The 72,089-nt window shown below is 40.4% G+C and overlaps 2 protein-coding genes across 8 annotated transcripts in view; both read right to left on the reverse strand.

The window, feature by feature from the left end:
• Positions 1–1,325: 1,325 nt before the first annotated feature.
• On the reverse strand, positions 1,326–30,233 carry LOC147369763 (uncharacterized). Of its 2 annotated transcripts, XM_086413706.1 has the most exons (6): positions 30,160–30,233; positions 29,909–29,966; positions 14,217–14,272; positions 10,634–10,748; positions 7,251–7,287; positions 1,326–2,233 (listed from the first exon to the last, which is right to left on the reverse strand). In XM_086413706.1, the coding sequence occupies exons 2-6, from the start codon at positions 29,952–29,954 to the stop codon at positions 2,131–2,133; spliced, it is 357 nt and encodes a 118-aa protein (XP_086269832.1). In that variant the 5' UTR covers positions 29,955–29,966; positions 30,160–30,233; the 3' UTR covers positions 1,326–2,130. The 2 variants fall into 2 exon arrangements, with proteins under 2 accessions (XP_086269832.1, XP_086269831.1); XM_086413705.1 differs by lacking the exons at positions 29,909–29,966; positions 30,160–30,233 and adding an exon at positions 19,765–20,147.
• Positions 30,234–45,578: 15,345 nt separating this feature from the next.
• The window catches only part of LOC147369764 (uncharacterized), a 26,730-nt gene continuing 219 nt past the window's right edge, over positions 45,579–72,089 (reverse strand). The window contains exons 2-10 of one of the 6 annotated variants that reach the window (XM_086413709.1): positions 71,684–71,738; positions 69,879–69,998; positions 62,299–62,631; positions 58,113–59,705; positions 56,987–57,082; positions 53,511–53,566; positions 50,400–50,514; positions 49,520–49,556; positions 45,579–46,453 (exon numbers count right to left, since the gene is read on the reverse strand). In XM_086413709.1, the coding sequence (XP_086269835.1) occupies positions 46,351–46,453; positions 49,520–49,556; positions 50,400–50,514; positions 53,511–53,566; positions 56,987–57,082; positions 58,113–59,705; positions 62,299–62,545 (2,247 nt within the window). In that variant the 5' untranslated portion in view covers positions 62,546–62,631; positions 69,879–69,998; positions 71,684–71,738 and the 3' untranslated portion in view covers positions 45,579–46,350. Of the gene's footprint in view, positions 46,454–49,519; positions 49,557–50,399; positions 50,515–53,510; positions 53,567–56,986; positions 57,083–58,112; positions 59,706–62,298; positions 62,632–69,872; positions 70,089–71,683; positions 71,739–71,979 lie in introns of all 6 variants that reach the window. The other 5 variants (XM_086413711.1, XM_086413710.1, XM_086413708.1 and 2 more) reach the window with 5 other exon arrangements.

The raw sequence follows: 72,089 nt of genomic DNA on the forward strand, positions 1-72,089 counted from the left end.
GGGTTGCCATCTCCTTCTCCAATGCATAAATGTGAAAGTGAAGTCACTCAGTCATGTCCAACTCTTAGCGACCCCATGGACTGCAGTGCACCAGGCTCCTCCGTCCATGGTATTTTCCAGGCAAGAGTACTGGAGTTGGGTGCCATTGCCTTCTCCAGAAGGCTCTAGGGAACATTTTTTTAGTCAATGTGTTCACTAATTCTCATGGATAAGTATTGTGTAAACTGGATGCTGGGAAACTACATACACTTCCCTCAAAGAGCTCAGTATAATAAACATCAGTGATCTGAACACCTCTCATATTACAAGACCAGGTTATAGGGTCACAATTTATGGTTACAATTTGTAGAGACTCTATTTGACACGTTACTGCCCTGGCTCCAGGGCTCTGTCAGCCAGAAGGAGGAGGGGGTCTCTTTGTAATTCACCCCTAGGTGCAACACAGGTTAGGTGTGTGCTGGTCTCCTGCAGAGGGACCTGAGCTAGGCACTGGCACCGTGCCTGGCACATGGGAGGTGCTCCATATTATTCACAGAGAGACTACAATGGGCTGCACAGAAGGGTTCAGGGGAGGGGACGCATCCTGTCTACAGGGATTAGGTGAGAAAGTGTGAAGAGGCTAAGGCTGAGATGAACCTTGAGGGATGGCATGCCTGGTGGAGAGACAGGAGACAAGCATCTCCCCAAGACATGCTGACCTACAGAGTGGAGAGTGGGTATGTGAGGCATGTCTATCTGCCAGAGCACCACATGGAGGGGCTGCATGAAGTGGACAAGGGAGAACCTGTGAGGGGCTTATGATGGAGTAGGGACTTGTACCCACTGGGGAGCAGTGGGAGGATTTTCAACTTCCATAGCACAATCAGATCCTGGTTCCTTTGATTACACTGGTGGCTGTGTGGAAAAAAATTTAGGGACTATTGGGATCACCAAAAATGCCAACTCATAAGTGGAAAGGCCCTTAAGGTCCTTTGGATGTAAAGAACAGACTTTTGGACTCCATGGGAGAAGGCAAGGGTGGGATGATTTGAGAGAATAGCATTGAAACATGTATATTACCATTTGTGAAACAGATCGCCAGTCCAGGTTTGATGCATGACACTGGGTGCTCAGGGCCAGAGCACTGGGATGACCCAGAGGGATGGGATGGGGAGGAAGGTGGGAGTGGGGTTCAGGATGGGGAACACATGTACACGCATGGCTGATTCATGTCAGTGTATGGCAAAAACCACAATATTGTAAAGTAATTAGCCTCCAATTAAAATAAACAAATTAATTTAATAAAATAAATAAACAGAAAGATAAACCATGTTCTTTGATGAGAAGATTTAATATCACAAAGAATCATCTCTCCAAATTAAATTAGGATACACAGGATTTACTATGTTGGAATTTTATAAAATAATCAAAAACTTGTTTGTAAAGATAAATTAACAAGAATATGCAGGGACATTATGAAAAAGAATAGTGACAGGACTTGCCTTATTGGTGTCATTATATTATAATGTTAACGTCATTATATGTGTGTGAGTGTGTGTGTGTGTAATAACAAAATAAAGGTGTGAGTTGAAATCATGTTAAAAAAAAAAAACAAAACAAAACCTGTACACACCCATGATTTGAAACCCTTGAGAGGTCCTAAGGAATATAACATTTGAAGTCACTTAATTAAAAAAAAAATGAAAAAAGGGATCATGAGATGCTTTCATGTTAAATCCTTTAATCTCAAGTTGGGTTTCCTGATTTTTAAGTTGTAGTCAGCTGTTCTGGACAGCCTTGATATCTGAAATAGTGTTTTTTGTCTACACAATGAGAATTCTTGATGGATAACAGGATTCGTAAGGACTTAAGAGAATATACAATTCCAAAGAGCACATGTTTAGGAGAGAGCTCTCCAATCACCAGAAAGATTGAGACACTTTTAGTATAAAAAATTAGGACTGTGTGACAGAACTTGACTCTACACAGATCAGCTGCACCCAATGTCCCTAACTCCTTGCAATGCCACTGGGAACTGACCAAAAAATTGTCCTGCTGCTTGAAAGCACTCTGATATGGTAATATCTGGTCACTGTCTTCTACAGTCAAGGGCATAACACCTTAGAAGGCCACTGGATCTTAATCCTTAACTTAAAGTTGGTCATCAATAATGTCGACATTGTCTTCTGCTCGGACATGATTCACATCTGCATTTTTCAAAATTTTAACATGAGAGTCCCTCAATAGAATCACACTGCAAAAAGAATGACATGAATAAGAGAAAAGCAGATCACTTCTCAAGTATGAGCAACACAGTTTATGTTCAGGCACACTGGGTATTTGCATTTCCCAGAGCTCCATTCACAAGCCTATAAAATGCACAGAAGCTTCCAGAGTTGTAAACATGAAGTTGCAGGAAGTCTGTGTAATAGGGAGGTAGAAATCCTCAGCAGTCATTTCAAAAAACTCAGACGGTCTCCTTCAAGAGACTCATGTAACAGAATACAAAAAATGGAAAAATCTAAGAAGACTAATATAAGACATCAAATGGAAGTACTAAACCAGGACACACATTCTCAAAGATGGCCAGGAAATGGTTTGGCTGGGTTTCTTCCCAACTGTGGACTGTAACTCTTTAGCGAGGGTTAAATTAAATCTATTTAGTCATCTATTTCCTGTATTCAATATAAATATATATCAGTATACAAAACATAAGAGCACACTGGATATAGAAAAATAGATTTATTTCACATAAGTCTATATTGGATCATGGAATCAGAAATCTTTCTGTGTCTTAATGGTGAGACTTAGAAAGCCATGGTTTACATGAGCTGTATACCATGTATGCTCACACATCAAGTGTATGAAAAGGTCATTTGTGGAGCTTTGATACAGCTACTTTTTTTAGAATTTGTAATTGGAAGTGGTCAAACAAGAGATGGCAAGAGTGAATGTCGACATTCTAAGAATCAGCGAACTGAAATGGACTGGAATGGGTGAATTTAACTCAGATGACCATTATATCTACTACTGCAGGCAGGAATCCCTCAGAAGAAATGGAGTAGCCATCATGGTCAACAAAAGAGTCCGAAATGCAATACTTGGATGCAATCTCAAAAACGACAGAATGATCTCTGTTCATTTCCAAGGCAAACCATTCAATATCACAGTAATCCAAGTCTATGCCCCAACCAGTAATGCTGAAGAAGCTGAAGTTGAATGGTTCTATGAAGACCTACAAGACCTTTTAGAACTAACAGCCAAAAAAGATGTTCTTTTCATTATAGGGGACTGGAATGCAAAAGTAGGAAGTCAAGAAACACCTTGGAGTAACAGGCAAATTTGGCCTTGGAATACAGAATGAAGCAGGGCAAAGACTAATAGAGTTTTGCCAAGAAAATGCACTGGTCATAACAAATACCCTCTTCCAACAACATAAGAGAAGACTCTATACATGGACATCACCAGATGGTCAACACTGAAATCAGATTGATTATATTCTTTGCAGCCAAAGATGGAGAAGCTCTATATAGTCAGCAAAAACAAGACCAGGAGCTGACTGTGGCTCAGACCATGAACTCCTTATTACCAAATTCAGACTTAAATTGAAGAAAGTAGGGAAAACCACTGCACCATTCAGGTATTACCTAAATCAAATCCCTTATGATTATACAGTGGAAGTGAGAAATAGATTTAAGGGCCTAGATCTGATAGATAGAGTGCCTGATGAACTATGGAATGAGGTTCGTGGCATTGTACAGGAGACAGGGATCAAGACCATCCCCATGGAAAAGAAATGCAAAAAAGCAAAATGGCTGTTTGGGGAGGCCTTACAAATAGCTGTGAAAAGAAGAGAAGCGAAAAGCAAAGGAGAAAAGGAAAGATATAAACATCTGAATGCAGAGTTCCAAAGAATAGCAAGAAGAGATAAGAACGCCTTCTTCAGCGATCAATGCAAATAAATAGAGGAAAACAACAGAATGGGAAAGACTAGACATCTCTTCAAGAAAATCAGAGATACCAAAGGAATATTTAATGCAAAGATGGGCTCGATAAAGGACAGAAATGGTATGGACCTAACAGAAGCAGAAGATATTAAGAAGAGATGTCAAGAATACACAGAAGAACTGTACAAAAAAGATCTTGACAACGCAGATAATCACAATGGTGTGATCACTGACCTAGAGCCAGACATCCTGGAATGTGAAGTCAAGTGGGCCTTAGGAAGCATCACTATGAACAAAGCTAGTGGAGGTGATAGAATTCCAGTTGAGCTATTCCAAATCCTGAAAGATGATGCTGTGAAAGTGCTGCACTCAATATGCCAGCAAATTTGGAAAACTCAGCAGTGGCCACAGGACTGGAAAAGGTCAGTTTTCATTCTGATCCCAAAGAAAGGCAATGCCAAAGAATGCTCAAACTACCACACAATTGCACTCATCTCACACGCTAGTAAAGTAATGCTTAAAATTCCCCAAGCCAGGCTTCAGCAATATGTGAAATGTGAACTTCCTGATGTTCAAGCTGGTTTTAGAAAAGGAAGAGGAACCAGAGATCAAATTGCCAACATCCGCCGGATCATGGAAAAAGCAAGAGAGTTCCAGAAAAACATCTATTTCTGCTTTATTGACTATGCCAAAGCCTTTGACTGTGTGGATCACAATAAACTGTGGAAAATTCTGAAAGAGATGGGAATACCAGACCACCTGATATGCCTCTTGAGAAATTTATATGCAGGTCAGGAAGCAACAGTTAGAATGGGAAATGGAACAACAGACTGGTTCCAAATAGGAAAAGGAGTTAGTCAAGGCTGTATATTGTCACCCTATTTATTTAACTTCTATGCAGAGTACATCATGAGAAATGCTGGACTGGAAGAAACACAAGCTGGAATCAAGATTGCCGGGAGAAATATCAAGAACCTCAGATATGCAGATGACACCACCCTTATGGCAGAAAGTGAAAAGGAACTAAAAAGCCTCTTGATGAAAGTGAAAGTGGAGAGTGAAAAAGTTGGCTTAAAGCTCAACATTCAGAAAACAAAGATCATGGCATCCGGTCCCATCACTTCATGGGAATAGATGGGGAAACAGTGTCAGACTTTATTTTTCTGGACTCCAAAATCACTGCAGATGGTGACTGCAGCCAAGAAAATAAAAGACATTTACTCCTTGGAAGGAAAGTTATGACCAGCCTAGATAGCATATTCAAAAGCAGAGACATTACTTTGCTAACAAAGGTTCGTCTAGACAAAGCTATGGTTTTTCCTGTGGTCATGTATGGATGTGAGAGTTGGACTGTGAAGAAAGCTGAGCGCTGAAGAATTGATGCTTTTGAACTGTGGTGTTGGAGAAGACTCTTGAGAGTCCCTTGGACTGCAAGGAGATCCAACCAGTCCATTCTGAAGGAGATCAGCCCTGGGTGTTCTTTGGAAGGAATGATGCTAAAGCTGAAACTCCAGTACTTTGGCCACCTCTTGTGAAGAGTTGACTCATTGGAAAAGACTCTGATGCTGGGAGGGATTGGGGGCAGGAGGAGAAGGGGACGACAGAGGATGAGATGGATGGATGGCATCACTGACTCGATGGACTCGAGTCTGAGTGAACTCCTGGAGTTGGTGATGGACAGAGAGGCCTGGCGTGCTACGATTCATGGGGTCGCAAAGAGTCAGACACGACTGAGCGACTCATCTGATCTGATCTGATCTGATGTGGTCACTATTTTTATTACCTAAGTCTGCCCAGAAATTATATATAATGCACTGAACCTTCACTCAGCTACGATCTTTAAACAGATTAGTCATACATGTGTGGAAACAGTTTAAATGTTAGTAGCTCAAAATGAGTCTATGTGATATAGCTTCCAAAAAAAAAATAACATCATTAGGAAATGCTCCTTTTTGTTTTGCTTTCTTTTCTATAATATACAATATTTTCTAAAATAAGTATTTTCTAACTAGGTGATAAAAGGTGAAACTTTAATAAAAGTTAACAGTGAAAGGACAAAAATGAACTCTAAGGATGCTATCTTCCATGCTTTTCTTTTCATAGAGAGTATATTTTTCATACATTTTTAGAATCGGATAGTCAAAAACTTCAAGAAGTCTGTGTTTTTGACTCTAAGAGGCCTAAGATGGAGTCTTTTACCTGCTGTGTGATGTGACCTTGGATGTCACTTAACATCTCTAATCCTGTCTTCTAATCTGTAAACTGAGAGTAATACTCATTCCTGTCTCACAGGTTTATTGCTAAGAAGGGCATGACTGCAATAACAAAAGCCAGCATCGATGGAACACTTGCAATATGCTGGGGATTATTCAAGGCGTGTTCTGTGGATGGGCTCATGTAATTAACTCAGACATAGGAAAAGTTGTGTACAAACATCCAATGAAAGTGAACTAGGAATAATGGATGATGGACTAAGAGGGGTGGATTTTATCAAAGAAAAACCTTTCTTAAAGCCCAAGCTGGACCAGATGCTGCAGGCTGTTCAGATTCGGAAGTAAGTCGTGGTTTCCCACCTTTACAGGTGTTTGCAAAAATGACTACAGGGATGCATAGAGAGGAGTTAACTTTTCATTGGGAAGTGGGGTAGATATGTACAACTGTAAATTCAAATGCCTATGAGACCACACAACTAATTGAGCAGAGTAGGCTGGGGTGGAACCACAGGGAATGATGGGAACCTGGAGAGCTGGAGGCATGTCCCTACCCCCTGCCTTTGTGCATTTTCAACCTGGAGTTGTCCTCCTCCAGATCTTAGCAGAGCTGCCTTCTGCTCCTTTGGGGCTCACTCACATAAACTGTTGCCCTGCTACTGTAGTCCCCATAGTATTTATCTGAAAGTTCTAAAAGTACACAGTATTCATTTATATGTTTTCTGTTTCTTTTGCTCATCTCTTTGGAATAGGCGTCTAATATACACTCAATAAACAAAGCACTGAGTGAAATCAAATAATGTACCAAACAACCCATTCTAATGGCCCATCAAGAAAAAAAAAAAAAAAAACCCTGCAAATTAGTTCTTGCTCTTTGAGGTCTGGTTTCAGGTGCTGTTTCTGTAGCAGTTCTAGCACATTTGCAGAGAATACAGAGATGCTAAAATCATCACTGGAAGGTTGGAAAGCAGTGGAGGTTCTCTATATACTAGATTTTACAGGATCCATAGTATAAAATAGGGAGTTCAGAAGGAATAGAGGAGAGAGACAGAGACATTTTTACTAGAGTAAGAATTGTTAAAAGAGTCATTGACACAAACCATTTCAAACTTACCATCGTAGCTCCAACTTGTTACTCAAGAATAAATTACCTAAATTGGGGAAGAAATAAAGAGAAAATTAAACATGTAAGCCAAGGAGTTCATGAGATGTTTTTTCCAAACAAATATTTTATTTCTGTTTTTACTTTAATAATAATAAAATCTGTACAGATCTCAAAGCCTGACAAATTAATTAAGAAGAAAGAATATTTTAAAATTTATTTTTAGAAAGAATATTTTTAAAATGAAAGAGAAAGAAAATAATTGTGGATCCTTTCCTTGACAACTCCAGGTAACTTTTTTTTGAATCTAGGAGCCAAATAAGCCCCTTAATGTAAAGCATCACATATTTATAAAAGATTTAGTATATTTAGCCACATGCCATAGGCTACTTTAATGCCATTATATTTCACTGTAAAAAAGGTGGGAGATTGTGTTTCTTTTCATAGATGACAGGTTTTAAACATACACACTCAACTGGTGGAAGGAAACCAGGAGACGTTGGATGATTGCCTTGCAAAAACCTTCATTCTCCTCCTGGCCCTGATACCATGTACCCTCCCAATAACTCATTGCTTCTTCTGTTAAGTGGGTGTTGTAAAACCCTCAACAATTTCAGTCCCTATAGGGACAAAAATTGGTCTTGAAGGGAGGGGAAAATGAAGAGTGAGCAAATATTATATATTATACTGGCTTGTTGACTTCCAAATTCCAGCTCTAACCAACCAATTCTTAATTCTCCATATTTAATTTCTTCTATGGTCAGGAAGCAACAGTTAGAACTGAACATGGAACAACAGACTGGTTCCAAATAGGAAAAGGAGTATGTCAAGGCTATATATTGTCACCCTGCTTATTTAACTTATATACAGAGTACATCATGAGAAATGCTGGACTGGAAGAAACACAAGCTGGAATCAAGATTGCTGGGAGAAATATCAAGAACCTCAGATATGCAGATGACACCACCCTTATGGCAGAAAGTGAAGAGGAACTAAAAAGCCTCTTGATGAAAGTGAAAGTGGAGAGTGAAAAAGTTGGCTTAAAGCTCAACATTCAGAAAACGAAGATCATGGCATCTGGTCCCATCACTTCATGGCAAATAGATGGGGAAACAGTGGAAACAGTGTCAGACTTTATTTTGGGGGGCTCCAAAATCACTGCAGATGGTGACTGCAGCCATGAAATTAAAAGACGCTTACTCCTTGGGAGGAAAGTTATGTCCAACCTGGATGACATATTCAAACATAGATATCACTTTGCCAACAAAGGACCATTTAGTCAAGGCTATGGTTTTTCCAGTGGTCATGTATGGATGTGAGAGTTGGACTGTGAAGAAGGCTTAGCGCCAAAGAATTGATGCTTTTGAACTGTGATGTTGGAGAAGACTCTTGAGAGTCCCTTGGACTGCAAGGAGATCCAACCAGTCCATTCTGAAGGAGATCAGCCCTGGGATTTCTTTGGAAGGAATGATGCTAAAGCTGAAACTCCAGTACTTTGGCCACCTCATGCGAAGAGTTGATTCATTGGAAAAGACTCTGATGCTGGGAGGCATTGGGGGCAGGAGGAGAAGGGGACAACAGAGGATGAGATGGCTGGATGGCATCACTGACTCGATGGACATGAGTCTGGGTGAACTCCGGGAGTTGGTGATGGACAGGGAGGCCTGACGTGCTGCGATTCATGGGGTTGCAAAGAGTCGGACATGACTGAGCGACTGAACTGAACTGATGGAGAATTTAAATAACATGTTTTTCTTTATAGGACAATAATTTAAGAGAAATAAAAAAGAAAAAGAACCACTTGTAAAAGAACGAAACTAGAACACTTTCTAACACCATACACAAAAATAAACTCAAAATGGATTAAAGATCTAAACATAAGACCAGAAACTATAAAACTCTTAGAGGAGAACATAGGCAAAACACTCTCTGACATACATCACAACAACTAATCTCAAAAATATACAAGCAACTCCTGCAGCTCAATTCCAGAAAAATAAACGACCCAATCAAAAAATGGGCCAAAGAACTAAATAGACATTTCTCCAAGGAAGACATACAGATGGCTAACAAACACATGAAAAAATGCTCAACATCACTCATTGTCAGAGAAATGCAAATCAAAACCACAATGAGGTACCATTTCACGCCAGTCAGAATGGCTGCTATCTAAAAGTCTAGCAATAAATGCTGGAGAGGATGTGGAGAAAAGGGAACCCTCTTACACTGTTTGTGGGAATGCAAACTAGTACAGCCACTATGGAGAACAGTGTGAAGATTCCTTAAAAACTGGAAATAGAACTGCCATACGACCCAGCAATCCCACTGCTGGGCATACACACCGAGGAAACCAAAATTGAAAGAGACATGTGTACCCCAATGTTCATTGCAGCACTGTTTATAATAGCCAGGACATGGAAGCAACCTAGATGTCCATCAGCAGACGAATGGATAAGAAAGCTGTGGTACATATACACAATGGACTATTACTCAGCCATTAAAAAGAATACATTTGAATCAGTTCTAATGAGGTGCATGAAACTGGAGCCTATTATACGGAGTGAAGTAAGCCAGAAAGAAAAACACCAATACAGAATACTAACGCATATATATGGAATTTAGAAAGATGGTAACGATAACCCTGTAAGAGACACAGATGTATAGAACAGTCTTTTGGAGTCTGTGGGAGAGGGAGGGGGGATGATTTGGGAGAATGGCATTAAAACATGTATGCTACTGCTAAATCACTTCAGTCATGTCCGACTCTGTGCGACCCCATAGACAGCAGCCCACCAGGCTCCCCCGTCCCTGGGATTCACCAGGCAAGAACACTGGAGTGGGTTGCCATTTCCTTCTCCAATGCATGAAAGTGAAAAGTGAAAGTGAAGTTGCTCAGTCGTGTCTGACCCTCAGCGACCCCATGGACTGCAGCCCACCAGGCTCCTCTGTCCATAGGATTTTCCAGGCAAGAGTACTGGAGTTGGGTGCCATTGCCTTCTCCATAAAACATGTATAATATCATATAAGAAATGAATCACCAGTCCAGATTCGATGCAGGATACAGGAAGCTTGGGGCTGGTGCACTGGGATGACCCAGAGGGATGGTATGGAGACGGAGGTGCTGGGGGTGGGGGTTCAGGATGGGGAACACGTGTACACCCGTGGCGGATGCATGTTGATGTATGGCAAAACCAATACAATATTGTAAAGTAAAAAAAAAAAAAAATTAAAAAATAAAATAAAATAAAAATAAAACAAATAAAAATGCACCTGTATATATATAAATAAAAGAACCAACCAAGAAAGTTATGTGAAATTGAAATCATGTGGAATGTAGGGTTATAGGCAGGTTAGATCAAGAATACTCTTGTGGGCATAGTCCTGAGGTAACTTACTTTTATTAATCATGAATACCAAAAACGTGAGGAATAATACTGAGATTATAACAGATATTCCAATATAGACTCCCTTGTTGATGCATATCCAAGTATCTTGTGTCAGTATCACAGCCTAAGGAAACATCAGCAGATTAAAAGAAAAAAAAAGATCATGTTAGAATTATGAGTAGAAAACATTTTTGGAAACAATGCACCCTGACATATTTATCTTATTGGCCCTTGGCTAGTTTTGAATTATGAGGGGTGAGACCAAATGATCTGAAGTTATAGCCATATGGTGAAATTCTAAGACAGTTTAAAATTCAAAATGTATTTGGGATGGTGGAAATGTTGTATATTTTGCAACATACACAATACGTATGTTATATATACATATGTAAATATACTTAAGTGTATGCATTTGTCAAAACTGAAACTCTAAGCTTCAACTGAATATGCATTATTATATGTATTTCTAAATGCATGTTTTAAAAAATTGATAAGGTATTTCCATACTTCCCTGGTGTCTCAGACAGTAAAGAATCTGCTTACAATGCAGGAGACCCAGGTTGGAATGCAGGAGATCCCTGGGTTGGGAAGATCCCCTGGAGTAGTACATGACAACAAACTCCAGTATTCTTGCCTAGAGAATTCCATGAACAGAGAAGCCTGGAGGGCTTCAGTCCATAGGGTCACAAAGAGTCAGACACAACTAAGCAACCAACAGTAGCCACTTTCATAAATAATCCTCTTATTAGAAAACAACAATTTCTGTTCCTATATAAACTGATGTGGTGTTATTCAATGTTAACTCAATGTGCTCAATTTTGAATTTGGCTCTTGATTCAACACTTTTTCTTTTCAGGAGAACTCAAGGTAATATCTATGGGTTCATAAATGGACTTTAAAGTGGCTGCTCAGATGTATGGCTCTGCTTAACAGTTAAAATGATGAGCAATTGGAGAAAATACAGTTTATCTGAATCTCCTAGTGTGGTCCATAAGTGATCATCACCTCCTGAAATAAACCCAAAATACACCAGGCATCATGCTCTGCCCCTTTACATAGCTTAACTTTAAATCTAAAGAGTTCCCATTAGATAGGATTTTAATAGAAACAAAGTGGATGGTCAGAGAAAAGTTTAAGTCTCGTGTCTCTTCCTGCATAAGAGGTTAAACTCTAGAGTCAGAATCCCAGCTCTTTTACTCAGTTGCTCTGTGACCCTGCACAAGTTATTTAGCCTCTCTGAACTTCTGTTTCTCTGTCTGTCAAATGCAAACTAAAGAAGGTACTTGGGTAAGATACATTAGATATTTCCTGATAAACACTAATAGGAATAGAGAAGAGGGTAACTTAGCATTTGAGCTGTCCTAGCCTAAAGGGGCGGAGAAGGCAATGGCACCCCATTCCAGTACTCTTGCCTGGAAAATCCCATGGACGGAGGAGCCTGGAAGGCTGCAGTCCATGGGGTCGCTGAGGGTCGGACATGACTGAGCGACTTCACTTTCACTTTTCACTTTCATGCATTGGAGAAGGAAATGGCAACCCACTCCAGTGTTCTTGCCTGGAGAATCCCAGGGACGGGGGAGCCTGGTGGGCTGCCGTCTATGGTGTCGCACAGAGTCGGACACAACTGAAGCGACTTAGCAGCAGCAGCAGCAGCAGCCTGAAGGGGAAAAGGCCAGTGTCTTGGAAGTGAAAAGTTGTATTATCACCTTATTTGTGAAGGTGGGACAGTAGTTAGATGGGATATAGAGTTACAGGAAGCAGGCTTTGTTTCCTTTTTAAAAATACTGTGTTACATAAACACTACAGGTTCACTTCAGAATGTGCTGCTGCTGCTGCTGCTGCTGCTAAGTCACTTCAGTCATGTCGGACTCTGTGCGACCCCATAGATAGCAGCTCACCAGGCTCCCCTGTCCCTGGGATTCTCCAGGCAAGAACACTGGAATCAGAATGTGCAACTCGAGATAAAGAAAGGAGCACAAAAATAAAACATAATCCCAACATAAATAAACAATCACTATTAGTATTTTTCATCACATACTCTTGTAGGACTTTATTCTTCTAGTGCTTTTCTTAACAGAGACAGTGACTATGTTCAATATATAGTATATATAACATTTTACAAGTTTGTTTTTTCACTTAACAATTGACACTGTCTTCTTATATCAGTAATTCACTGCAGTGGCAGCATTGTTAATAGCAATAAGTGAGCATCCCTGACTGAAGTAATTAATCCCTTATCATTGAACATTAGGGTATTTATAACACGTTCATGATTATAAATAGCAGCAATGAACACCTTTTCTTACACATCCTCACGTGTTTGTTCAATTCTCTCCTTAAAAGAGAGAGTTCAGGAAGGTGACGTGCTGGGTTGAAATGCATGCTGCTTGGCTTTAGGACATCTGGGAGACACCTTGACATCTTCAGAGTCAAGATACAAAAAGTCCAAGATTTTGCTACTGCCTATTATGAACTGGTTTCTACTTGCTGCTAAACATACCTGTCCTGCAGGTAACTGAGTTTAAGAACAATCCCATCATTCAGAATTTTTTTTAATCCAGGGTAAATCTGGATATTCAGGAGCATAACAGTCAGTTACATAGTGGCACTTCTTCTATTTAACAAGCATAAACAAATTCAGCCCATATCCATCAGATCAATCAGTGCCCATACCATCAGAGTGGTTAAAATCATTCATATCATTCCTATGTGATGGTGTTCTCATTGTCACTAATCCCACTTTTCCTGAGCTTGACTTTCACTTACAATGGCTATGCTGCAATCACTCACCACTTATGATCAGGATTACTTTCATTCCTGAATCTGTTCATTTGTGTTGCTTCTAAGATTTATTTGCTTATAGTGAAAGGAAAGTTGTTTCACTCAAGGAAGCCAAAAGATCCTACTGGTAAATTCTTGTAACTTACAAAGATGAGGCTTTGATGAACATCCTGAGACTGGATGCCCTGAGCTTTTTCTCAAGCTAACTGTGAAAAACTGTGAGAACATACTACAGAATCACGAAGTTGCCCAAGACCTTAGTATCTTAAGGTTTACATATAGAAAGATTTAGCAGTGCCTCAAAAATTCTCCATAGAAGGACAATAAGGTTGGAAGAGGACAACAAGGGGCCTATGTTTAAGCAAGCAAACTTTCATTTACATAATATTTTTAACTTGGATGGCCCCCATCCCACCACATCAACTCAAGGTATGTTATTTCTCTAACAATGATTTAAATCTTGCTTGATAGTATCTGATTATCTGCGAATTACTTCACTCTTTTTCTTCTAATTTTTTTGGTCAGGAGAAAGTCTGTACTGTGTGTGTGAAGAGGGGGAAGGTAGATTAAAATATCACTTTTCAGGTCTTTCTAACAAACTAGTGCATCTATATAAACTTCTAAAATTAATGAATGCTTTAATCAATGAAAGCATCCCTATTTATGAGTCAAATTCTTTTCTTCCTTTACTTTGTGAATGAGAAAGAATCAATTGTGAACAAGACTTACAATAATACTCTCTAAATGTTACTTGCTCCCAAGGAAACATACAAGTGAATCAGGCTAATAAAGTAGTAAGGAATATGCTTACACTTCCTTTGCAATGCCAAAGGGGATCTGGAGACTGTGTCACTGTGCCTTTTCCATCTGCTCAACAAGAAGGAAAATTAATTAGAATTACAAAAAATACTGAAGTTTCTGTAAACACCAAATACATTCACATGCCTTCTGGTGATGAGTGAAAAGTTTAATAATCATATGGTCAAATGCTGTAGGCAGTGCAAGAGTTATACCAAATTTAAAATATTTACTAACTTAATCTCAATGGTTAAGAAGGTTATGCTTTTTAACCATTTTGTCATGGACCCTTCCAAAATGAACCTGTTTTTTTTTTCCATCTTTAACTGTGAAAATGCGTGTTCAAGGGAAGTTTACATACAGTTTTAAGGGAGTCATAGTAGCTCAGCCTCAGAACTAGGTTAAAAATTACCACTTATAGGTATATAAAATAAGGAAATGGCAAATCCTGAAGAAGAAAATGGCAACCCACTCCAGTATTCTTGCCTGGAGAATCCTGAGTGACTAAGCACAGCACAGGTACAGCACAGATAATCAATATTTTCATGACAGCTAAGAAACTGCCAGCGACTGCTCAGAGGCCATTACACATCCAAAGAGCAGAACCACTGTTTTCAAAATGGATGTTACATTGGTTTTACATTCAAAACATGAATGAAATGTATCAGGATACCTCAAACAGGAGCCATCTAAGTCCTACATTACATGCCAGCTTGCCCATTGATCCAAACTTGCTTTAGAAAATATGTGACATCAGCCCCAAGGCTGGTGTATCTTAAATGACATAATACCCCAGTATAAAAGGATATTATAACATGAAGTTTTGATGTGCAAATTTTAATAGTGTTTTAAAATATCTATTTTTTCATACAGAACATATACTGTTGGACATCATAAGCAACTATAGGTCCAATACAGTATTCTCTTTTTGCTGATTATCTAGCGCATACAAAACGCTTAATACATGCTTATACCAATTTCCTTAATTGCATTTTAGAGATGAGGACACTGACCTGAAATGGTTAAACAAGGTGTTCAGGAAAGAAACAGAAGTTACCTGTTGAGCAAGAGTGTGATAATGAGCCTGTTACATTGGTTTCATGTGTTATGGTAGGCTGGTTTTCGCTGTCTGTGTTGGAGAAGATAAAGAAAGCACTGGACTGATAAGAATGGAAAAATCATGTACAATTACGGAGGAAAATTTCCACCTCCAACAAAAATAAAACACAAAGCTAAAATCAAGAATTACCCTTCAAATCTTTCTTAGAGAAATATCAAAGGATAACCTTGAGGCATTACATTGACATGTAGGTATTTCATCATCATGAATAAATTTGATCTAGACAATGGTCTGGAAAGCCTACCAACAGACAGAATTATTTTGCTTTTTATACTCCTGCTGCTGCTGCTGCTAAGTCGCTTCTGTCGTGTCCGACTCTGTGCGACCCCATAGACAGTAGCCCAGCAGTCTCCTCTGTCCCTGAGATTCTCCAGGCAAGAATACTGGAGTGGGTTGCCATTTTATACTCCTAGAATCCCCCTAAGGTCTACAACAGTGCATTGTAAGCAGGACACCCAATTAAACTTTTATTCATACCAATGACGTTTCACTTTTGTGGAGAATGGCCTGGCACTAATCCATACTCCTCCCTTCACAAGAAACCCAATCTGAATTTCCTGACCTTATCCAAATTCCTAACTATCCATCCACACGTCTTTCCAGGGAGATGCACACATTGACCAGCACAGAAAACATACTAAAAATATTCAATTCCTTGAGGTCCCTTCCAGGTAATAGTACTGTCCAATGTCTGAGTCTTGATAATGAGCCACGAAGCAATGTCCCTGGTACCCTGGCTCTTTCTGCAGTTGTGTTCTGGTCACTCCTTTCATAAGAATGATTTCCTGTGTTATCTGACTAATCTTCCATTTCTCAACAAAAAGCTTCAGTAAGAATTCTCAGAGCTATATTTCCTTTTCCCTTCTTGAAAACTCTTCTTTATTTTCCATCAGACCTCTCACCTTACCTTAAGAGATGACCCCTTGCCTCTTCAGTTCAGTTCAGTCACTCAGTTTGTCCGACTCTTTGTAACCCCATGAATTGCAGCACACCAGGCCTCCTGGTCCATCACCAACTCTCGGAGTTCACTCAAACTCATGTCCATTGAGTCAGTGATGCCATCCAGCCATCTCATCCTCTGTCGTCCCCTTTTCCTCCTGCCCCCAATCCCTCCCAGCATCACAGTCTTTTCCAATGACTCAACTCTTCGCATGAGGTGGCCAAAGTACTGGAGTTTCAGCTTTAGCATCATTCCTTCCAAGGAACACCCAGGACTCATCTCCTTTAGAATGGACTGGTTGGATCTCCTTGCAGTCCAAGGGACTCTCAAGAGTCTTCTCCAACACCAGTTCAAAAGCATCAATTCTTCAGAGCTCAGCTTTCCTCACAGTCCAACTCTCACATCCATACATGACCACTGGAAAAACCATAGCCTTGACTAGATGGACCTTTGTTGGCAAAGTAATGTCTCTGCTTTTTAATAAGATCTTTATATCTTCCTCTGAGAGTGCCACAGAATTTTAGAGCAAGTTAGTAGTATTTACTGCTTAGACATGAGTTTACAAACCTGGGCTTTTCTTATTGCCCCTCATCGGTCTTCCTCTTTACACTTCCTCACCATTGACTTCACATTTCAGCATCACCTCTTCTCTTATTCTGAGCTGTCTTTTGTTTGTGTGTGTGTGTGTGTGTGTGTGTTTTGCTTGGTCATTTCGTCAGTTTGTTTTTAATTTTTACAATGTTGAGTTGGCCTCCTCCAGACAGCAACACCAATCAGCCACATCTACATGCATATCCCCTTCCCTCTTGAGCCTCATCCATCACCCATCCCACCCCTCTAGGTCATCACACAATGCAAGACTGGGCTCCCTGTGTTATACAGCAACTTCTCACCAGGTCTCCATTCTCCACATGATAGTGTACATATGTTAACACTACTTTATCCATTCGTCCCACTCTGTTCCTCCCCAACTTGTGCCACAAGTCCATTCTCTACTTCTGCATCTCCTTTCCTTCCCTGCAAATAGGTTCATCAGTACTATATTTCTAGATCCCATATATATGTGTAAATATTCAATATTTGTTTTTCTCTTTCTGACTTACTTCACTCTGTATAAGAGGCTCTAGGTTCATCCACCTCACTAGAGCTGACTCAAATTCATTTTTTTTATGACTGAGTAATATTCCATCGTATATATGTATAACATCTTTATCTATTTATCTGTTGATGGACATCTAGGTTGCTTCCATGTCCTGGCTACCATAAATAGTGCTGCAATGAACAATGGGGTACACATTTCTTTTGCAACTGTGGTTTTCTCAGAGTATATTCTCAGTAGTGGGGTTGCTGGGTTATATGGTAGATTTATTCCTAGTTTTTAAAGGAATCTCCAAGGTAGTGGCTTTTTAACTTTGTTTTTGCTTCCCCCTAATTCTCAAATTTATAACAGGATATAACTCTCTTTAGGAACTAAGAACAGGACAATAAAAGAAAATCAGATGATCAGAGTCTTCATTCCTCTTAAATCTGTGCAAAAGAATTCTTGAGCTTAACTTCTTTCCCTAGTTTGGGTCTTTGTGGGCATTTTTTTCCCTTCCCTGTTCCTATGACTTTACTTCCAACTATTACAGAAATATTTTAGGTAATTAGTATTGACAGATATACAGAGAGGAAATGCATGTAAACATAAATGACTCTGCACTGGATCTGATAAAATTCAAATCTAATTTCAAACTCTTCAGGAAACCATCGGTTCGGTTCAGTTCAGTCACTCAGTCATGTCAAACTCTTTGTGACCCCGTGAACCACAGCATGCCAGGCCTCCCTGTCCATCACCAACTCCCAGAGTTTACCCAAACTCATGTCCATTGAGTCAGTGATGCCATCCAACCATCTCCATCAGGATACATATAATATTCAATGAATTATATCCCCCAGGAGGTCACATGGACAAATACACTAACACTTTACTTCTGAAACTCTGCTTTAAACAAAGGCCATAGCTTACACACGTTCCCCAAACCAGGAGCACTAATCCATCCACTTCTGTCAGCACAAACTATTAAGAAGCTAAATCAATACTGAGAAAGTCAGCAGATGCTGTAGTGTGTTTGCCGCCTGGAACTAAGCTTTTGCCTTTTTTTTTTTTTACAAACTTTTATGACTCTAAAATCCCAGTTTTAACCTAAAGATCTTTCTTCCAAACTCTGTCCAAAATCTAATCCTTCAGATTTCTCACGTTGAATACACACATGGTTGAACGGGAGTGAGAGGAAATCAATATGTTCCATCAGACGTTTTTAGCTAAGAGGTTGTGACATTTCTGTTATTCCTCAGGATCTAGAGCCATGTCAAAGAGAGAGAATGTTCACTAAAACATTATCTTTTTAATACTAAAAATAGAATGATTGAATGTAAACATGTCCTCAGAATGAGACACTATTTTCCAACCCATAAGGGAAATTAATCTCCATTTATATTAAATTAAAACTTTTATCTAACTAAAATTTGAAGTATGAATCATGTAGCCTGAATTGAAAAAACAAACACATGGATTCTAAATTTCTAAAGTCCTTAAAACCGATGTTTACATTCTCATCAGTATAAATAATATTTCTATGCCACATAAATAAATTAAAGGATGCTAGCAGCCAAACTATATAAGTCAATGACACCCTGGAAAGACAGGGCTTTTCAGTGATGAAGTATGTAAAACTATGTAAGTTACTGACAACCTGAAAAGACAGGGCTTTTCAATATGAAGGCTTTTCCAGAGATGATGTCAGATCAATAGTTCACTCAAATACAAGCTCTATGTTCACAATAGAAGGCAGAAAAGGCCCAACATTCAAACTAATGGGGACATCTAGACTCAACCATTTTTTAGTCATATGACTGTCAACAATGTGCTTACATTTCATTCCTCGGGACTCAGGGATACATAATAGGATTGAATCACACCTACAATTCATAAAGTTGTCCTAAGAATTAAGTGGCTTAATACTTGTAAAGCAGTTAGCATGGTTCCTGATACAGGAAACAAAGTAAAATTAACTTCATTGAAATTTTATCCTCAAGTGTTGGCTTCGGTTTCAAAATAAATTACCTGATCTCTATTCAGAACTCCTTGTAAGGACAGAGTCTCATTTACCTGAGCCTGTTCTGGGATTCCATATATTTTCCTCTGAAATCTATATTCAACTGGGCCAAATTCACTATCATACATAGATATCCAAATCAGTGGTCTGGCTTTCTTTAACTATTGATGAATTCCTTTGAGAATCAGATAATAGCCATGAGTCCCCTTCATTCTGAAAGAGCTTAGACATAAAAAACTGTGAATGTAAGAAGGGGCAGGGAGTTTTGGATTTTTGTGAAACCAGGTTTGGAAATGTGTTGAGCATCCTACCCTAGATTGTATTTCTGCCTTAACACAGTGCCCTTGCATGGTTTATATCCTCACCTGTAAAGCCTTCTGGGCTGAGAAGCATAGCTGCTTACCTGGTTGGAAGTCCTTTGTGGGTGATGGCATTAAAAAAGCAGAGGTAGAGGGCCTCATTTTCTCTGGAGCAGTGGTAACCACCGTGGTTGTTACAGCAGTGGTGTTCTTTGTTGGAGTTGTGGTGGTTGTCGTTTTTGGAGTAATTGTGGTAGTTGTTGAAGTACTCCAGGTTGCAGTTGGAGTAATAGTGGTGGTCATTGTTGGAATGATTGTGGTTGTTATTGGAGTAGTAGTGGTCATCGTTGCTGAAATAGCGGTGGTTCTTCTTGGAGTAGAGGTAGACATTGTTATCGGAATACTGCTGGTCATTGTTGGAGTAGTCATGGTTGCTTGAGTAGTAGGGGTCATTTGCTGTTGAGATCTTCATGGTAGCTACTGCTGTTGGAGTAGTAGTAGTGGTACTTGTTGCTGGAGTAGTGGTGCTGGTCATTGTTGGAGTAGTGGTGGTGGTTGTTGTTGGAGTAGTGGTTGTTGTATTCAGTGGTGGTATCTTTTGTTGGAGTAGTGATAGTGCTTATTTTTGGAGTAGTGGTGGTGGTTGTTGGAGTGGTGGTAACGGTGGTGGTTGAAGTAGGGATGGTTGTTGTCAGAGTAGTGGTTGTTCAACTAGTGGTGGTTGTTTTGGGGGTAGTGGTGTTTGCTACTGGAGTAGTGGTGGTGGTAGCTGGAGTAGTGGTGATGGTGGTTGGAGTGGTGGTGGCGGTTATTGGAATAGTGGTGGTTGTTGTGGGAGTAGTGGTGGTGGTTGTTGGAGTAGTAGCAGTCATTGTTGGAATAGTGGTGGTGGTTGTTGGAGTAGTGTTGGTGGTTATTGGAATAGTGGTGGTTGTTGTGGGGGTAGTGGTGGTGGTTGTCAGAGTAGTGGTAGTAGTGGTGGTTGTTGAAGTAGTGGTGGTTGCTGGAGTAGTAGTCGTCATTGCTGTTGGACTAGTAGTAGTTGTTGTGGGAGTAGTAGTGGTTGTTATTGGAGTAGTAGTAGTGTTGGTCGTTGTTGTTGTAGGTGGAGCTAGAAATCAACATGAAAGCTGGGATTGATTAAGCTGCGGGAAACAAGAGACTTGTGCTGGGCCAGTAAACCAACACAACCAAGGAGACTATCCCCAGGCAGAACTCGGACTCATCTCCCATGAACTCTGAGTTCTTGTCATTGGTGAGCTAGAATCTGTGACAGAGGAGGGAATGAAGACATGGTCATAACAAGGAAACACTTGCATTGAGAGGATGATATTTGGGGGAGGTGTTAATATAGAAAATGACATTTGGGATTTGTATTGAAGCACTTCATAAAGATTAGTTATGCGTATCAGATTTATGTATCTTCATAAACATCTGTGAGATAGGGAAAAATGTCTAGAGCTTGAAACTGTCTTTGTCCTTTCAGTGGTGCATGACTAGGGCTTAAATAGTAATTCCCAAGAACTGGAATATTTATCAAATAAATAGCATTTACTTCAGTCAGTCCTCAGTTCAGTTCAGTTCAGTCGCTCAGTCGTGTCCAACTCTTTGCGACCCCATGAATTGCAGCACGCCAGGACTCCCTGTCCATCAAAAACTCCTGGAGTTCACTCAGATTCAAGTCCATCGAGTCAGTCATGTCATCCAGCCACCTCATCCTCTGGCGTCCCCTTCTCCTCCTGCCCCCAATCCCTCCCAGCATCAGAGTCTTCTCCAGTGACTCAACTCTTCACATGAGGTGGCCAAAGTACTAGAGTTTCAGCTTTTAACATCATTCCCTCCAAAGAAATCCCAGGGCTGATCTTCAAAATGGACTGGTTGGATCTCCTTGCAGTCCAAGGGACTCTCAAGAGTCTTCTCCAACACCACAGTTCAAAAGCATCAATTCTTCGGTGCTCAGCTTTCTTCACAGTCCAACTCTCACATCCATACATGACCACAGGAAAAACCATAGCCTTGACTAGACGGACCTTTGTTGGCAAAGTAATGTCTCTGCTTTTGAATATGCTATCTAGGTTGGTCATAACTTTCCTTCCAAGGAGCAAGCGTCTTTTAATTTCATGGCTGCAGTCACCAACTGCAATGATTTTGGAGCCCAGAAAAATAAAGTCTGACATTGTTTCCACTGTTTCCCCATCTATTTCCCATGAAGTGATGGGACTGGATGCCATGATCTTCATTTTCTGAATGTTGAGCTTTAAGTCAACTTCTTCACTCTCCACTTCCACTTTCATCAAGAGGCTTTTGAGTTCCTCTTCACTTTCTGCCATAAGGGTGGTGTAATCTGCATATCTGAGGTGATTGATATCTCTCCTGGCAATCTTGATTCCAGCTTGTATTTCTTCCAGTCCAGCGTTTCTCATGATGTACTCTGCATATAAGTTAAATAAGCAGGGTGACAATATACAGCCTTGACGTACTCCTTTTCCTATTTGGAACCAGTCTGTTGTTCCATGTCCAGTTCTAACTGTTGCTTCCTGACCTGAATATAGGTTTCTCAAGAGGCAGGTCAGGTGGTCTGGTATTCCCATCTCTTTCAGAATTTTCCACAGTTTATTGTGATCCACTCAGTCAAAGGCTTTGGCATAGTCAATAAAGCAGAAATAGATGTTTTTCTGGAACTTTCTTGCTTTTTTCATGATCCAGTGGATGTTGGCAATTTGATCTCTGGTTCCTCTGCCTTTTCTAAAACCAGCTTGAACATCAAGAAGTTCACGGTTCATGTATTGCTGAAGCCTGGCTTGGAGAATTTTGAGCATTACTTTACCAGCATGTGAGATGAGTGCAATTGTGCAGTAGTTTGAGCATTCTTTGGCATTGCCTTTCTTTGGGATTGGAAGGAAAACTGACCTTTTCCAGTCCTGTGGCCACTGCTGAGTTTTCCAAATTTGCTGGCATATTGAGTGCAGCACTTTCACAGCATCATCTTTCAGGATTTGAAAGAGCTCAACTGGAATTGGAGAAGGGAATGGCAAACCACTTCAGTATTCTTGCCTTGGGAACCCCATGAACAGTATGAAAAGGCAAAATTATAGGATACTGAAAGAGGAACTCCCCAGGTCAGTAGGTGCTCAATATGCTACTGGAGATCAGTGGAGAAATAACTCCAGAAAGAATGAAGGGATGGAGCCAAAGCAAAAACAATACCCAGCTGTGGATGTGACTGGTGAGAGAAGCAAGGTCCGATGCTGTAAACAGCAATATTGCATAGGAACCTGGAATGTCAGGTCCATGAATCAAGGCAAATTGGAAGTGGTCAAACAGGAGATGGCAAGCGTGAATGTCAACATTCTAGGAATCAGCGAACTAAAATGGACTGGAATGGGTGAATTTAACTCAGATGACCATTATATCTACTACTGCAGGCAGGAATCCCTCAGAAGAAATGGAGTAGCCATCATGGCCAACAAAAGAGTCCAAAATGCAGTACTTGGATGCAATCTCAAAAACGACAGAATGATCTCTGTTCATTTCCAAGGCAAACCATTCAATATCACAGTAATCCAAGTCTATGCCCCAACCAGTAATGCTGAAGAAGCTGAAGTTGAATGGTTCTATGAAGACCTACAAGATCTTTTAGAACTAACACCCAAAAAGATGTCCTTTTCATTATAGGGGACTGGAATGCAGAAGTAGGAAGTGAAGAAACACCTGGAGTAACAGGCAAATTTGGCCTTGGAATACAGAATGAAGCGGGGCAAAGACTAATAGAGTTTTGCCAAGAAAATGCACTGGTCATAGCAAACACCCTCTTTCAACAACACAAGAAAAGACTCTACACATGGACATCACCAGATGGTCAACACTGAAATCAGATTGATTATGTTCTTTGCAGACAAAGATGGAGAAGCTCTATACAGTCAACAAAAACAAGACCAGGAGCTGACTGTGGCTCAGACCATGAACTCCTTATTACCAAATTCAGACTTAAATTGAAGAAAGTAGGGAAAATCACTAGACCATTCAGGTATGACCTAAATCAAATCGCTTATGATTATACAGTGCAAGTGAGAAATAGGTTTAAGGGCCTAGATCTGATAGATAGAGTGCCTGATGAACTATGGAATGAGGTTCGTGGCATTGTACAGGAGACAGGGATCAAGACCATCCCCATGGAAAAGAAATGCAGAAAAGCAAAATGGCTGTTTGGGGAGGTCTTACAAATAGCTGTGAAAAGAAGAGAAGTGAAAAGCAAAGGAGAAAAGGAAAGATATAAACATCTGAATGCAGAGTTCCAAAGAATAGCAAGAAGAGATAAGAAAGCCTTCTTCAGCGATCAATGCAAATAAATAGAGGAAAACAACAGAATGGGAAAGACTAGAGATCTCTTCAAGAAAATTAAAGATACCAAGGGAACATTTCATGCAAAGATGGGCTCGATAAAGGACAGAAATGGTATAGACCTAACAGAAGCAGAAGATATTAAGAAGAGATGGCAAGAATACACAGAAGAACTGTACAAAAAAGATCTTCACGACCCAGATAATCACGACGGTGTGATCACTGACCTAGAGCCAGACAGTCAGTCCTAGGAGTACCCTTTCAACAGACCTGAATCCTAAATGCAGATTAATTCACACCATTGCCATTTGTAGAAAGGTGGATGAATCTAGAGTCTGTCAGATGGAGTAAGTAAGTCAGAAAAACAAATATTAATATAATATATTAAAACATATATGGAATCTAGAAAAATGGTCCAGATGAACTTATTTGCAGGATAGGATTAGAGATGCAGACATAGAGAGTGGACAAGTGGACAGAGAGAGGGATGGAGGTTGGTGGAATGGATTGGGAGATTAAGGTCAACATATACACACTACCTTGTGGATAATAGATAGCTAGTGGGAACCTGCTATGTAGCACAGGGAGCTCAGCTTGGTGACATAGAGAGGTAAGATGGAAGGGTAGATGGGAGGGAGGACAAGGAAGGATGGGTTATATGTATACATAGAGTTGACTCATTTCTCTGTACAGTAGAAACAAATACAACATTGTAAATCAACTATACCACAATTTAAAAGAAAAACAACACACACACACACACACACACACCATATGCTAGATAATAGATGCCTTAGGCTTTTGGATAGAAAGTGAGCCAGACATTTTAAGGTTCTTTTCTACTGGAGAGATAATAACAATAGGCAATAATTTAGACTCTTTTCAGAGTTAGAAATGGTATAGGATTCCAAACCACTTACTGCAGTCCTCAGAGCTGCCCAGGGAAAATTGAAACTGGGATTAAGCCAAAAACATTGTGCCCGCTGCCATAAAGGCAAAATTGCAGGACTGAATCAAGAATGTATAGCTTTTACTCACCAGACATCGTTTGTTGCCTACAAGAAGTATTTTTTAATTTCAACCCTATAAACTATAAATGAGAATCCCAAGTTTATTGAACAGGGGACAATGGGTATGAACAGCTTTTGAGGGATCAAGTCAAATTAATTTGGAAACTAGCTAATTTTTGCCTTAAAGAAGAAAAACTTTTTTTCAACAATTATTTGTGCCTGTCTGTTGTGTACAAGGCATTAGTAAATGCTTTAGGCTTTGGGGGTCCTGTGATCTCAGTGGTAATTGCTCAAATCTGTCAGCGTGAAAACAGCCATAGACAGAATATAAACAAATGAGTGTGGCTGTCTTCCAATTAATAAAACTGTGGGTGGAAGTGTTTTGTAATATGATATGGTCCTGGGGCTACCGTTTGCTGAGCCTGTTCTAATAGTGTAATCAAAAGTTTTTTAAAAGTGTGAAATCCAACCCCCTCAGTTTGAAATAAAATACAGAGAAAAAAAGGAACCAAGCAAAAATCTTATTAAAGGACTATAACAATGAAAAAACCTAATCAGCTTCTTTAATTTGTCTTCCTAGGCGGTAAGTATTTCCTGAGAAAGAAGCTAGAAAGCTAAGGGTAGAAAAAACTGCTGAGGAAGAGCCCTAACATAAGGTTGAAAAGTAAGCTCATTCTGTGAAAAGTGCAAGAAAACTTTAGCAAAGAATTGGGTTGGAGTTAGAGAGTCTCTTTGACTCAGCTATGTACCTGTTTCCCGAACAGAGCAGTGGCTTTATAAATATTCATCTACTAAAGAATTTCTGAGCACTAAAAGCCTCCTCTTAATTTCTTTCTATATTATTTTTTAAATATTCAGCCACAGCAATCATATAATTTCACAGTTTCAAAAATATTCTCTTCACATGTGGCCTCCTCCTGCCAGCCTTTTTTGGCTTCCTTAAAATGCCCCCTAGATGTAGTTTCCCCAGAGTCAGTTATTTCCTGCATCAGAATTGACATTTTACTTGCCTTCATCAAGGGCACAAGCCAAGTACAAAAGTTGGGAGATCACAATATCAAGTTCATTAAATTAAAATTGAAACAGATTATGAAGGCCAAAAATATCATGTTCTGTTGTTAATAGAAGACTTTAGGGAGAGAACGTTTATTAGGAAAGAGCACCAGAAACCAGGAAATCCTGAAGAACCTGCACCTTTCATCAAGTGGTAAGGATAATTATGCTGTCTACATTAGGATGGAAAAATGTAAACTTCACTGATTTTTTTATTTCACAAAATTATTAAAAGCTACAAGTGAACAATTATTGAGATGCAAATGCTTTAATACTGCAATAAAGCTATTTTGATTTTTAAACAAGCAATTTAGTGACGTGGTGTGACATCTGCTTCAAAAAATCGAAGACAGGGCAGAGGAAAGGTTGAAACTATATAGGCTCATACAAAGTATATGCAACAAGATGGAATTGACAATTGTTAAGCAGATGATACATCTACTTGCTGTTGCTCTTTAGTTGCTAAGTTGTATCCCACTCTTTGCCACCCCATGGACTGTAGCCTGTGGGATTTCCCAGGCAAGAATACTGGAGTGAGTTGCCATTCCTGAACCAGGGATCCAACTCTCATCTCCTGAGTCCCCTGCATTAGTGGGTGGATTCTGTACTTGACAGGGCTTTATATTATCTATCTATCTATAAGTTGTAAAATGTTAAGAAAGGACATATAAAAATTCTCCTAAGACATAATCTCAGAGAAAAGGACAATTCTTCAAGTGGAATATATTAAGTTCCATGAAAATATTCACTATATTTCAGTGTGGAACAGTGAATGCTTTTTCATGAACCATACAGAACTCCTGAAGATAGTTTGCTGACTGGAAATATTCTCTTGACTTTGGTTTCGAGTCAAGGTTCATCTTAACACTTCATTCTACACAAATACAAGTTATTCTACTGAAAGGTTATTAGAAAACAAGATTATAGGAACCTCCTCTTTCCCTATTAAAAAAAGAAAAAGTTAATATCAAGCAGAAAACTCTTATCTCTGGAAACTCATAGGAAGTAATCAAAGGAAGTAAGAAGACAAACTCACCTGGTGTTATACGCAACTCTAGGGTGACTCTTCTGTCATTGTACCACCCTCTTTGCTCAACACGGCAGCAATACAAGCCATCGTCAAGGGATGGTCAAAGATGCATCCCTTTCATGGTTATTTCCCTTTAGATGAAAACGTCTGTCTCTCCGATCAATGACTCTGTATCCATCAGTCCAGATATGTCTGCACGGAGTCCAATTACATGACCCTCAGCCCCAACACATGGGCATGACATCTCCAGTATAGGTACAGGGTAGAGTGAGACTGACCCACCACTCCAGTCACTTGTTTGTAAGACGTTACATCATCTATAGATAAAAAGAAACCAGAGCATGAGGTCTCAATATTTTACCTTTAATTTATTTTCATTTTGTTCTTTATGCAGCTTATGTGGTTTGAAATCATCTGATTATCTTGAACTTTTAAAATTTAGTATAAGCATTTTTCTATGCTAATATATTATTTGGTGGCATTACTATTTACTTGATATATAGATCAAGTAAATAGTAATGCCACCAAATAATATATTAGCATACTATTTACTTTATATATGTGTGTGTGTGTGTGTGTGTGTGTGTGTGTGTGTATATATATATATTTATAGATCGCAGAAGGCAATGGCACCCCACTCTAGTACTCTTGCCTGGAAAATCCCATGGATGGAGGAGCCTATTAGGCTGTAATTCATGGGGTCGCTAAGAGTTGGACATGACTGAGCCACTTGACTTTCACTTTTCACTTTCATGCATTGGAGAAGGAAATGGCAACCGACTCCAATGTTCTTGCCTGGAGAATCCCAGGGACGGGGGAGCCTGGTGGGCTGCCATCTATGGGGTCGCACATAGTTGGACACAACTGAAGTGACTTAGCATAGCATAGCATATTTATAGATGAAACTTCTTATAAATGTTTTTCTGTATTCAGGATTACTTTCTAATATGATAGATTTCCAACTGAGAAACTATCAGCATAAATGGCAGAAATATGCTCAGTTTCTTGGTATATATGATCAGACTTCTCTCCAAAAGATTTGAAACAAATGACACTGCAGCAATGCATGAGTGTGTGTATATTTCATCCTGTATTTGACAGGTATCTACTTATTAAATATGTAATACTTATACGTGGCTTTTCCTTTTCCCTTGATTCAATCACTGTCTCAGTTGAAATCTGCTTATAAACTATTGAATTTAAAGTTTTGATTTTCAATTTTTATTGCAATTTTTAAAATAGCTATTGCAAATAATGTCACCTCACAACCCCTCTCTTATTTAAAAAAAAAAAAAGTCGAGCTAATGTTTTACTTGGATGCTTCCCTGATAGCTCAGTTGGTAAAGAATTGCCTGCCAAGCAGGAGATGTAGGTTTGTTCCCTGGGTCGGGAAGATACTCTGGAGGAAATGACAACCCACTCCAGTATTCTTCCATGGGAAATCCCATGGACAGAGAAGCCTGGAGGGCTACTGTGCTTAATCACTCAGTAGTGTCTGACTCTTTGCAACCCTATAGACGATTCTCCATGGGGAAGAATACTGGAGTGGGTTGCCATGCCTTCCTCCAGGGCATCTTCCCAACCCAGTGATCAAACCCATGTCTCCCGACCCCATGGGGGATTCTCCAGGCAAGAATATTGGACTGGGTTGCCATGCCTTCCTCCAGGGCATCTTCCCAAGCCAGTGATCAAACCCATGTCTCCCGCATTGCAGGTTTCTTTACCATGTGAATCACCAGGGAAGCCCAAGAATACTGAAGTGGGTAGCCTATCCTGTCTCCAAAGGATCTTCCCAACCCAGGATTCGAACCACCTGCATTGCAGGTGGATTCTTTACCAGCTGAGCTACTAGGGAAGCTCGTGAGAGTCAGACAGGACAAAACAAAAACAACAGTGCTTTACTTTAAGCATCATTGGCTAGAAGGCAGAAGCAAGGAACCCTTTTAGAAATCAGTTCTAAAAACAAAAATGAGTCTATAATACTTTCAGGAGAAACTGAGGCTTATAATGAGTTTTAGGATCAATCCAAGAAATTCAAACAGGGATCCCGACTTGTGAGTTGATGACAGCTCCAGAATGGGCACAGTCCACTTACCCAGGTAAAACCAAAAATTAGAGAATATTCAGTCAAATACTAAACTTCGCCTCTTAAAAACAAACAGGTAGGAAAACTCTCTCCTGTGGTAGTGGCTTATAAAACACTGCATTGCCAAATGTAGTCTGAGTGGTTCTTAAAAGAAATCTGAGATTCAACAACTAATCATACTTATAATTGGGCTGTGCATCTAGGAAATGCTCTGGGAATAAAATGCTGCTCATTATTACATAAAGTAAGAGTCTATTTTTTTCCCTGTAATTCTGATAATATTTAATTTTACTAAATATCATTTTTGTACTACAAAGGTAAAACATACTATTTATAAAACTTTAAGTAACAGAAGTTAATAATTCTAAAATGTACTTTTTCTAATTCCCACTTCTAGAGGTTGTTTTGGAAATTTATGGGATGTCTATCCCTAAAATTTCCCTTGTTACACCAAATGCTTTTAATTAAATTTTTTCTTTCGATTTACTTATTTTTTAAATAAACAATTTTGACCATGCTGCAGACATGTGGGATCTTAATTCCCTAATGAGGGATTGAACCCACACTCCCTATATTGGAAGCACGGAGTCTTAACCACTAGAAAAACCAGGGAAGTTTTCTTATGCCAAGAAAACCCAAGAACATCTACTCTCCACCATCACATCCACACATCCCCTACACCCTCCCAAGCTCAAGGCTTCCAAATCATAGACCACATGCTCACTTACCTGGCAGAAGGAGTAGGAGGCCCAGGATGGCTACCCAAGGATACATGATGCTATTGAACTAAAGGAAAGAGAAAGCAGACTGGTTAGTGTGCCCTCCAACTGTATGATATCAGAATCAATACAGCTAGGTGGTATTGTGGGGGCTCTGAGGAGCTCAGGTCACTTATGTCTCAGTACAGAGAGAATTCAGCAGGAGGTTGAAAATGGATAGGTAAGAAGATTTATTAGAATAGGATGTGTGTGAGACCTACAGCTGGTAGGTGAGTGTTGTGCTGCCCCAGGTACTTAGTAGGTTACATTTTTATAATCAAAGGAAGAGAGAGGGGGGAGAAGACCACCTTGTTTGTCTGAGTTTTCCATCACTAGCTCCTCCTACAAGTCAGGTGGGGAAGTTTTTGATCCTATATCGTGCATCTGGGACCATCATGGCGCTATGGAGAAATTATTTCAGGTTTCACACATAGAGGGTCGTTCATTTTGAAATGTCACGTTTCTAACTCTGGCAATTGTCTTAACCTCTGCAAACTTCAGTTTCTACTCCTTTATAATGAATGTTGAGAAATCTGTATGCAGGTCAGGAAGCAACAGTTAGAAATGGACATGGGACAACAGACTGGTTCCAAATTGGGAAAGGAGTACGTCAAGGCTGTATATTGTCACCCTGCTTATTTAACTTATATGCAGAGTGCATCATGAGAAATGCTGGGCTAGAGGAAGCACAAGCTGGAATCAAGATTGCTGGGAGAAATATCAATCACCTCAGAGATGCAGATGATACCACCCTTATGGCAGAAAGTGAAGAGGAACTCAAAAGCCTCTTGATGAAAGTGAAAGTGGAGAGTGAAAAGTTGGCTTAAAGCTCAACATTCAGAAAACTAAGATCATGGCATCTGGTCCCATCACTTCATGGCAAATAGATGGGGAAACAGTGGAAACAGTGGCTGACCTTATTTGGGGGGCTCCAAAATCACTGCAGATGGTGATTGCAGCCATGAAATTAAAAGATGCTTACTCCTTGGAAGAAAGTTATGACCAACCTAGACCACATATTTAGAAAGCAGAGACATTACTTTGCCAACAAAGTTCTGTCTAGTAAAAGCTATGGTTTTTCCAGTGGTCATGTATGGATGTGAGAGTTGGACTGTGAAGAAAGCTGAGCGCTGAAGAATTGATGCTTTTGAACTGTAGTGTTGGCCAAGACTCTTGAGAGTCCCTTGGACTGCAAGGAGATCCAGTCCTTCGTAAAGGAGATCAGTCCTGGGTGTTCTTTGGAAGGACTGATGCTAATGCTGAAACTCCAGTACTTTGGCCACCTGATGTGAAGAGCTGACTCATTGGAAAATACCCTGATGCTGGGAAAGATTGAGGGCAGGAGGAGAAGGGGATGACAGAGGATGAGATGGTTGGATGGCATCACCGACTCAATGGACATGGGTTTGGATGGACTCCAGGAGTTGGTGATGAACAGGGAGGCCTGGTGTGCTGTGGTTCATGCAGTCGCAAACAGACACGACTGAGCAACTGAACTGAACTGAAAATGAATGTAATAATGGAATCTTCCTCAAACATATGGACGATGACTCATAATGAGATAATGCACTGAGAGCATCAAGCCCAGCCCTTTCTCATAATAAGCACTCAGTAACTGTTATTTATTATTATCAATGACTCCCAGAATAATAGTGATAGCCTTGAACACTCCCCTATGAGATGATACCTATGAAAGTTTTGGTATAGTGGCAAGTCTCTATTCAACACAATACACTGTATCATCATAGTAATGATTATTTGATCAGAGGGAGGTGACAATTGTCAGACACCAATCACCACCGAGGCATCTGTACATCCTTCTAGTCCCACATTTCCAATTGCCTGTTAGACATCTCCTAGGGAGCACTTCAAACTCAAGATCACCCAAATAAATTTCATTCTTCTTCCTGGGGTTCCTTTACCAGTGAACCCACATCAGCTAATCTCCTAAGTACAGAGAATCAGTCATCCTTCCTTCTTACTCCAGCCACCATGTCCTCTCAATTCCAAGTCCTAATGGCTCTGACTCCTTGCTGCCACTGCTACCATTTTCCTAGTTAAGATGCTCCTCTCCAGCTGAATTATTGCAGAAGCCTCCTGGGGAGGCTCTCTGCCTCCCGGCTTATTCACCTTCTAGTCATCTGAAACACTTTTTACAGAGCATTTTCCTAGAACAAAGCTAAAAGTGCCATTTCCTACTATTAACACATGAAAGCTTCCTATGACCCTGTAATGAAATCTGAATTCTTCATTCCATTAACCAGTCTATTAAGAACCTAGGCCACTCCTAGCTTCCTGCCTCCATTAGATTAATCTAGGCTCTTAAACAATTGCCAATGATTTCATGCTTTTATAAGTCCCCTTGTCTTTAATCATGCTGTTCTCCCTGACTGTTCACTCTGCTCAATAAAATATTCTCATCCATGAAGAACCAATTCAAGGATAATTGAGAGAAATCATCCTGGCCCTCCTTTCCCAGTTAGAACTCTTCTCTCCCTTCTTTGGATACCCAAAGAAGGCACCTCTTCATACTTCTACCCCAAAACAAATCTCACTGGATGCTTGTTTGTTCTGCACAAATCTGTCTCTCCAGCCCCCAACTTCAAGGACAGAGGTCAAGACTTCCTCATTTTGATATGCTCTGGGCCCTGCACAGAGAAGCAACTAGCCATGTTTAATGAATCGTAGATTTGAAAGGCCTTTACCAAGTATTATGTGACCTATTTCCATGTATCCATATGAAATGCCAATAGAAAGATATAAAATCTCATCTCCAGCCACTTTTCCCTCTGAGAATGCTTTGATTCTATGGAAAGGCCAGCTTGCTCTGAACAATAAAGATTGGGCTGGTTTTGTAAAACAGAGACATAAGTAAGAGAACAAATGCTCCTAAAAGCTCCTGTTGGGAAGCATAGTGCAAAATAGCCGTAAAAGGAGAAAGTCCTTGGGAAAATGGCGAAGGGCCAGAAATACCCGGCTTTGCACTGCAGACAGAAAAACATCTCCTGCCTTTGGTTATGCTCAGCGCCAAGAGTTAATAATGAATAGGGATGTTACTTGTGAGAGCGGGTTGTGGGAGAAGCCCATGAGCCATTTAGAGTGCGCTGTCCTTGAAATGTTTTTACTGATTATGTGTTAACTCTGTATGCGCTCTGCTGGCCGCATACTTTAAGCTCTTTGTTCCGGATTCTATAAAAAAGCTTGACTGCAAAAATAAACTTGTCAGTCCTTGCAAGAAACTGTCCGAGTGTCATTCTTTCAGGTTCGTCGTTTCCAAGTCCCGGGGAGAAAAATCCCCAACAAGAGGCGCCCGAACAGGGACTTGAGAGGAAGGCTAAACAAAGCGACCAGCCCCTGCAGAAAGAGGCAAGCAGGATGGGACAACATAGCAGTAAAATTTCTTTCATTTCTATAATGCATCATTTTTTGAAACAAAACGGTGTTAATGTTTCAAGAGATCAGTTGAATGACTGCTATCATATTGTACTGGAACAATTCATGTTTCCCAGAAGAGGGGACACTCAATCTAGACATATAGAAAAGGGTTAAAAATAATGTCTTGAGAGCATGTCAGCAAGGGTTACCTGGTCACTCATACGGGCTGTCATAAAACAAATTGAAGGGCATAACATTGATTTGGAAGTAAAAACTATTCAATCTTTACATGAATATGAGCTTAAGGAATAAGATATGCAAGGTACTTTGAAATATAAGAATGTTATGCTCAATCAGACACAATCCTTAGAAAAACAACTTAGAGACATATATATATACAAGATATGTCAAAACTGAAGCCACTTAGAACGGAGGTCATTTCATTCAACGGACAGCCCAAATCTGAGGCTTTTCCTTCTGCTCCATCTGTAACAGCAATTGCTAACTTTGCTCATACTAATCATTTCACTCCTTCTCAGGAGATGCCTGCTTGCACTTTCACTTTCCCAATGCAATTTGATCAACCTGCCCAAGGCCAAAATACTTGGGCTAATCTAGATTTTAGCATGTTGTCTAATTTTAAGAAAGCATGTACTCTGTATGGACCTACTTCTCCCACTATATAGAATTTCTCAGAGGATGGGCTGGCCATTGGATGCCATATGATTTTTTTCAAGTAGCAAAGATGGTTTTAAATCCTCAACAATTACTGCAATGGCAAATGTGAGTTAATTATGAGGCCCGACAGCTGATGATTGACCAGCAATCTCATGATAACCCTGCCAATGTAACCTATGATATACTCACTGGAACAAGAGCCATGGCCGATATGATTGCACAATTAGCTAGTATTACCCCTCAGATGTTACATTTCATTAACGAAACTACCTGCAGGGCATAAGCAAAGGTTGATAGCAGTAACTCTGATGGTTCATTTATTAAGATTATTCAAGGACATAAAGAGGAATATTCTCAATTTATAGGAAAATTAAAAGATGCAACTGAAAAATCTATTAAGGATGTGACTTTACAAAATATTATTTTAAAACAACTTGCTTTTGAAAATGCTAATGAGGAATGTCGATCCATGTTCAGACCTATTTGAGAGACTGGCTCTCTTATGGAATATTTGAAAACATATAGAGATATCAGATCTAGTTCCCATAGAGCAAAATTGGCAACATTAGAAACCTTTAATGTACAAAAAGCTGCTAATGCCAAATGTTTTAACTGTGGAAAGCCCAACCATATGAAAAAACAATGTCACCTGCCAACACAGGCCAGAAAAAATAATACTACTTCTAATAGGAAGAGACCCCCAGGAGTATGTCCAAGATGTAAGAGGGGGTTTCATTGGCTGAGTGAATGTCATTCTAAATTTGATAAGGATGGAAACACCTTGAACCCCAATGCACAACAAAAACAACAGGGAAACTAATAAAGGGGCCATCCTCTAGCCCCACTACAAAAGGAGGACCTAGCGTTATGACGCTACAAGCAGCTACATCTAAGAATGCTTGCATTGATATACCTAGTCCTTATGATATGGAACTAAAAGAATTATACAACCCCCACAAAATTCCCACTGGATATTATGGCCCGATTCCACCCGGGACAATGGGACTGATTTTGGAACGTAGTAGCTGCACAATGAGAGGTTTAATGGTTTTGACCGGTGTTATGGATGAAGATTATGAAGGGAAAATACATGTTATGGTAAATGTTGTGAAAATGGGAAATATATACTTACAAAAAGGGGGACATTTTGCACAATTATTACTTTTGCCATAAGTTAAACCAATGAAGGCATCTGATAAAGTTCGGCAAGGAGGCTTTGGCAGTACCAACCTTACTGCTGCACTATCCACCTTATTAAAGGAACATCAGGAATCCATGCTTACTTTACACATATGGGGAAAGAATTTCACAGGCATGTTAGATACTGGAGCTGACATTTCAGTCATTAGAGCTGCAGAATGGCCCCTCGATTGGGGTAAGGTTGTGGCTCCTTCTAGACTATAAGGAGTGGATAAAACTGATACCACACAAACTTTTGTCAATGCATCCTATTTACAAATGTATGGCCCTGATCAAATTGTAGCTTATCTTAAACCATATATTACTAATATCCCTATCAATTTATGGGGACTGAATTTTCTTGAGCAAACGAAAGCCACAATTTCTTTAAATGAACCTTTTTAATGGGGGCCATTGAGTTAACACCGCTGCCCCTCGATTGGGAATCTGATACCCCAGTATGGACACCTCAATGGCCCCTAACTAAAGAAAAATTGGCAACTCTTACACAATTAGTTAATGAACAATTACAAAAAGCTCATATAGAACCTTCATTTTCCCCATGGAATTCCCGTTTTTGTAATAAAAAAGAAATCAGGAAAATGGCGATTGTTGATAGATTTAAGAAATGTTAATAATACCATGTTACCTATGGGACCCTTACAACTCGGATTGCCCTCCCCTTCTATGGTACCAAAACGATGGTCTGTAGTTATTATTGACTTACAAGACTGCTTTTTTACTATACCTTTGCACCCTAAAGATAGAAAATGTTTTGCCTTTTCAGTTCCTTCTATAAATCACATGGCTCCTGTTAAAAGATTTCAATGGAAGGTGCTACCTCAGAGAATGATGAACTCCCCCACCATTTGCCAATATCTCATATCTATTTTATTACAACCCATTAGAAATAAGTATCCTACTGCATTTTAAATTCATTATATGGATGATATACTTCTCTCTGTGGAATCTTAACTCTGTTTACAACAGTTATATAATTAAGTTATTACTACTCTTCAAAATCATGGCCTGCTTGTAGCACCAGATAAAATTCAATGGAAAGCACCCTTTAATTATTTAGGACATGTTATGAAAGAATCTAAAATCAAACCTCAAAAAACTCAAATTTCTATGCAATCTCTATGCACACTGAATGATTTTCAAAAATTGCTAGGAGATATTAATTGGCTGCAGCCATCTATTGGCATCCCCACCTATGCCTTACAAAATCTATTTAAAATTTTAGAGGGATCCCCGACCCTAATAGCCCTAAGCGGCTAACAAAAGAGGCCAAAGAAGAACTGGCCTTAATGGAGAAACACATTCAACAATCTTTTTCAACTCGGCTAGATTATGATCAACCAGTTTCTTTATATATATTTCCCACAGAACATTCACCCACAGCAATTATAACTCAACATAGCCCAATAGAATGGGTATATTTACACACTGAACAGTCTAAAAAAATTGTATCATATATTGAAAAATAGGGCACTTAATTATGTCAGGAAGAAGCCATGTACAGACTTTGACTGGATTTGATCCATATGCAACACACGTTCCCTTGACAAAAAAGGAATTGCAAATTGCCTTATAGTATAACCTGACCATGCAAATGGCATTAAGTGATTTTCAGAATGTTATCTCATTTCATTTGCCAAAAGGAAAATTATGGGACTTTCTACAATGTACTAAATTCATTGTAACTAATATCATTGCATCCCAGCCTATTATCAATGCACCCACCTATTTCATTGATGGCAACAAGAAAGGCATAGCAGGGATTGTTGGCCCTGATATCAAAGAGAAATTACCCACTACCTATTCTTCAGTGCAAAGAGTTGAATTGTATGCTTTATATGCTCTTTTGTTGCTTCAACCATTATCCTTCAACATATATACTGATTCCAAATACCTTGCTTCCTTTTTTCCTGATTTTGTTACTGCCTTTTTATACAACCTAGATGAAGAATTATATATTCTCTCTTCACAGACTCAAGCTTTAATTCGTTCACATATGGAACCTTTCTTTATTGCACATATACGTGCTCATTCAGGTTTACCTGGCCCTCTGCTCGCAAAAAATGATGCTGTTGACAGGCTCGTAGCTCCCATTTTTACATCTGCCAATGACGAACATGCTAATCTTCATACCAGTGCTAACAGATTGCACTCTAAATACCATATTCCTCTCACTGAAGCGTAGTATATTATTAAAACCTATGATGTCTGCGCCCCTCTGCACATACGTACTACGATTTCAGGAATTAATCCCCGAGGGCAACAGCCTAACTCCCTTTGGCAATCTGATTTCACTCACTGCTCCTTAGGAAAGTTTTCTTTGCTTTTTGTCTCAACTGATACATTTTCAGGCTTTATCTAGGCAGTACCTATCTCTTCAGAATCCAATAAACACGCCATTTCCGCATTCTTACTCACCTTCCCCATTATAGGGATTCCTTCTGTCTTGATAACAGACAATGGACCTACATTCACCTCGCATTCTTTTCATTCATTTTTATCAGAATGGAACATCACACACATTACAAGAATACCCTATCATCCTCAAAGTCAAGCCATTATTGAAAGAGCCCACCGCACCCTAAAAACTCATTTACTAAAACAGAAAGGGGGAATATGGAGGAGGAGATACACTTCTTATCCCATGAACCCTCAATTACTATTATCTTTAACTCTTTATTCCCTGAATTTTTTAAACTTAACAAAAAATAATTCTGATACTCATGCAGATAGACATTTTGCAGAAGACAAAAAGAGCAAATTAGAAACCAATACACCAATATGGTATAAGCAATTTAATCAGTGGCTTCCAGGAATCTTAGGACTCCTAGGCAAGGGTTATGGTCTTGTCATTGCAGATGGAAAGGAAATCTGGGTTCCCTTTCGCCATGTCCGTTGCCAAGAGGGACCCCAAGACCGGAGTCCCTCGGGAAGTGACAAAGTTGACGCGAAGGGTCTCATCAATGACCCTGGAGGAGCCAATGAGGAAATGCCATCGTCTGAATCCTTACCCGACATGGGCTCAAGTGAAAAACATGACTCATCAGGCTGAGCAAACACTGAAGAGCAAGAGTAACATCATAACTGCTCCTGGTTTAATAGATCAAGCATTGTAGGCTTTCATAAATCTAAGACAAGTTTCTGGACTGATAAGGACATACTGCTGAATTGGTATAATGGGGGCTTATCACCCCCACGACCCAGGATTGTTGTCCCCATTGTGGGGCTGGAGCAATGGCACATTTGGAAAATTCCAGCAGCTTTAGAGCACTTCGCTAGTGTTTATGGGACTGTAGGTATGTTTCGTCCTTCTAATTATACCTTCCTATATAATAGTACTGGCTATATTCAGTCATGTGTTCACCTTCCATACTTGTTTACTGTAGGGCATTTTGATATTGACTTATCAGCCAAGATTGTCAATTGTACTGAATGTGTATTGTATACCTGCCTTAATCACACCATTTCATATCACAATGTTAGCATTGCGCTAGTTAAACAAAGTTTATGGCTTCCTGTAAACTTAACTGAGCCTTAGACTGATTCTGTATTTCTTTCTGTATTGTTGAAAACTGGGCTTAGGTGATCTAAGCGCATCATTGGGTGGATTATCACAGGCATCTTAAGTCTTATCTCCATTATGACTGTAGGAACTTTGTCTGATATGGCTTTACATAATTCTATACAAAATCATGATTTTATCACTGCTTGGCACAAAGACTCTCATGATCTGTGGACTCTACAAGCTCAAATAGATCAGCAATTACAAACATGAATTAATGAGTTACAAACTGTGGTTATCTATTTAGGAGATCAAATGCAGCAACTGACTTTCCGAACACGTATACGCTGTCACTGGAATTTTACTTCTTTTTGTCTGACTAACATGCCCTATGATAGCACTGAATATCCTTGGAATAAGGTCAAGGCGCATTTGCAGGATCTCACAAATAACTCAAGTTTAGACATCAATTTGTTGAAACAAGTTGCTAATTTTCAAGTTAGGTAGGTTAGTCACACACTTAACTTCAACAGGTTCTTAAGCTCTCTCTAGAACAACTGCACTGTTTTACTCCTACCTGCTGTGCTTCAGAGTTCTGTTTCCCCACAACCTTGCTAACAATATGATCCCTCTAGAATTTTTGCTATGCTGACAGATGCAATGTGCTACTGTGTTCCCTTTGGATTTCTCTGACTTCTGTTGACTTTAATCATCTCTTCACTTATTGGTAACATAAGTGAACATATTAAACTTATGTTTTCCCTTCAGTGAATTCACTTATCTTTGCCCATTATTCTAATTGTTCCTTTTCTCTCTCTCAAAGTGTGTGTGTGTGTGTGTGTGTATGTGTAATGTGATCTCTGAACATTTCAGTAATTCCTTTTGCTCTGTTATCTCTCTTCCAGCCTTGTTCATTGAATACTTCATTGAACTGAAATACTTAATAATGATCTATTAAAGCCTAGTGGAGGTGATGGAATGCCAGTTGAGCTTTTTCAAATCCTAAAAGATGATGCTGTGAAAGTGCTGCACTCAATATGCCAGCAAATTTGGAGAATTCAGCAGTGGCCACAGGACTGGAAAAGGTCAGTTTTCCTTCCAATCCCAAAGAAAGGCAATACCAAAGAATGCTCAAACTACTGCATAATTGCACTCATCTCACACACTAGTAAAGTAATGCTCAAAATTCTCCAAGCCAGCCTTTAGCAATATGTAAACCATGAACTTCTAGATGTTCAAGCTGGTTTTACAAAAGGCAGAGGAACCAGAGATCAAATTGCCAACATCCACTGGATCATGGAAAAAGCAAAAGAGTTCCAGAAAAGCATCTATTTCTACTTTATTGACTATGCCAAAGCCTTTGACTGAGTGGATCACAGTAAACTGTGGAAAATTCTTAATGAGATGGGAATTCCAGACCACCTGACCTGCTTCTTGAGAAACCTGTATGCAGGTCAGGAAGCAACAGTTAGAACTGGACATGGAACAACAGACTGGTTCCAAATAGGAAAAGGAGTACATCAAGGTTGTATATTGTCACCCTGTTTATTTAACTTATATGCAGAGTACATCATGAGAAATGCTGGGCTGGAAGAAGCACAAGCTGGAATCAAGCTTGCCGGGAGAAATATTAATAACCTCAGATATGCAGATGACACCACCCTTATGGCAGAAAGTGAAGAAGAACTAAAGAGCCTCTTGATAAAAGTGAAAGAGGAGAGTGAAAAAGGTGGCTTAAAGCTCAACATTCAGAACACTAAGATCATGGCATCCGGTCCCGTCACTTCATGGCAGATAGATGGGGAAACAGTGGCTGACTTTATTTTTGGAGCTTCCAAAATCACTGCAGATGGTGATTTCAGCCATGAAATTAAAAGATGCTTGCTCCTCTTTGAAGGAAAGTTATGACCAACCTAGACAGCATATGAAAAAGCAGAGACATTACTTGTCAACAAAGGTCCGTCTAGTCAAGGCTATGGTTTTTCCAGTAGTCATATATGGATGTGAGAGTTGGACTATTGTGAAAGCTGAGCACTGAAGAATTGATGCTTTTGAACTGTGGTGTTGTACAAGACTCTTGAGAGTCCCTTGGACTGCAAGAAGATCAAACCTGTCCATCCTAAAGGAGATCAGTCCTGAATATTCATTGGAAGGACTGATGCTGAAGCAGAGACTCCGATACTTTGGCCACCTGATGCGAAGAGCTGACTCATTTGAAAAGACCTTGATGCTGGGAAAGATTGAAGGCAGGAGGGGAAGGGGATGACAGAGGATGAGATGGTTGGATGGCATCACCGACTCAATGGACATGAGTTTGCATAAACTCCTGGCGTTGGTGATGGACAGGGAGGCCTGGCATACTGTAGTCCATGGGGTTGCAAAGAATTGGACACAACTGAGAGACTGGACTGAACTGAACTGATTGATTTTCCTATTCTATTGGTTTTTCTAGCCAAGAGGCTTTGAGAAGAGTTATTCTTTGTGAGAACTCAAAAGGAGAAAGTTTAGTGCATATGACAGCACAGAGACAATTTGAGAATGGACTCTGACAGAAGAAGTGGACTAAATTTTTATCATTGTCATTGTGGATGGTTACTGAACTGGCTCTTTCCCTGTCAATAGATCTACCCCCACTCTAATATAAAAGGTCTTTTCAACAGGGTCCAAGTATTTTAAGAGATTTCTAGCTAGGAAAGAGAAAAGGAAGAGGAAGAAGTGAAACTTCTCGAGCTGCATTGCTAAAGAAGGCTTATTCTTTCAGACTCTTTGCTGTTAAATTATTACTTAAAGTTATCTTCTATAATTTAAACAATAAGAAATAAATTCCCAGATGCCACCTTTATTACTGAATCAGAATCTCCAGGAGCAGACCCCAGGAATCTGTATTCTAATGAGTGCCCAGTTGATCTAACTCAAGAATCCCCAACCTTTGGCACCAGGGACCAGTTTCCTGGAAGACAATTTTTCTGTGGAGGAGGGGCAGGGGATGGTTTAGGCAATAATGAAAGCAATGGTTTAGGTGGCAATACAATTCATGGGGAGCAATAGGGAGCAGCAAATGAACCTTGCTGCCAATCACCTCCTGCTGGGTGGCCAGTTTCCTAACAGGACTCCTACTGGTGCCAGTGCAAGGTCCAGAGGTTGGGGATCCCAATCTAACTCATTGTCTCCTAGGCTTCAGGCATCGGCATAACCTTTGCCAAACTCACATTGTCCTTTTGCCATTATTCACTCAAGTTGTTCTAGGTTAACTAAAATTGTAGTCATCCTAAATAATATCCATTAAATCATAGTTCTAATGCATTGTTTTCTAAAAATGCAATTAAAACACATAACTATTTTAAAAATCCATCATGAACTAGCTGAAGGCAGCACCTACTCCACTCTACTGATTCAAAGGTGTAAGTTTGGGAAGACTGGGTCATCTGCCTCCAGGTCCATGTGATTCAAACTTTGGAGTCAAACTTTGGCCCTCTTATTCCAGGACCCACCTTCCTAGGCCTGGGCATCCTCACACAGTCCTATGGAAAGCCCCACACTTCCAGGACTCTACTCTGTCTTTCCCCATGTACCCTCTCCTGTCATGCCAATCAAACTGGATTTTTACTTCTGAACTTAGGACAGTATCACCTAAACCATGTTAATAAATGTTAATATATACTCTGCAGGTTTAACCCTTGATAGCAAAAGTGCTTTCTATTCCAAGAATGGGTTTTTCCTTAAACAGATACATTCATACAGCCCTTTGCATCAGCATCTGAAATGGTACATCATTCTCCAGCTTCATTTCTTTTCAGTCTTCCTCAGTCACTCTGCCTCAGCCACACTAGAACACACCTCACTTTCTCCCTCTTAATATACAAGCTCTTCCTACCTCAGTACCTTTGCACTTGCTGGATTTCTTCCACATGTCTGCCATCTACACATTCCTTGGGTTTCAACTCAAACTCCCCACTTTCCCAGAGGCAGCTCCTAACCAATCCAGCTAAAGCTACACCAATTCTCCACATCCCCATGCCCTCCAGGTATCCTCTATCACAGCAGTTTTTAACCAAGGGTGATATTTCCTCTAAGGGAGACATTTGTAGTGTCTACAGACTTTTGCAGTTGTCACTACCTAGGGCTGGGTGTGGGGTAGGGGGGAAACAAGTGCCCTGTAGCGAACAGAGGCCAGGTATGCTGATAAACAATCCTATGATGCATAGTACAGTCCCCTCCTACAATGCATTATCTGGACCGAAATGCCATCTTTGAGAAGTTTAGCTCTATCAGTGTATTATGTTTTTTGCTTCTCATCATCAGCACCAGAACTGATGGTGTCGGGGTTTCTTTCCTACTGAATAGAGTTCCTCGGGAACTGGAGTTCAAGGTTGTTCTCCACTTCACCTCAGCACCTAGAGGAGGGCCAGGCACCTTGACTGTCAAATCTGGTCCCATTTATCCTTGTCCTGAGATCCCACAGCAAGTTGAGGATACCTGACCTCAAGTAAATGATGAGGATAAGAAAATATGTCACTTTAGAAAATGAAAACAAAAATATGTTCAATTAATGAGTGTGCATACAAACGAAACTCATGATTGGGAGTTCTTCATGCTTTCATGCACTCACAACATTATCTTTATAGCCATCAGTGAAAGATTGGTTCCTCTACTTTTAAAAATGTGCAAAATTTCCAAGTCCAAATATATGGTTTTAATTATGTTGTTGTTGTTGCTTACTCACTAGGTTGTGTCTGACTCTTTTGTGACCCCAGGAACTTTAACCCCCTAGGCTCCTGTCCATGGGATTGCTCAGGCAAGAATACTACAGTGGGTGCCATTTCCTTCTCCAGAGGATCTTCCCAACTCAGGGACCGAACACACATTTCTTCCATTGGCAGATGGATTCTTTTACTACTGAGCCACCAGGATAGCCCTGGTTTTAATTATACCAGGATCCTAATGTCATAAGCAGATTGTAGAAATGTAATCTCGATGATGTCAAAAGACAAAAACGAAGGTCAATACATTCTATATTATTGGCATATCCACAGAAAATAATTTAATATTAACTAAATACCTTGCCTTCCTTCCTTCTAACCCATTCTTCCCCTTGCGTGTGTGTGCTCAGTCAGTGAGTTGTGTTCAACTCTTTGCAACCCCATGGACTGTAGCCCGCCAGGCTCCTCTGTCCATGGGATTTCCCAGGCAAGAATACTGGAGCAGGTTGCCATTTCCTACTACAGGGGATCTTCACAACCCAGGGATGGAACCTGTGTCTCTTGAGTCTCATGCATTGGCAGGCAGATTCTTCACCACTAACACCACCTGAAAAGCCATTCTTCCCCTCAGTTATCAAAAAAATTTTTCTACACTATGATAGCCACATTAGCCATTATCAACTTTTCTAAAACAGATACAGTTTTTCAGAAAAATAATAAGGGACCATATAGCAAGAGACCTCTGAATGCAATACCACAGAAATTATATACTGACCCCTGATGATAGATCTCCTATCACTACAAACTACACACACACAGACACAATCTGAATTTCTGCAGTGTTTTTCTTTTTTTTTTTTTTTACTTCTATTTTTCTCCCAAATAACATGTCACTGGAATTACTACTACACCAATGTATGTGTGGAAATATTTCTAATAGGTTTAAAAAAAAATCAGGACAACATTGTAAATCAACTATACTTCATTTAAAAATATATTAAAAATTAGGCATAAAGAATGACCTACTCTAATGTCCATGGGGTCGTGAAGAGTCAGACACAACTGAGTGACCTCATTTTCACTTTTCACTTTCATACACTGGAGAAGGAAATGGCAACGACTCCAGTGTTCTTGCTTGGAGAATTCCAGGGATGGGGAAGCCTGGTGAGCTGCCATCTATGGGGTCACACAGAGTCGGACACGACTGAAGCGACTTAGCAGCAGCAGCAGCAGCTCTCTAATGTCATCTAACATTCGTGGTAAGACTTAGAATTAGAGCTCAGGGACAGTCTCTAATTCTGTGTACCACCTGCTTTCTACTGGTAAACACTCTTTAGCAATCTTCTTTGACCATATAACCTTTATTCAGAGGTCCTGTTTTAATTGCCAAGAATTTAACAAAAGTGTCAAAAAACATTGCCTTCAAAAACAAGCATCCAGCCCTCGTGGACCACTTTGGTGTGAGGACCTCTGAATGTCTCCCAAATTACTCAAGCATGAGTTATTTCAGGGTTTACTCAAAGTGAAATTAATCTCCAGTATTTTAACTGTTCATGTAGAAATGCTTCTAAATGATTAAAATTATCCTTACATTTAGCCTTTGTCTAGTTCTTCTGGGAAAACCAAAATGTAATTGAGTTGTGAAAAACAAATATAACACAGGTATTGATTCAATATGAAAAAGACCTTTTATCCTTCCAAAACAATCCTAAAAATCAAAGTGGTTTGAGGACAATTTAGCATTTTGTAGAAACTGATAACACTGTCAAACAATATTATTATATTTGCAAACTCTGTTTTCTAAAACAGAAAGCCTCTTTTGCTACTCCCTCCTTCTCTTTTTTCCTTGTATTTATTTCTGCCCTGACTCATTCTAAAAATCAGAGCCTGCCAGTTGTCAATATAAGTACCTAGAACTGTGGCACTGAGGTAGCAAAAATATCATAAATTATATGGCTATTGATTTTCTTCTGGTGCCTTCATAGTCTACTCAATACCATTGCTTCTTCTAACTGCTAAAATACCATCCTCCTCCCAAAGAAAGCATTTAATTCCTTGTGTTTCCAGAACCCTGAAAAACCAAATTTGTCTATAATGGAAAAATCACACTCACCTCCATTTTTCTATTGGATAAATAAAAACCTGTACACACCATGATTTGAAACCTTGAGGACCCTACGCAATATCACATTTGGAGTCACTTTATTTAAAAAAAAAGGGGGGGGGACATTCATGAAATGCTTCCATGTTAAGTCCTCTAAGTCCCAGACTAGATGTCCTAATTCTAAGTTGTTTTCAAGTATTCTTGACAGCCTTGGTAACTGAGGTATAGGTGTTTTTTTCTATCTTGCCAATGAGAATTCTTGATGGAAAACAGGATTCACGAGGTCTAAAGAGAATGTACAATTCTAGGAAGTATGTTTCATGTTTTAAAGAGACCTCTGCAATGTTCCGGCAATAGCACCCCACTCCAGTACTCTTGCCTGGAAAATCCCATGGATGAAGGAGCCTGGTGGTCTGCAGTCCATGGGGTCGCTAAGAGTCAGACACAACTGAGCGACTTCACTTTCACTTTTCACTTTCATGCATTGGAGAAGGAAATGGCAACCCACTCCGGTGTTCTTGCCTGGTGAATCCCAGGGATGGGGGAGCCTGGTGGGCTGTGGGCTATGGGGTTGCACAGAGTCGGACACGACTGAAGCGACTTAGCAGCAGCAGCAGCAGCTGCAATGATCAGAAAGTTTGAGCCAATTTAGTATAAAAAATTAGGACTCTGTGACAGAGGTTGACTTTACACAGTTGAGCTAGCATCACTCTACCCAGTGGCCCTGACTCATAGGAATGCCATGGGAAACTGACTGAAAAATTTTGCAGCTGATTGAAAGCACTCTGACACAGTATCTGGTCACTGTCTGCTACAGTCAAGGGCATAACACTTTAGAATCTGGATCCAGGACTTAGTGATTGTCATCAATAATGTAGACATTGTCTTCTGCTTGGATAGGCTTCAGAGCTGCATTTTTCAAAGCTCCAATGCGAGTATCTTTCAATGGAATCATACTGTGGAAACAATAACATGAGTAAGAGAAAAGAAGATCACTTCTCAAGTATGAGCAGCATATTTGTTTATGTTCATTCAAGCCTGGGTATTTGCATTTCTCAGAGCCCCCCATTCAAACATCCTATGAAATGAATAGAAGCTTCCAGAATTGTGAATATGAAGTTACAGGAAATTATTTTTAATAAGGAGGTAGAAAGTCACACGTTCTAGTTTCAAAAAACTCACACTGGTCTCTTTCAAGACACTCATGCAATAGAACACAAAAATTTATAATCTAAGAAGACAAATATCACACATCAAATTGAAGTATTAAACCAGTATGCACAGTCTCAAAGATGGCCAGGAAATGGTTTGGCTGGTGTTTTTCTAGCTGAGGACTGTGACATTTTAGCGAATGTTATTTAGTGGTATGTATCCTATATTTTGAAAGAGGAGAGTGAAAAAGCTGGCTTAAAGCTCAACATTCAAAAAACTAAGATCATGGCATCTGGTTCTATCACTTCATGGGAAATAGATGGGGAAACAGTGGAAACAGTGACAGACTTAATTTTTTTGGGCTCCAAAATCACTGCAGAAGGTGATTGCAGCCATGTAATTAAAAGATGCTTACTTCTTGGAAGGAAAGTTATGACCAACCTAGACAGCATATTAAAAAGCAGAGACATTACTTTGCCAACAAAGGTCCATCTAGTCAAGGCTATGGTTTTTCCGGTAGTCATGAATGAATGTGAGAGTTGGTCTGTGAAGAAAGCTGAGCACTGAAGAGCTGATGCTTTTGAACTGTGGTGTTGGAGAAGATTCTTGAGAGTCCCTTGGAGTGCAAGGAGATCCAAACAGACTGATCCTAAAGGAGATCAGTCCTGGGTGTTCATTAGAAGGACTGATGCTGAAGTTGAAACTCCAATACTTTAGGCTACCTCATGCTAAGAGCTGACTCATTGGAAAAGACCCTGATGCTGGGAAAGATTGAAGGCAGGAGGAGAAGAGGACAACAGAGGATGTTATGGTTGGATGGCATCATTGACTTGATGGACATGGGTTTGGGTGGACTCCAGGAGTTGGTGATGGACAGGGAGGCCTGGTGTGCTGCAATTCATGGGGTCGCAAAGAGTCGGACACGACTGAGTGACTGAACTGAACTGATAAAAAAATATCAGAGTATATCAGATGCAATAAAATAGTATTGCTTCACCTAAGAGTGTTCTAGATCACAGAGTCAAAAATCACACCCTGCCTTAACAGTCAAAATTAGAAAGTCATGGGTTAGATGAGTTTTATAACATGAATGCTCACACATCAGGTGTACACAAAGGTCATTTGTGGAGTTTTGATATCAATGCTTTTTTACAAGTTGTCTGTAGGCACTATTTTTATTACCTAAGCCCGCCCAGAAGTGATATGAAATGCAATGAATCATCACTCTGCTCTGATCTTTAAACAGATTAGTTATACATGCATGGAAACAGGTTAGGTATCAGTAGCTCAAAATGAGTCAATGTGATATAGCTGCCTCCAAAAATAACGTCATGAGGAAATACATCTTTTATTTTTGTTTTGTTTGCTTTTCTATATTATACAGCATCTTCTACAATAAATATTTTCTTTTCTAATTAGGTGATTGAAAACTTAAACTTTAAAGAAGTAAACATTGAAAGAACAAAAATGAACTAAAAGGATGTTATCATTCATGCTTTTTTGTCTGTAGGGAGCACTTATTTTTTTTCCCACTCTTGGAAGCTGACAGTCAAAAACTCCTAAAGGCCTGGTTTTTGGACTCTAAGAGACCTGCTGTGTGGTGTGACGATGGATGGCACTTAACATCTCTAAACCTGTTTTATAATTAGTAAACTGAGAATAATACTACTGCCTGTCTCACAGGTTTATTGCTGTGAAGGGCATGTCTGCAATAATAAAATCCAGCATCTATGGAACACTTGCAATATGCTGGAGATTATTCAAGGCGTATTTTGTGGATTGGCTCATGTGATTAACTCAGATGTAGGAAAGACTGGGTACAAACATCCAATGAAAGAGAACTAAGAATAATGGATGGCAGTTAAAGAGGGACGAATTCAGAACAAAGAAAGACTTTGCTTAAAACCCAAGCTGGACCAGATGAAGAAGTTTATTTTGTTGGAAGTAGGCAGTGGTTTCCTACCTTTACAGATGCTTGGGGAAATGAATGCAGTGATGCATACAAAGATTTAAGTTTTTACTGGGTGAAGGGGTAAACTTACAAAAACTGTAAATTGAAATGCCTGTGAGGCCAGACAACTAATGTAAATGAACAGAGCAGTCTGGGTATGGAATAATAGGGGATGGTGGGAACTGTGGGGAGCTGGAGGTATGTCCCTACCCACTGCCTTTGCGGGTCTTCAGCCTGGAGGTGTCTTCCTGCAGATTTTTGCAGAGCTGCCTTCTGCTTCTTTGAGGCTCACTCACATAGCCTACTGCCCTGCTCCAGTATTCCCCATGGTATTTCTCTGGAAGTTCTATAAGGCCCTGCTTATTCATTTATATGTTTTCTGTCTGTTCTCATCTTTTCAGAATATAATAGAGATTCCATAGGCATGCAATAAATAAAGCACTGAATGAAATCAAATAACAAACTAAACAACCCATTCAAATGATCCCTGAAACAATATTTGCAATTTAGTTCTCTTGCTCTAAGAGATAAGGTTTGAGGTGTTGTTTTTATAGTAGTTATGACACAATTCCAGAGAAATATAGAGATGCTTGGAGAAGGAAATAGCAACCCACTCCAGTGTTCTTGCCTGGAGAATCCCAGGGACAGAGGAGCCTGGTGGGCTGCCTTCTATGGGGTCGCACAGATTTGGACACGATTGAAGTGACTTAGCAGCAGCAGCAGCAGCATAGAGATGCTAAAGTCATCACTGGAAGGTTGAACAGCAATGGAGGTGTTCTATATAGTAGATTTTTCAGGATCCAGAGTATAAAATGGAGAACTCAGAAGGAAAAGAGGAGAAGGACAGAGAAATTTTCCTTACGTTTACTAGAGTAAGAACATCAAAAGGCATTATTAACACAAACCATTTCAAACTTACCGTAGTAGCTCCGCCTTGCTACCCAGGCAAAAATATCCTAAATGGAGGAAAAAATGAAGAGAAAATTAAACATGCAAGCCAAAGAGTTTTTATTTTTTTCCACACCCGTATATTATTATGATTATTACTTTAATATAAGCAAAATCAGTACAGCTCTCAGAGTCTAAAAAAAATTAATTTAGAAGAAAGAATGTTTTTAAAAAGAAGGAGGAAAAAAAAATCAATCTGGACCCTAACCTGATAACTCCAGGTAACTTCTCTTGAATCTCTAGGAGCCAAGTAAGCCCCTTGGTATAGTGTATCTTGTGATTTGTAGGTTTAGTGTATTGACCTACATGCCCTAGCTTACTTTAATGCCATTACATTTCACTGAAAAGAAACCCTGAATATTGCACTTCTCCCGTAGAAGACAGGCTTTACACACACAACTGGTGGAAGGAGACTAGAAGGTATGGATGACTGTTATGTGAAACCCTATGTTCTTCTCCTAGCTCTGAAATCATGTACCCACCTAATGTCTCTTGTGCTTCTTCTATTAAGTGGGTGTTATAAAACCATCAACAGTTTTATTCCCGATAGGGATAAAATATTGTTATTGAGGGAATGCAAAAAGAACAAAATGGGAGGGAACAAATCTTGTATATTACAGTGGCTTTTGACTTCCAAATCTCAACTTTACACAACCAGTGCTTATTTCTCCATATTTAAATTCTCAGAATTTAAATATCATGTTTGTAGAACAATAAATTTAAGATAAATTAAAAAAAAAAAGAACAAGGTAAAAACCAAGAAAGTTATATGAAACTGAAAACATGTGGCTCAAGAATACTCCTGTGGGCTCAAGAATATTTCTGAATATTTCAGTCCTGAGGTGACTTACTTCTCCTAACCAAGAATACCACAAACATGACCAACAATGCCAAAATAGTAACCGAGATTCCAATGTAGACTTCCTTGTTGGTGCTCATCCATGTTTCCTGTGCCAGCACCGCAACCTACAGAAACATCAGCATATCAAACACAAAACAGAAAAATAAAGCGATCTTGTTAGAGTTACAGGCAGAAAACATTTCAGAAAATAACATACCCAGACAAATTATTGTTTATTGGCCCCTGGCTAGTTCTGGATCATGAAGAGTAAGACAAAATGATGTAAAGTTATAGCCTTATGATGAAATTCTAAGACAACACAAAGTTCAAAATATATTTGGGAGTGGTGGAAATGTTTACATCTTACTTGCAGTGATATTTAGAGAAGGGTACAGACTTGTTAAAACTCAAACTGTATGCTTCAAATGAGTGTGCTTTATTAATTTATATATTTTATAAAAAATAATCTCTTTTCATAAATAATCCTCTTATGATACTACTCAAAAACAATTTTGGTTCCTATATGAGTTGCCTTGGTGGTGCTATTTGAATGTGTTCAGTTCCTGAAACTGGCCATTAATTAAAACACTTTTTTGAACTAGAATTCAAGATTCTATATCTCTATAAATGGGCATGAAAGTAGCTGCTCAGATTCATGGCTCTGCTTAACAATTAAAATGCTGTGCAATTGGGAAAAAAATTCCTAGTGTGACAGATCATCACTTCCTAGAGTAAACCCAAAATATACCCAGTCATCATGCTTGCCTCCTTTACGTAGCTCAATTCTAATTCTAAAGATGTCCTACCAGGTAGGTATTTTAACAGAAAGGAAGTGAAAATCAGAGAAAAAGATTAAGTCTCAAGTCTCCTCTTGCATAAGAGTTTAATCTCTGGAGTCAGAATCCCAGACTAACTTTTATTTAGTTGCTCTGTGACCCTAGCAAGTTATTTAGCCTCTCCAAACCTCTTTTTCTGTCAAATGCAGATTAAATAGGGTTCTTGGGAAAGGTACTTCAGGTACCTCCTGATAAATACTATGAGGAATACACAGGAGGGTGACCCAGCCTCTGAGGTGTCCTTGCCTAAACGGAAAACAGTCACTGCCTTGGGAGGGAAAAGCTGTATCACCTTACTTGTGGGAGGGAAAGCAGTTAGATGGACCACAGGGTTACAGGAAGCCATCTTTCCTTGCTTTTTAAAAAATATTATGTTACATAAAAACTAAAAGTTCATTTTAGAGTGTGCAGCTCAGGATAAAGAGAGGAAAACAAAAATCAACCATGATTTCAACATCCAGAAAGAGTTACTATTACCATTTTTCTTTACATACTCTTTTAGAATTTTATCTTTCTAGTAGTTTTCTTAACAGACACAGTTCCCGTATCCAATGTATACTACAGTATATACATCATTTTATCTTGTATCTATAACCTATATATAATAATTTTTTTTTCATTTTTGGCAATGCTACATGGCATGTGGGATCTTAGTTCCCTAATCAGCCATCGAACCTCTACTTACTTCATTGGAGGCATGAAGTCTTAATCATTGGACTGTCAGGGAGGTCCCAATGCTACCTGAAAAGTTAGTTTTTTCATTTAACAATTGACACTGTCTTCTCATGGCAGTAAGTACACTGCTGTGACAACATTTTTAGTGGCAATAAATGGGCATGCTTAATTGATAAGTTATTAATCTCTTATTATTGAACATTTAGGTTGTTTATAACATTTTCATGATTATAAACAGCAGCAATGTATATCTTGTTTTATACATCGTCATGTATATGTTCATCCTCTCCTTAAGATGCAGCTCGAGAAGTTGACCTACTGGGTGGAAATATATGCTGCTTGGTTTCAAGATACTTGGGAGACACTTGATATCTTCACGGTCAAGACACAAAAAGCCCACAATTGTGCTACCACCTATTGTGAACTTGCTTCTATACTGCTTACATTATATAGAAGAGATTAATTGCTACTGAATATACCTGTCCTGCAGGTAACTGAGGTCAAAACAATCTTCTCAGAGTGTTTGTTTCTTTTTTTTTAAACTATCACAAGTCTGACTGACATGACATTTACATGGTGGCAGTTCTGCTATTTAACAAGCACAACAAATTCAGCCCATATCCATCAGATAAATCAGTACCCATATGATCAAAGTGATTAAAATCTTTCATATCATTCCTATGTGGTAGTGTTCTCATTGTCCCTAAGTTATGCGGCATAAGGCCATTTGACGTCACATTAACCCCACTTTGCTTGAACTTGAATTTCTCTTATAACGTCCATGCTACAATTTCTCACCACTTGAAATAAAGATTATTCTCATACCTGAATCTGTTCATGTTTTTTTCTTCTATGAGTTATTTGCACATAGTGAAAGGAAAGTTGTTTCACCCAAGGGAGCCAAAAGTGAAAAATCTCACGGATAAATTCTTCTAATTTACACACAAAGATAAGGCTTTGATGAACATCATGAGACTATAGTTCCTTGGATTTTTTCCCAAGCCAATTGTGGGAAAAGTGCAAGAACAAATTACAGAAGCAAAGAGTTTGAAGACCTTAGGACCTTAATATGTCATCATATGGGGAGGATTATATATAGAAAGACTAAGCAGTGGCCTCAAAATTTCTCTATAGGAGGAAAATTAGATTGGAAAAGGATATCAGGGGGCCTATGTTTAAGGAACCACACTTTCATTGACATAATATTTTTGGTGGGGATGGCCCCCATTCCACTACATCAATTCAAGTCATGTTATTTCTCTAACAAAGATCTAAGTCTTTCTTGGTATGTAATGTTAAGTCACTATGCCTGAATTAATTCACTCTTTTGTTCTTATTTTCTGGTCAGGAGAAATTCTGGGTGTTTATGTGTGTTTAAAGTAAAATATAACTTTTCAGCTATTTCTAACAAGGTAGTGTATTTATATAGACTTTTAAAATTAATTAAACTATCCCTATTTAAGAGTCAAATTCTTTCTTCCTTTTTTTTTTTCAATTAGAAAGAATCAATCTGTGGACTAGTCTGACAATAATAATCTCTAAATGTAACTTGATTCCAGAAGAGACATATAAGTGAATCAGGCTAATAAAATAGGAAGGAATATGCTTACAGTTTGATTGTAATGCCAATGGGGATCTGGAAACTGGGTCACAGTGCCATTTGCATCTGCTCAACAAGAAAGAAAATTAATAAGAATTACAAAAAGATATTGAACTTTCCTGCAAACACCAAATATATTCACACTGCCTTCTGGTAATGAAGGGAAAGTTGAATAATCATATGGCCTAATGCTGTAGGCATCCCAGGAATAATACCAAGTTAATAAAATTTATTAATTTAAGTAGTAAGGTTATGTTTCTTAACCATTTTGTCACGGATCCTTTGAAAATGAACACTTTTTTCTTCTCCCTTGAGAAAAAAAAAAATGCATGCTCACAGAAAATTTACTGACAACTTTAGACAAGTCAGAGTGGCCCATTGTCAGAACTAGGTTAAAAATTACCACTTACAGATAAATAATCAGTATTTTCATGGCAGCTCAGAAACTTCCAGTGAGTGCTCAGAGGTCATTACACATCCAAAGAGCAGAACCACTCTGTTCAAAATGAACATTACATTGGTTTTACATTCAAAATGTGAGTGAAATGCACTAAGATACCTCAAACAGGTGGCATCCAACTCCTACATTATATGCCAGTGTGCCCAGACACTGATCCAAATGTGCTTTAGAAAATATGTTACATCACTCCCAAGGCCAGTATACCTTATACTACCTAAACTTCCAATATAAAAGGATACTATGCCTTAAAGTTTTGAATGCCCAAATTTTAATAGTGTTTTGAAATATCTCTTTTGTCCCACAGAACATATACTATTGGCCCTTCTAAGCAACTATAGGTCAAATACAGGATTCTCTCTTTACTGAATATCTATTACACACAAGTACTTCACATCCTTATACCAATTTTCTTGATCCAAAATTTTAGATGAGGTGCTGAAATGGTTGAAGTTTCCAACTCTACTAAAGGACAACAGCCTCAGCTCATAACCACCGCACACACTATATTCCCATCCAATGTAAATTCTGCAGGTCTCAGAGATTCCCGTACTACTGACAGAGCTATAAAACCATCATTTTCTAATGGTAGTGAACATGAACTAACCATATCCCCCTAAATTTTAACCGTTTACATAACTGTATCTACAATTTAAACTTTCCAAGACTACTTCTTCAAGAGACAAAGACAGTGTCTACAATCTAGTCTCTGAGTATGACTTATGTTATAACCTTAAATGCTTAAGCTATAGAATGAGTGATTTTTTTTTTTCCTTAAGCCAGAGTGATTTTTAAAAAAAAAAGGACTTGAGTCAGATGAAACTTGACTTCAGTGCTGACATGTCACTTACCAATGTGACCTCGATCAATGTCCTTTACATACACATTACATATATATGCATGTAAATGTATGTATTTATATTTTTAGCTGGGGTAACCTTGAACTACGAGCTCTTGATAGCACCCGTCTCATAAAGTTATCACATTAGATGATGCATGTAAGGTGCTTAACACCATATTAAACAAATATCAGGTATCACAATTATGTTGCTATTATAACAATAGGAGCAAAGGGGAAGGGACATCATAAAATGGATCTTCCAAATACCATGTCCTTCATTCCTTACAAACATGTAGTGAGGAATGAAACAACTTCTCCATGGGCGTGCAGCTTGAAACTGCCATTGGGGGGCAGTTGAATTGGAAGCTGTTTGTCTCCAAAGTAGAACTAAATGTCCTCCTCAGTCTGGCAATGGCAAGAAATAAACCTGCCCTGAAAGAATTAAATGAGATAATGCACAACAATTTGCTGGCACATGCATCTGAAAAGGTAGGTGCAGGCTCTATGAAAATCAAAATTCCTCCTGGACTAACATTCTTGGCTTTGTGAGGCTTTAACCCACTGAAATGTGACTCGGGCACTGTGAGGATTTGGCTTAAGGGCCTCAGAGATGCTGCCAAGACGGCAGCAGTCACAGAAGTCGTGGGGACACAGCTGCTGCAATGTCTGTTCCATGCTGCCAAGTCTACTTGACCAGGTTTTAGTGACATATTTTAGAGAACAATTTCCCATTTTCTACTTTGTGCTTCCTCTTAGCCTAAAAGTGTGGGGTGCAGTTGCCCCAACTGCTCTTACTTGTATTTTTATCTGCCTTCTCTTTGTTTCTGTGCCAAGAAACATTTCACACCAAGGATTCCACTTTCAAAACCAAATGTCACTATTAGCTAATTTGAATTAAATTGTTCCCTCTCTGAGTCCTGCTGCATGTCCATTTTCAGTTAAGAGCTTCCTTGAATGATTGGCAAAGTAGGCCACGCTGGGTGTCTGCTGCTGCTGCTGAGTCACTTCAGTCGTGTCCGACTCTGTGAGACCCCATAGATGGCAGCCCACCAGGCTCCCCCGTCCCTGGGATTCTCCAGGCAAGAACACTGGAGTGGGTTGCCATTTCCTTCTCCAATGCATGAAAGTGAAAAGTGAAAGTGAAGTCGCTCAGTCGTGTCCGACTCTTAACGACCCCATGGACTGCAGCCTACCAGGCTCCTCTGTCTGTGGGATTTTCCAGGCAAGAGTACTGAAGTGGGTTGCCATTGCCTTCTCTGTGGGTGTCTGCTACAGATTAGCAACTCCTGAGCATGATGAATCATACACACAAGTCTTACAAAATCTTACAAAATCTGACCTTGTTGGATTCTTCACAGGCACATGGACAAAGAAGCCAGTTCTGCATTACAAAGGGGTTCACATATGGCACTCTCCAAATTTATCACCATGGGTAACAGAGTTAGTTGGGAAAGATGACAATTCAATATCATCTTTCTCCATTATAAGAAAAACAGACTAATCTTACATCTCAAAAGAATATGGGCTTTCCCAAACTAGGGAGAACTGGAGTCTTTGGGAGTGGAATAGCACAATCCTAGTGGGACCTGCCTCTTTGGCTCTGGTGTCCATGTCCTCAACCCAACTCAAAGTGTCCATGTGAAATGAAAGCTCGACAAGGCAGCAGGGGAGCCTCCTAGCTCTGTGTAGTGTCTGGGGCTTAGAGGAAGCATAAACAGGTGACCAGTTCCATCTGAACTAGTTTGGATTTAATTATTTTAAGGCTCTGTCCAGGGAAGTATGCCTAGAAATAAGTTTAAAGACAAGGCTGATTCACTGTATTTAGAAAAATGTGGATATGTATGTGGATGGTCCCAAATCATACAAGCTGCCTGTGTCACTCAAATGTACATATTTCTGGACATTCTAAGTAACAGTCATAGTTGCCACTCTATCACTTACTTTGTAACCTTGTCCCCAGATCAATTAAAAAAAAAAAAAAAAAGAATATTTCCTTCATTTTCCAAAGAATAAAAACAGATTCAAAGAGGGTAATAAGACATTTGTTCAAACTGCATAGCTGAGTGGAATAGCCATTGTTGGCATTCAAGTCACGCTTGTCTTATTTCAGAATATGCGCTCTGAACAATGTGCTAATATTATTAAAATTTGAATGCTCCCAGGTGTTCAGGAAAGAAACTGAAGTTACCTGTTGAACAAGAGTGCCATGGTGAGCTGGTTATGTTTGTTTCATACAGGGTAGTAGGCTGGCTTTCTGCTGTCTGAGTTGGAGAAGACAAAGAAGCTATAGGAATGACAAGAATGGAAAAGTGGTGTTCAATTAGTGGAGGAAAATTTACACCCCCAGCAGAAAGAACAAACAAAACTAAATCAGAAATTATCCTTTGACTCTTTCTTAGAAATATATTAATAGATGTCCTTGAGGTATTACCCTGCTATGAAGGCATTTCATTATCATGAATAAATCTGATCTAGATAATGATCTGAGAGCTTAAAAACAGAATTATTTTACTTTTTATACTTCTTTTGTTGTTCAGTTGCTAAGTCATGTCTGACTCTTTGTAACTCCATGACCACAGCATGCCATGCTTCCCTGTCCATCTCTGTCTCCTGGAGTTTGCTCAAACTTATGTCCATTGAGTCAGCAATACTGTCTACCCATCTCATTCTCTGCCACCCTCTTTTCCTTTTGCCTTCAATCTTTCCCAGCAGCAGGGTCTTTTCCAATGAGTCAGTTGTTTGCACAAGGTGGCCAAAGCATTGGGGATTCAGCTTTAGCATCAGTCCTGGGGTTGTGATAAGAATTAAGGGGCTTAATACTTATAAAGCAGTTAGCATGTTTCCTGACACAGGAAACAGAGTAAGCATTAACTTCACCGAAATCGTATCCTCAAGTGTTGGATTAGGCTTCAAAATGGATTAGATGATCTCTAGTCAAAGCTCCTTGTAAGATAGAATCTCATTCACTTGGCCCTGTTCTGGCACTCTTATTTTTTCCTCATAATTCTATGTTAAACAGGGCTGAATGCATCATCCTTCTTAGATGTCCACAAGCAGTGGTCTGGCTTTTTTTTTTGCTATTAATGATTCCTTTGAGAATCTAATAAAAATTGTAGGTTCCTCTCACTCTGAAAATGCTTAAAGATACAAAAGATGAATATAAGAGGGTGCAAGTGGTTCACAGATTCTGTGAAGCCAAGTTTGGAAACCTGTTAAGAATCCCTACCCTAGATTGTCCATATGCCTTAACACAGTGCCCTGGATGGTGTGTCCTTACTTTAAAAACTTCTGCACTTAGACATACTTTTGCTTACCTGGCTGGAGGTCCTTTGTGGGTGCTGGCATTGGAAGAGCAGAAGTAGAGGACCTCACTGTCACTGGAGCAGTGGTGACTGTCATGGTTGGAGTAGTGGTGTTGATTGTTATTGGCACAGCAGTGGTGGTGGTGGTTGGAGCAGTGGTGACCATTGTGGTTGGAGTAGTGGTGGTGGTGGTTGTTGGAGTTGTGGTGGGTGTTGTTTTGGGGGTAGTAGCAGTGGTTCTTGAAATAGTGGTAGTCATTGTTGAAGTAGTAGTAATGGTTGTCTTTCTTGTAGTTTTGGTTGTTCTTGGAGTAGTGGTGGTGGGGGTTGATTGAGTCATGGTGGTTGTTGTTTTAGGGGTAGTAGTGGCGGTTGTTGGAATAGTGATAGTTGTTCTTAGGGTAGTAGTAATGGTTGTCTTTCTTGTAGTGGTGGTTGTTCTTGGAGTAGTGGAAGTGGTGGTAGTGGTTGTTGTTTTCGGGGTAGTAGTGGTGGTTGTTGGAGTGGTGGTAGTCGTTCTTGGAATAGTAGTGATGGTTGTCTTTCTTGTAGTGGTGGTTGTTCTTGGAGTAATGGAGGTGGTGGTGGTGGTGGTTGTTGGAGTCGTGGTGGTTGTTGTTTTGAGGGTACTAGTGGCAGTTGTTGAAGTAGTGGTAGTCGTTCTTGGGGTAGTAGTAATGGTTGTCTTTCTTGTAGTTGTGGTTGTGGGTGGAGTAGTGCTGGTGGTGGTAGTGGTTCTTGGAGTAGTAGTAATGGTTGTCTTTTGCGTAGTGGTGGTTGTTCTTGGAGTAGTGTTGGTGGTGGTAGTGGTTCTTGGAGTAGTAGTAATGGTTGTCTTTCTCATAGTGGTGGTTGTTCTTGGAGTAGTGGAGGTGGTGGTGGTGGTTGTTGGAGTCGTGGTGCTTGTTGGAGTCATGGTGGTTATTGTTTTGGGAGTAGCCGTGGTGGTTGTTGGAATAGTGGTAGTCGTTCCTGGAGTAGTAGTAACAGTTGCCTTTCTTCTAGTGGTGGCTGTTCTTGGAGTAGTGTTGGTGGTGGTAGTGGTTCTTGGAGTAGTATTAATGGCTGTCTTTCTCATAATGGTGATTGTTCTTGGAGTAGTGGAGGTGGTGATGGTGGTGGTTGGAGTCGTGGTTGTTGTTGTTTTGGGGGTAGTAGTGCTGGTTGTTGGAATAGTGGTAGTCGTTCTTGGAGTAGTGGTAATGGTTGTCTTTCTTATAGTGGTGGTTATTCTTGGAGTAGTGCTGGTGGTGGTAGTGGTTCTTGGAGTAGTGGTGGCAGTTGTCTTTCTTCTATTGCTTCTTCTTCGAGTAGTGGTGGCAGTTGTCTTTCTTCTATTGCTTCTTCTTAGAGTAGTGATGGGAGTTGTCTTTCTTCTATTGCTTCTTCTTAGAGTAGTGCTGGGAGTTGTCTTTCTTCTATTGCTTCTTCTTTGAGTAGTGGTGGCAGCTCTCTTTCTTCTATTGGTTCTTCTTGGCGTAGTGGTAGTAGTTGTCCTTCTTGTAGTGGTGGTTGTTCTTGGAGTAGTGGTGGTGGTTGTTGGAGTAGTGGTGGTAGTTGTTGTTGTAGTAGCAGTGGTGGTGGTCGTTGTCGTTGTAGGTGGAGCTAGAAATCAACATGAAAGCAGGTATTCATCAAGCAGCAGGAAACAAGAGACTCGTGCTGGGCCTGTGCACCAACACAACCACGGAGACTGTCCCCAGGCAGAACTCGGCACTTATCTCCCATGAACTCCAAGTTCTTGTCATGGGTCAACTAGAATCTGTGACTGAGGAGGGAGTGAAGACATGGTCACAACAAGGCAACAGTGGCATTTAAAGGATGATATTGTGGGAGGTGTTGCTATTCAAAAATGACACATGGGATTTGTGTTGAAGCAGTTTGTAAAGACTAGTCATACATATCAGATTTACATATCTTCATAAGCATCTGTGAAGGAGGGGAAAGTGTCTAGAGCCTGAAGCTGTCTTGTCCTCTGAGCAGTACATGACTAGAACCCAAATAGTAGTTCCAAATAACCAGAATATTGACCAAATAAATACCATTCACTTCTGTCAGTTATAAGGGTACCCTCCCAACATATCTGCATCCTAAATGTGGATTAACCCACATCATTAACATACGCTGGATAACACAGATGCCATATGCCACCTGGGAAGCCCTGAAAACAGTCATAGATAGTATATACATGAATGGATGAGGCTGTGTTCTAATAAACCTTTATTCATTAAAAAAAAAAAAAAACTGTTGGTGAGCTTATTTTATAATCTGATCTGGTCCTATGGCTACAGTTTGTCAACCTGGGTCTAATAGTGTAGTTAGAGATTTTGAAGAACAGTGCTGTCTCAATCCCCTCCATGCAGTTTGAAACGAAACCTAAGGAAAAGAGGAAGCAAGAAAAACATCTGATCAAAGGAGTATAACAAGGAGGAAATTTAATCAGCTTGTTTCACTAATGTGTCTTGCTCAGGAGTAAATACTTCCTAAGGAAGAAGCTAGGACACTAAGGCTAGGAAAAACTGCTGAGAAAGAGTCCTGAGAGAGGTTGAAAGTAAGCTCATTCTCTGAAAAGTTTAAGAAAGCTCAAGTAAAGTATTAGGTTGGAGGCAGAGAGTCACTTTGACTCAGTTATGAACCCGTTTTTCACAGGACAGAGCAGTGACTTTGCAAATACTCATCTATTAAAGAATTTATAAGCACTATAAATGTCCCCATTAATTTCTTTCTTCCTCCAGACCAATCATATAATTTCACAACTCCAAAAATAATCTTTTCCCCACACACAGCCTCCTGCCTCCACACACATGTATATAGCACCAGCATCTTTTGGCTTTCTTAAATTGCCTCCTAGATGTTTTCCTGGAGTCAGCTATTTTCTGCATCACAATTGACCTGATTTTACTTGCTTTCATCAAATAAGCTAAGTGTCCTTGATGAAGTTAGGAAAAATTATCAAATTAAAATATCAAGTTCATTTAAACTAAAAAAGAGATTTATATAGGCTCTGATTTGGGTTCTGTTTTCATTGGAAACTTTAGTTGGAGAATACTTACTATGAAAGAGCACCAGAAACCAGGAAATCCTTTAGAACCTGTTCCTTTCACCAAGTGGTAAGAAAAATTAAAATGTCTACATCAAGATAAAAACACATAAACTTCCCAGACTTTTGGATTTCACAAAATTCTTAAAAGCCAAAAGTGAACAGTTATTGAGATGAAAATGTTCTCATATTGCAATAGGGCAATTTTAATTTTTAAACAAGCAATTTAGTGATATGTGAGTGAAAGTGAAAGTCACTCAGTTGTGTGCAACTCTTTGTGACTCCATGGACTATAGAGTTCATGGGATTCTCCTGGCCATAATACTGGACTGGGTAGCCATTCCCTTCTCTAGGGGATCTTCCCAACTCAGGGATCAAAGCCAGGTCTCCCACATTGCAGACTGATTCTTTACCAGCTGAGCCATGATATGGTGTGAATTGTGCTTCAAAAATTCCAAGGGTAGAGGGAGGGGATGAAACTACATAGACTCTTTCAACGTATATGCAACAAAATTGAGTTGACAATTGTCAAAACCAAATAATACATCTATTTGACAGGACCTTATATTACCTGTTTTATATGTGTGAAACTCTCTATGAGTCTTAAAATGTTAAGAAAGAACATTTGAAAATTCTCCAAATAAATGACCTCAGAGAAAAGGTCAGATATTCAAGAAGAAGAAATTCAGCTCCATAAAAATACTCACTATATTTCAGTGTGGAACAGTGAATGCTTTTTCATGAACCAACTAGTGTTCCTGAAGCAAGGCTTCAGGAGACAGTTTGCTGACTGGGAAGATCCTCTAGCCTACTGTCTTGAATCAAGGTTAGTCTTAACACTTCACTCTACACAAAAACATGGAGAAGGCAATGGCATCCCACTCCAGTACTCTTGCCTGGAAAATCCCATGGACAGAGGAACCTGGTGGGCTACAGTGCATGGGGTCGCACAGTTGGACACGACTGAAGCGACTTAGAGCAGCAGCAACAGCAGCAGCTACACAAATACAAGATATTCTGTTGAAGAGTTATTTGAAAACAAGATCATAAGAAACTTTTCTTTCCCTACTAAAGGAAAAGAAAGTTAATATCAAACAGAAAACTCTTATCTCTGGGAACCCACAGGAAGTGATCAAAGAAGTAGGAAGATAAGCTCACCTGGATTGATCCTCAACTCTAGGGTGGTTTTTATGTCATTGAACCACCCTCTCACCTCAATTCGGCAACAATACAAGCCACTGTCAGACACGGCAGCATTATTTATGGTCAAAGACACATCCCTTCCACGAATATTTCCATTTAGCTGATAATGTCCATGCCTCCAATAGGTGACTCTGTATCCGTCAGTCCAGATGATGTTAGTTCCGCAATCAAACCAAGGACATGCCCCTCGGCCCCAACACATGCTTGTGACTTCTCCATTATAGTAGCAGGGTAGAGTGACACTCTGACCCGCCACTCCAGTCACTTGATGGTAAGAGGTTACACCATCTGTAAATAAAGAGAAACCAGAGCATAAGGTCTCAAAATTTTAGCTTTAATTTTATTTTCATTTTGTTCTTTATATAGTTTATGCTGTGTGAAATTATCTAACTATATCTTGAGTTTGTAAATTTAACATATGCATTTTTCTGGTAAACATATTCTTTAGCAGTATTATTATTAACCAGATATATTTGAGGATGAAACATCAGATAAATGTCTTTCTGTATTCAGGATTACTTCCTAATAGGACAGATTTATGAGAGAAAGTATCAGGATGTTAGGTAGGTAGAATAGGGAAAAGGAGTCCAAAATGGCGGTGGCTAAAAGACAAGGAAGGTCAAAGGAAGGTCCGAGGACCAGAGTGAAGACTTCAGGCAAAACAAACAGCACTCCTGGCTAAGCCCAATTTGCATAGGGCAGGCCCAGGTAGAGGAAAAAACATATAAAAAGAAGAGCCAAAGCGCTTTCTCACGGACTCTCTCTCCCATGTGCGTGCGCTCTTTTCTTTCTCTCTCACTGTCCTGCTATCTTCTAAATAAAATAGAGCTGTAACACTGATTTGCCTAAGAGCTGTAGCACGGTTTGTCCAAGACCCAAGAGCTGTGATGCAATGAGGGCTTTAATGTCCATTGCTCCAAATCTTTGCTGTGATGAGACAAAGAACCGAGGAACATACACTCGCGTGACATCTATGGTGCCATGACTCGGTTTTAACCTAGCTGAAACAACCTCTGCGTGGAAGAGGCCAAGCACAACAGGAGCCCAACTCAGCAAAGCTCCTGAGCTAGAAGCGGAAGGCGAAGAAACCCAGCACAGGAGAAGGCCCATCGTGCTGGAAACCAGGACAGTGAAAAACGAACTCAGCAGAAAGCTCACAAGGTCCAGTCTCAGATTCCAGAAGACCTCCGGTTAAGGTAAGAGGTCCTCACTCCTATGGCTGGAGGGACTTTTACAATCTCTCATTTCTTGTTTCCTCAAACCTCCCGCGAATAGGCGGGCAGCAGGAGACACAATTGAGGGACTCTGGAGAAGCTACTCCTCAGCATGTCCCAAAGGCGCTATCTGCTGAGCCCCAGTAGCTGTTACACAAGCCGGTGGGGGTTCTTCTGTCCTTCCTCTTCTCTGTGCCAAGGATCAGACCGATGAAAGTGTGAGCACCGTTCAGATATTTAGTAAATCTTCCAGTGGGCTATGAAGGGGATTCCTTGGCACGTTTTTCCCACTGCTTTTTCCTCCTGTCCTTCAGCTCTCTACCGGGACTCAAGCCCAGCCAAAACTAATGAAACTCAGGCTCTGATGTCTCATTGCAAAAATTCATTGAGAAAAAAAGCGATAAGAGATGGATTTGTTAGGATCCAGAGAGAAGCCACTCTTCAGGGTGTGAACCATTGCGGAGGGCAAGGGCTGGGGCCATGGAATTAGGCCTGGCTAGGTTTTGTGAAGGGATGGAATTCATATGCTAATAAGTGAGAGAATCATCCCAGCCATTGGGGAACAACTCTGTCCTCCCTTGTGACTTGGAGCTGTCCTGCCACCTCTGGGTGTGTCTGTTGGCTTATATATAGATTGAGGAGTAAGGTTTACTTGAATTTGATTTGTCATCTTGGACCCAACTGATTTTAATTGGTTTACATTATACCCTTGTGCTATGTCATTCTTTCAAAGGTTGTGCTCTGCCCCCTTCCCTCCTGTTTCATGCTCTTTTCCTGAGCCCCATCCAGACCCACAAGGTTGCCTCTACAATCTTCTGGAGAGACAACCAGAAAATAGCTGGCCTTAGGAGGGAAATACTCTGTAATATTCAACCCCCTAATCCTACCCAATACTGGTCACACTGGAGATCTTGGGGACGCCCAAACTCCAGTCTGGGGTATCCCAGGAGGTCATCACACCTTGACCTGCCTAGGGATTGGTCTTCGAAAGGTTGTCATGCCTCAACCTGTTTGGGGATCCTCTAGTCCCAGGGGTCCCAGGAGGTCGTCACCCCTCGACCTGCCTACGGACCCAATTCTCGGGAGGCCGTCATGCCTCGACATGCCTGGGGATCCGATCTCTAGGAGGCTGTCACGCTTCAGCCTGCCTGGGGATCTGCACCCTGACCCGGGGACGCCTGGCTCTCAGGTTGCAACAGTTCTGGGTAGGAAAAGCTTCAGAAAGACTCACCCCTAAGGAAGTCCACCCATGGAAACATAAAGAAGCCTATTACTTGTGGGACTGTGCCCAGTCTCAGCAATAACTCAGGAGCCCAATGAGAACCCCATTATCTTTCTGGAAAGGCTAAAAGAGGCATTCCAAAAGTTTACCAACCTGAACTTAGACTCTTACGAGGGACGGGTGATTTTAAAGGACAAATTCCTGTCCTAATGTTCATCAGATATCAGAATTAAGTTACAGCAGCTACAACAGCAGGACCCTGCTGCCTCTTTAGATGAGATGGTCCAGACGGCCACCAATACCTTTTATAACAGAGAACAGGAGAAGGAGGCCAAGGCCCAGGAGAAGGAGAGAAAGAAAGAGACAAGCCATGCCCAGATGCTGGCCGCCCTCCAGAGAAGCCCTATGGCAAACCCCGAGTCCTTGAGGGACAAGGCACGAGACAGATACCTGATCTGTAGACAGGCGGGGCATTGGGCCAAAGAGTGTCCAAACCTTGACAAGTCTCCTAGAATGGCTTGCCACAAATGCCATCAACTGGGACATTGGGCAGCACGCTGACCTGGGGACCCAAGAGCCTCAAACCAAGCAACAAGCCTACCCTCACGATGGTTCAAGAGGACTGAAGCAGCCCGCTCCAGCCAGCCAGCCAGCCTGTCACAGATAACCATCATGGGGCTGGAGCCAAGGGTGCAACTGGATGTGGCAGGTAGGTCCGAGAATTTCTTGGTTGACACAGGGGCTACCTACTCTGTCTTGATCTCCTACTCCAGAGCCTTCTCTTCCCAAACCTGTACCATTTTGGGTGCTACAGGAAAAGCAACTACTAAAAGATTCACCCGAGCACTTCTTTGTTGCTGGGATGGACAAATATTTTCCCACCAGTTTCTGGTGGTCCCTGAGTGTTCTACTCCCTTATTGGGAAGAGATATACTCACTAAACTGGGGACCACCCTTGTGATGGGAAGTTTTTCAGCCCCTAGAGCTCTACAGCTCCTGGTTACTGCTGAAGAGCCCATTACACCTTCAATAGAGAGGGACCAAAAACTATGGGAAGACAAGATTAACCCCCAGGTGTGGGATCAGGGGATTCCTGGACGAGCCCACCAAGCTGAACCGGTCATCATTGTCCTCCAAGATCCCACTCGGTTTCCTAACTGGAAACAATATCCTCTCAAAAGAGAGGCTCAGGAGGGACTACAGCCTTTAATAAATAAATTCCTTGCTTGTGGGCTATTGGTCCCCACCAGTTCGCCATGTAACACCCCAGTCCTCTCAGTAAAGAAAAAAGACGGAACCTGGTGACTGGTTCAAGATCTCCGGATCATAAATGAAGCTGTAGTCCCCCTCCATCCCACAGTACCCAATCCCTATATAATCTTGGGAGAAATCCCACCCAGTGCCAAGTGGTTTACAGTCTTGGATCTCAAAGATGCATTTTTTTTGCATACCACTGGCTAAAGAATCCCAATATCTTTTTGCCTTTGAGTGGGAGGCCCCAGGAGAAAAACACCAACAGGTGACTTGGAAAGTATTACCTCAGGGGTTCAGAGATAGCCCCCACCAGTTTGGACAGGCCCTTAGCCAGGATCTCCTAGATCTGGACCTGGGACCTAATTGGAATATATTACAATATGTAGATGATCTACTAATTTGTTCTCCAGATGAGAAAAGTGCCCAACAACATGCAATTCAGGTTCTAAACTTCTTGGCAGAAAGGGGATATAAAGTCTCCCGTGCTAAGGCACAGATGGTCGAGACAAAGGTCACTTACCTGGGAGTTCAGATTACACACGGGTCCAGGAGGCTGTCCTCTGATCGGGTACAAGGAATGCTCCAGTTGCCCTCCCCCATAACTCGAAAACAATTGCGAGCTTTCCTGGGGCTAACTGGTTATTGTAGAATCTGGATACCCAATTATGGTCTAATTGCCCAGCCCTTATATGAAAGCTTAAAGGGACGAGATGATTCAATCCCACTGATGTGGGGAACTCCTCAAAAGAAGGCAGAGGCTACACTAAAACAGGCCTTAGCTCAGGCACCTGCCTTGAGGTTGCCAGACCCAGAAAAAGCATCCAACTTTATGTCCATGAAAGAGAGGGAATATCCTTGGGGGTGTTAACTCAAAGGTTGGAATCTGAGCCCCAACCTGCAGCTTACTTATCCAAGAGGCTTGATCCAACTACCTGAGGTTGGCCCCCCTGCCTTCGAAATCTTGCAGCTATTGCAATCATGATAGAAGATGCTTTAAAACTCTCCTTTGTGGGCAAACTATTTTTATCAGCCACCAAGTAAAACAACTCCTAAATGGGAGAGGCCATTTATGGATGTCTGATCAAAGAATCCTCAGATATCAAGTAATGCTGATGGAAAATCCAGGCCTCACTATATCCCCTTGTGAGGTTCTTAACCCAGCCACCCTCCTCCCTACCCCCGAGGGCTCTCTCCCCTTTCACTCTTATCTAGAAACCTTGGAACACTGGACAAAACCCCGAGAGGGATTGTCAGAAGATCCTCTGACCAATCCTGAGGAAATCTGGTACACTGATGGAAGCAGCTTTGTCTTGGATGGAAAAAGAAGAGCAGGTATGCAGTAGTCTCCAATTTTGAGACCATAGAGGCTAAGCCTCTGCCACCAGGTACTTCAGCCCAATTAGCTGAGCTCATAGTCCCGACTCAAGCTTTAGAGCTGGGAAAAGGAAAAAGAATAGCCATTTACACTGACTCCAAGTTTGCCTTTCTGGTGCTACATGCACATGCGGCTGTTTGGAAAGAAAGGGGCCACTTGACCACCCGAGGGTCCCCAATCAAATATGGTGATCAGATTCTTCGACTCTTGGAGGCAGTCCACCTGCCCACTGAGGTTTCAGTCTCCCACTGTAAAGGACACCAAAAAGGGAACACGGAAGTGGCACGAGGGAACCCAGCAGCTGATCAGGCAGCTAGGAGAGCAGCATTACAGAACCATGACCTAATAGGGATTGCCACCTTAGTTCCACAGACTAATTTGCCAGAAACTCCTTCATGTACTGAAGGTGAGACTCTTAAAGCTAAGAGCAAGGGCTTCCAAGAAGATCATATGGGGTGGTTCCAAAAGGAGGGACTCCTTTTTCTGCCTGGAACCTCCAATGGAAGTTGGTTAACTCCTTACATGCAACTACTCATTTAGGAGAAAAGGCCCTCCACAGATTACTAGAAAGGTCCTTCAGAGGAACAAACAGGCTTCCAAACAACTATAAGACAGCTGGTCTCCTCTTGTCCCACTTGCCAATTAAACAACCCCCAAGGAGCTCGAAGACCCCAGCTGGCCCAGCCCATCCAATGACATGGGGACTACCCAGGAGAGGACTGGCAGATGGACTTCACTCAGAAGCCAGTTTCTCAAGGGTATGAATACCTATTAGTTATGATAGATACATTCACAGGATGGATTGAAGGCTTTCCCACCCGAACTGAGAAGGCTGAGGAGGTGGTAAAAAAACTGATCCATGAAATCATTCCAAGATTTGGTCTGTCCAGGTCATTACAAAGTGACAATGGGACATCATTTACTTCTAAGGTTACCCAAGGGGTCTCGAAAGCATTGGGCATTACTTATTGTGCCTGGAGGCCTCAATCTTCAGGAAAAGTAGAAAGAGCCAATCAATTCTTAAAATCAGTGATAAAAAAGATAACCCAGGAGACCTCCCTGGGATGGAAGGAGGCTTTACCAATAGCTCTCCTCCGCACCTGCATTGCCCCTAAGGAACAGGTTGGTCTTAGTCCTTATGAGATGCTATATGGGAGACCTTTTGTTTATGTCAATGACCTCTTCCTAGATCCAGAGGTTCAGACCCTCCAGTCTTATACCATGGCCAGTGGGCAAGTCCAACAGGATATACGCTTGTGGGGTATGAACCAGGACCCAAAAGATTCTAAGGAGTCACCACTCTATGCTCCAGGGACTCAAGTCCTAATTAAAGTCTGGAAAGATGGGTCCCCAAAGGCTCAACTCCAGCCCACATGAAAGGGCCCCTACCCTGTAATACTCTCTACCCCCACAGCAGTAAGGTACCAGGACATGACTCCTGAATTCACTACTCACGAGTCAAGCCATGGAAGAAAACAGAAGAGGACACTCAATACACCTGTGAGCCCCTGGGAGATCTCAGATACCTATTCAGAACTATAAATGAGTGTCATTCTAATGAAAACCCCCAAAATCTGGTTTCTGGGGATAAAATTTCTCAGGATAACTCTAAAGAGCCAACACAGCTTGACAGAGACTGTACTCCAAAACAGACAGGAGATATATCTTCTGATCCCTGAACAAGGAGGGACTTGAGCCATCCTGGACATGTGAATTTAAAATTGACTAATGTCCCTACTAGTCCTTGTTATGCTATATTCATGATGCTTATGATTATTCCATGTACTGTCAATTGGCTAACCTGTTTTGTCTCTGCTGAAGTCAACAAGCTACAACATGCAGTGCCAGTTCAACAAAGATATAAAACTACAGCCAACCATGGAAAATATCACACACCCTTGGACACCGCTATAAGGACTCTGAGGCTTGAGACTAGCCTCAAGAGGGGGAGGTGCAATACCTCTCGCTGTCCCAGTTCAGCAGGAAGTAGCCAGAAAGACCTCGACGCCCCTATTCCCAAAGAATTGGGCCTCCCATGTCTTGAGGGGGGAATGTTAGGTAGGTAGAATAGGGAAAAGGAGTCCAAAATGGCAGTGGTTAAAAGACAAGGAAGGTCAAAGGAAGGTCTGAGGACCAGAGTGAAGACTTCAGGCAGAACAAACAGCACTCCTGGCTAAGCCCAATTTGCATAGGGCAGGCCCAGGTGGAGGAAAAACATATAAAAGGAGGAGCCAAAGCACTTTCTCAAGGACTCTCTCCCGCATGCATGAGCTCTTTTCTTTCTCTCTCTCTCTCACTCTCTCTCTCTCTTGCTATCTTCTAAATAAAATAGAGGTGTAACACTGATTTGCCTAAGAGCTGTAGCACGGTTTGTCCAAGACCTGAGAGCTGTGACACGCCGAGGGCTTTAATGTCCATTGCTCCAAATCTTTGTTGTGACGAGACAAAGAACCGAGGAACATACACTCACGTGACAAGGATCAAGGGCAGAAATACGTTCAGTCTTTTGGTGAATATGATTCAAATTCCTCTCCAAAAGGTTTGAAACAAATGACACTCCAGTAATCCATCAATGTGTGTGCATTTTATCCTGTGTTTGACAAGTATCTGCTTACTAAATGTTAATACACACAGGTGGCTTTTCCTCTCCCCTAGATTCAGTCACTGTCTCCGTTGAAATCTGATTTTAAAACAGAGTTGCATTTAAAATTTTGATTTTCAATTTTATTGCAATTTTTAAAATGACGATACAAAAAAATTTCACCTCACAAATCTTCTCTAAGTTAAAGAAAAAACAGCTAATACCCTACTTTCAGCATCATTGGCTAGAAGGCAGAAGCCTAGTAAAGTCTTTAGAAATCAGTTTTTAGAAAAAAGGGTTTATAATACTCTCAGAAGGAACTGAGACTTATAATGGGCTTTGTTGTTTTTGTTTAGTTGCTTAGTTGTATTGGACTCTTTGCCACCCCATGGACTGTAGCCCGCCAGACTCCTCTGTTCATGGAATTTCACAGGCAAGAATTCTGGAGTGGGTTGCCATTTCCTTCTCCAGGGGATCTTCCCGACTCTGGGATCAAACCCATGTCTCCTGCATTGGTAGGTGGATTCTTTACCACTGAGCCACCTGGGAAGCCCATCCTGGAATTTAGGATCGATTAAAAAAATTCAAGCAGGGATCCCTTCTTGTGAGTTGATGACTGTCCTGCAATGGAGCACTGTCCAGTTGGCCAGGTGAAACCAAAAAATTGGACAATATTCAATCAAATGTTAAACTTTACCTCTTAAAAACAAACATGCAGGAAAACTGTCTCCTGCAGCAGTGGTTTAAAAAACTGTATTGCCAAATGAAGTCTGAGTGGTCCTTAAAAAAATCTGAGATTCAAAAACCAGTCATAGTTAGAACTGGCCTGTAAGTCTGGGAAATGCTCTGGGAATAAAACACTCATTGTTATATAAAATAAGTCTAGTTTTTATTACCAAAATTCTGATTATATTTATTTTTGCTTAATATCATTTTTGAATTATAAAGGTAATTTATGCTGATTATATAAATTTGTTACAGAATATAATTTAAAACTGTACTTTCCCTCATATCCCTACTTCGAGAGTTTTTTTTTTTAATTTAGAATTATGTCTATTCCTAAAAATTTCCCTTATCTCATAGAATGTTAAAATATGAGATAAATTAAATAATTTTGTCTATTAAACATTAAATTTTTTGTTTATTGATTAAAACAAAAATTTTGGCCACATGGCACCGCATGTGGTATCTTAGTTCCCCAACCAGCGATAGAACTCATGCTTCCTGCATTGGAAACACAAAGTTTTACCATTGGAAAACCAGGGAAGTTATAATATTTTCTTCTTAAAAGAAACAGTTACACATGGTTAAAAAAATCAAAAAGCACAAAATGGTACAATAAAGGACTTATCTCCTTCCCACTCATCCCCATTGCTTCCTCCCACCCTCGTCCACGGTTACTCTTTCTTACATATACTTGAGTAGTTCATGCATACACAACCATCTACCTACTATTTTTTTTTTAATTTAAACACAAAAGGCAGCATAAGCTGTACTGTACTGCAGCATGCCTTATAAACCTACCCATAGATTTTTTAATTCCTAGAATTTAAGCAATTCCTTTGGCTTAAGTTTTCAGCTTGGTTCTTTGCTCACTAGTTGATCCCATTACCTTTGACAAAGCCCCCCTCTACCATGCCCACACACCCCCTACATCCTTGGGGTTCCAAAGCACAATCCACCTATTCACTTACCTGGCAGGAGTAGGAGGCCCAGGATAGCTACCCAAGGATGCATGATGCTATTGGCCTGAAGGAAAGAGAAAGCAGACTGCTTGGTGTGGTCCTCAATCAGATGGTATCAGAACAAGTCTTAATTCTCAGATTTCAACTTCTCCTTTCACCCTTACAGGGTGAATCACATAAGCCTGCCTGCAGGAAGCAGGAGCACACTTGCAAATGCTTCAGCTCTCTGTCTGCTCCAGGTGACTGAGAGCTCTGCCCCTTCCAACAGACAGGCAAAGCTGTCCTCTGAAACAGTGCCTACTTACCTAGCTCCTTTCCTACACCTAGAGTCCAAACTAACTCTAGGTGCTGACAGAGGAGATGAGGGAGCAAACACAAAGGAAATGAGAGGAAGGCTTAGCAGGGAAAGCCAGAG

Source organism: Bos grunniens, chromosome 7, assembly GCF_055505025.1.
Source record: "Bos grunniens cultivar Pamir isolate PY7600 chromosome 7, Bosgru_T2T1.0, whole genome shotgun sequence".
Taxonomy (NCBI): domain Eukaryota; kingdom Metazoa; phylum Chordata; class Mammalia; order Artiodactyla; family Bovidae; genus Bos; species Bos grunniens.

What these genes read in the sequence shown, in the direction of transcription:
- LOC147369763 (XM_086413705.1), bottom strand. Translation starts at nt 20,113, where the DNA reads ATGACCCCTACTACTCAAGCAACCATGACTACTCCAACAATGACCAGC. An exon ending in TTTGGCATTGCAAAGGAAGT is followed by an intron (nt 10,749 to 14,216) that starts GTAAGCATATTC and finishes ATGTTTCCTTAG; the next exon opens with GCTGTGATACTGACACAAGA. An exon ending in AACAAGTTGGAGCTACGATG is followed by an intron (nt 2,234 to 7,250) that starts GTAAGTTTGAAA and finishes TTCTTTTTGCAG; the next exon opens with TGTGATTCTATTGAGGGACT.